Source organism: Rattus norvegicus, chromosome 13 (genome assembly GCF_021556685.1).
Source record: "Rattus norvegicus strain SHRSP/BbbUtx chromosome 13, alternate assembly SHRSP_T2T, whole genome shotgun sequence".
NCBI lineage: Eukaryota > Metazoa > Chordata > Mammalia > Rodentia > Muridae > Rattus > Rattus norvegicus.
This window is the reverse complement of record NC_141546.1, coordinates 5,416,775-5,488,863: the sequence shown is the minus strand read 5'-3', so window position 1 is coordinate 5,488,863 and position 72,089 is coordinate 5,416,775. Positions and strand designations below refer to the sequence as shown.

Sequence of the window (72,089 nt, the reverse complement as noted above, 5' to 3'; positions counted from 1 at the left end):
TTAGGAAGCGCAGCCTTCACTGTTGTCTGCCAGTCTCCTGGAGTCATGGCCAGAGTAGCAAGTTTTTCGACTTGAGCAATAGTAAAATTGGCACTAACTCCATAGTTACGGACCGACTCAGCAAGTTCTTTAATTTGAATATATTCTACTGGTGCGTGAACACAGCCTCCATCGGCGGCCTCAAACACCGGGAATGCCTGTTGTATCTTTTTCTGTTCCTCTTTAGTGAGGAAGGAATCTGAGTGGAATCTCTCCATATAAGATGGAGGGGCACTGGGGCTTATAGGCTGGGAAACCGCATGGTTTCCGCCTCCCACTTCCTTTTGTTTACACAAGCTGTTAGTTCGTTGTTCTTCTGGGTAGCATCTTTCCTTTTCACAGTGAGCTGCCTCATCTTTTAAATCCTCTCCCTCAGAGAAGCTAAGCTCGTTTGTCTCTGAGCTATCAAGCTCTGAAGTCTTTGAATCCTTTACCGGATAAAGACTTCTGCTTTTCAAGACCTTTTTCTACTTCCTCTGTTTTATCTGACCCGGGGCGTTTTTTCCCCATTCTCTCTCTTCCGCTGATCTAAAGTCCTTGGAAGGGTCTTTTTTCTTAGGTGCACCTTTTCTCTTTAAACTGTTTAATTCGTTATCTAACCCTATTTCTGACGCGCCGCCTTGCCCTTCCCCCAATGCTCTCCACTTTGCTGTTACAGCTGGGCAGTTCTCACGTGACCTCTGACGCCGTTTGGCGGTAACTAGAAACTCAAAGGTCAATAGAAAAAGCCGGAGGACGGCCAGAGCAGCCATAAAGGTTCTTGCTGCATCCGGCAGAGGGCTGAGCTGGAACAGATCAAGGCTAAACATAGTCTCTTAGAGTTTTAACCCCACTTACAGCTTCTGGATTTCTTCCGTGAAACGGAGGCTTCCCGTAGCGCCAGCAATGATGATGCTTTTGTCCCAGGTTTCGGCACCAAATATCCCACGCGCGACCTCTCGCCGGCAAGAAGCACACAGGCACACATAGAAATCCTTGCTATGAGTAAACTTTATTTAATCTTAAGGAGAAGCCCCGCGCGCCGGCATGGCGCGCTTATAAAAACCCTAGCTTGGCGCATCTACACCTGATTGGTTGTTTACTCATGACCTCATCAGGCAGGCCCCAGAAAGGACAAAGACCTGGCACGAAGGCACTCTTGTACATGGGCACACAGTTAATCTCCCGATAAGGAGTCGGCTGGCATGGTGAAGGCTAGCACCATCTTGTCTGACTCGGCCTTCCACGTGGGGCACAGTGGAAGCCAGCGCCATCTAGTGGTGGCGAATGTTATTGTGGCCCTTTACAGCAAACCACTGAACTGAGAACAGGACTACTGTTGATGGAATCAGAGAAAGAACTGGAAGAGCTTGAAGGGGCTCGAGACCCCATATGAACAACAATTCCAAGCAACCAGAGCTTCCAGCGACTAAGCCACTACCTAAAGACTATACATGGACTGACCCTGGACTCTGACCTCATAGGTAGCAATGAATATCCTAGTAAGATCACCAGTGGAAGGGGAAGACCTTGGTCCTGCTAAGACTGAACCCCCAGTGAACATGATTGTTGGGGGGAGGGCAGAAATGGGGGGGAGGATGGGGAGGGTAACACCCATAAAGAAGGGGATGAGGAGGGGTTAGGGGAAGTTGGCCTGGAAACCGGGAAAGGGAATAACACACGAAATGTAAATGAGAAATACTCCAGCTAATTAAAAAAAAAAAAAAAGAACTGTGAGTGTTAAGGTTCCATGATTTAGGCAAATTTCCTATGCAAAGGGCGGCAAGTGAAAAAACTTTAACTATTTTTGTTTAATTTTTGGCATTAATACTGTACTTGTGTGTTCTTTGGTAGATTTAAATTGTACTATCCAAACCAAAATTCTAACTTTTCTACTTCCACTAAGAAACAAGGCACCAGGGATCAAAGATGGCTAATAACCTACCACGACACTCAAACATAAAATGCGAGAACATGGACATAAAGTCAGGTGTAGCTTACTTCATGAACAACATTGCACTTTTTTGTCATGTGGCCCTGAAAACATCTCCACATTAGTTACCTCATTCTATTCTTGCAAGGTATAGAATTCCTTACAGCAACAAACAAAATTCCAGAGATGTGTATACCCTCCCTCTGGCTGTCATACTTCAGAAACAACAGAGTTCAAGAAATTGAAATTTTCTGAAAAATTTCACTGCAGGGAGATGAAAAAGGTTGAAGCTGTAAAGCCAACCAGAAATGTAGCGTGCCTCCAAAGAAGGAATATAAGGCAATTCTAACAACTTCTGATCATACAGTGATGGCCAGAATAGAGGTTAGATAGTGAAGGTTCAACAATACACAAGACTGCGTCTTGTCCAGGGTTGCATAGTTATGCATGCCCTTTGCCATCTACTTAAACATAAACCTCATGTCAGCTCCTAAAAGGTAGATGGACCTAACAAGACGTGACCTCTTTGTTCCTCATTCCTACTAAGCTACATTGAATAAACTTTAAACTTGTTTATATTTATACTATCTTTTTAATTAAGCTATTGAGCATAGGCAACCAAACCTGATCTGTTAAGGTTGCAGGGGACAATGCAGTGACCCTATCAGCTCCAGTAATGACAATGAGAATTGATCCTTACCAGCTCCTTTTTGGATTGAAGTTTGTCATAGTTGTGCATTTTAAAACAATCCAGAATAATATGTAGGCTATATGTGGGAAATGTTAAGGGTTGACACAGCAGAAGAGCTTGCAGTTCGGGTTAGAGAAGTACTGGTCTATCAATCTACTGCTGGAAACTTAGTCACATAGCCCTGGCCCTTCTCAGACAGACAGCAGTGCTTTGTAAACAGTTTTGAGGAGTACAGAGCTCTGCTTGTCATTAGCCAAAGAAAGAAGTGATTTAGCTCTGAGAGTTTAACAGGGCTTACTTACAGGAGCATGGACACTACACAAAGAAATTTATCTGTCTTATGCAATATCTGTTAATTGTCTATATATCCCTGAGAAGGTATGGAGTGTCCTGAGGGCTCAAGGTTGAGCAGATTTTTTTAATAATAAAAGGGGTTGACAGTTTCAGAAAACAATAGCCAATCATCTCATGTCAAAAGGCAAGAATCCCAAAACAGAAAGCAGTTCTTTTGAGTTAGATTGATACTCATTAAAAAGTAGCCAGGTCTCTGTACTTGTTTGGTTTTTCTTTTACTGTGATAAAGTACTGTGCAAAAAACAACTTAGAGGATGAAAGCATTCTTTTTTCAGCAACAGGTTACTGTCCATCACTGACTCTCTACCCAGTCAAGAACTCAAGACAAAAACTGAAGGCATGAAGAAATTTACTATTTGACACACTTTCCATGATTCTCCCATCATGAAATTTAAATAGTCTTGCATTGTTTTCCAAGGATATCTCCTCTCACATTGGGTTCTCTCACACCTCGAAAGTAAATTAAGAAAATGTTCCCACAGACTTTCCTACAAGCACATTATATACAGATAATCACTTAATTAAGAATTCCTCTTCATCAATCAGTCTATCTCATGTAAAATTGACAATGACTAGAAGTAAACACTATATAAAGTGTCAGGCTATAAACCCAACTCAGTATTTTATATTATGAAGTTGATAAATATAGAATGAGTGTCTACTTGAGAGTTTTATAACCACCTCGATAGTCACAGAAATGTATGTGCATACGTGCTTAATCTTCACCATATTTCCCACCATGTCATAGTCATGATTATGTATGATATATGAGAGTTCATAATATTTGATTCGGAAATGTATATCAGTTTTTAGCTAAGTCAAACATCCTTTCAGACAAAATACAGGTTAGACCATAATAAAACTCTCTAAATTTAGAGCCCCAAATTGGATTACCCTCTGCAAGTAATACTATCAGTCAGATCAATAAAATAGTGAGGAACCATGCACTCCAAAAGTCACCTTCCTTAAGAGTATTTATGAAAATTGTATTAACATTTGTGATTTAATGGTTTTACCTCATGTTTTGTGTGGGTGCTATTTTTTTTTTATTAACTTGAGTATTTCTTATATACATTTCAAGTGTTATTCCCTTTCCCGGTTTCCGGACAAACAACCCCCACCTCCCTCCCCTTCCTTATGGGTGTTCCCCTCCCAACCCTCCCCCCATTGCCTCCCTCCCCCCATAGTCTAGTTCACTGGGGTTCCATCTTAGCAGGAACCAGGGCTTCCCCTTCCACTGGTGCTCTTACTAGGATATTCATTGCTACCTATGAGGTCAGAGTCCAGGGTCAGTCCATGTATAGTCTTTAGGTAGTGGCTTAGACCCTGGAAGCTCTGGTTGCTTGATATTGTTGTACTTTTGGGGTCTCGAGCACCTTCAAGCTCTTCCAGTTCTTTCTCTGATTCCTTCAACGGGGGACCTATTCTCAGTTCAGTGGTTTGCTGCTGGCATTCGCCTCTGTATTTGCTGTATTCTGGCTGTGTCTCTCAGGAGCAATCTACCTCCGGCTCCTGTCGGTCTGCACTTCTTTGCTTCATCCATCTTGTCTAATTGGGTGGCTGTATATGTATGGGCCACATGTGGGGCAGGCTCTGAATGGGTGTTCCTTCAGTCTCTGTTTTAATCTTTGCCTCTCCCTTCCCTGCCAAGGGTATTCTTTTTCCTCATTTAAAGAAGGAGTGAAGCATTCATATTTTGATCATCTGTCTTGAGTTTGGTTTGTTCTAGGGATCTAGGGTAATTCAAGCATTTGGGCTAATAGCCACTTATCAATGAGTGCATACCATGTATGTCTTTCTGTGATTGGGTTAGCTCACTCAGGATGATATTTTCCAGTTCCAACCATTTACCTACGAATTTCATAAACTCGTTGTTTTTGATAGCTGAGTAATATTCCATTGTGTAGATGTACCAAATTTTCTGTATCCATTCCTCTGTTGAAGGGGATCTGGGTTCTTTCCAGTTTCTGGCTATTATAAATAAGGCTGCGATGAACATAGTGGAGCACGTGTCTCTTTTATATGTTGAGGCATCTTTTGGGTATATGCCCAAGAGAAGTATAGCTGGATCCTCAGGCAGTTCAATGTCCAATTTTCTGAGGAACCTCCAGACAGATTTCCAGAATGGTTTTACCAGTCTGCAATCCCACCAACAATGGAGGAGTGTTCCTCTCTTCCACATCCTCGCCAGCATCTGCTGTCACCTGAGTTTTTGATCTTAGCCATTCTCACTGGTGTGAGGTGAAATCTCAGGGTTGTTTTGATTTGCATTTCCCTTATGACTAAAGATGTTGAACATTTCTTTAGGTGTTTCTCAGCCATTCGGCATTCCTCAGCTGTGAATTCTTTGTTTAGCTCTGAACCCCATTTTTTAATAGGGTTATTTGTTTCCCTGCAGTCTAACTTCTTGAGTTCTTTGTATATTTTGGATATAAGGCCTCTATCTGTTGTAGGATTGGTAAAGATCTTTTCCCAATCTGTTGGTTGCCATTTTGTCCTAACCACAGTGTCCTTTGCCTTACAGAAGCTTTGCAGTTTTATGAGATCCCATTTGTCGATTCCTGATCTTAGAGCATAAGCCATTGGTGTTTTGTTCAGGAAATTTTTTCCAGTGCCCATGTGTTCCAGATGCTTCCCTAGTTTTTCTTCTATTAGTTTGAGTGTGTCTGGTTTGATGTGGAGGTCCTTGATCCACTTGGACTTAAGCTTTGTACAGGGCGATAAGGATGGATCTACCTGCATTCTTCTACATGTTGCCCTCCAGTTGAACCAGCACCATTTGCTGAAAATGCTATCTTTTTTCCATTGGATTGTTTTGGCTCCTTTGTCAAAAATCAAGTGACCATAGGTGTGTGGGTTCATTTCTGGCTCTTCAATTCTATTCCATTGGTCTATCTGTCTGTCTCTGTACCAATACCATGCAGTTTTTATCACTATTGCTCAGTAATACTGCTTGAGTTCAGGGATAGTGATTCCCCCTGAAGTCCTTTTATTGTTGAGGATAGCTTTAGTTATCCTGGGTTTTTTGTTATTCCAGATGAATTTGCAAATTGTTCTGTCTAACTCTTTGAAGAATTGGATTGGTATTGTGATAAGGATAGCATTGAATCTGTAGATTGCTTTTGGTAAAATGGCCATTTTTACTATATTAATCCTGCCAATCCATGAGCATGGGAGATCTTTCCATCTTCTGATGCCTTCTTCATTTCTTTCCTCAGTGTCTTGAAGTTCTTATTGTACAGATCTTTTACTTTCTTGATTAAAGTCACACCGAGGTACTTTATATTATTTGGGTCTATTATGAAGGGTGTCGTTTCCCTAATTTCTTTCTCGGCTTGTTTCTCTTTTGTATAGAGGAAGGCAACTGATTTATTTGAGTTAATTTTATACCCAGCCACTTTGCTGAAGTAGTTTATCAGCTTTAGTAGTTCTCTCGTGGAACTTTTGGGATCACTTAAATATACTATCATGTCGTCTGCAAATAGTGATATTTTGACCTCTTCTTTTCCGATCTGTATCCCCTTGATCTCCTTTTGTTGTCTGATTGCTCTGGCTAGAACTTCAAGAATTATATTGAATAAGTAGGGAGTGAGTGGGCAGCCTTGTCTAGTCCCTGATTTTAGTGGGATTGCTTCAAGTTTCTCTCCATTTAGTTTAATGTTAGCAACTGGTTTGCTGTATATGGCTTTTACTATGTTTAGGTATGGGCCTTGAATTCCTATTCTTTCCAGGACTTTTATCATGAAGGGGTGTTGAATTTTGTCAAATGCTTTCTCAGCATCTAATGAAATGATCATGTGGTTCTGTTCTTTCAGTTTGTTTATGTGATGGATCACGTTGATGGTTTTCCGTATATTAAACCATCCCTGCATGCCTGGGATGAAGCCTACTTGATCATGGTGGATGATTGCTTTGATGTGCTCTTGAATTCGGTTTGCCAGAATTTTATTGAGTATTTTTGCGTCGATATTCATAAGGGAAATTGGTCTGAAGTTCTCTTTCTTTGTTGGGTCTTTGTATGGTTTAGGTATAAGAGTAATTGTGGCTTCATAGAAGGAATTCGGTAGTGCTCCATCTGTTTCAATTTTGTGGAATAGTTTGGATTATATTGGTATGAGGTCTTCTATGTAGGTTTTATAGAATTCTGCACTAAACCCGTCTGGACCTGGGCTCTTTTTGGTTGGGAGACCTTTAATGACTGCTTCTATTTCCTTAGGAGGTATGGGGTTGTTTAACTGGTTTATCTGTTCCTGATTTAACTTCGATACCAGGTATCTGTCTAGGAAATTGTCCATTTCCTGAAGATTTTCAAGTTTTGTTGAATATAGCTTTTTATAGTAAGATCTGGTGATTTTTTGTATTTCCCCTGAATCTGTTGTTATGTCTCCCTTTTCATTTCTGATTTTGTTAATTTGGACGCACTCTCTGTGTCCTCTCATTAGTCTGGTTAAGGGTTTATCTATCTTGTTGATTTTCTCAAAGAACCCACTTTTGGTTCTGTTGATTCTTTGTATGGTCCTTTTTGTTTCTACTTGGTTGATTTCAGCTCTGAGTTTGAATATTTCCTGACTTCTACTACTCTTGGGTGTATTTGCTCCTTTTTGTTCTAGAGCTTTTAGGTGTGCTGTCAAGCTGCTGACATATGCTCTTTCCTGTTTCTTTCTGCAGGCACTCAGCGCTATGAGTTTTCCTCTTAGCACAGCTTTCATTGTGTCCCATAAGTTTGGGTATGTTGTACCTTCATTTTCATTAAATTCTAAAAAGTTCTTAATTTCTTTCTTTATTTCTTCCTTGACTAGGTTATCATTGAGTAGAGCATTGTTCAATTTCCACGTATATGTGGGCATTCTTCCCTTATTGTTATTGAAGACCAGTTTTAGGCCGTGGTGGTCCGATAGCACGCATGAGATTATTTCTATCTTTCTGTACCTGTTGAGGCCCGTTTTTTGACCAGTTATATGGTCAATTTTGGAGAAAGTACCATGCGGAGCTGAGAAGAAGGTATATCCTTTTGCTTTAGGATAGAATGTTCTATAAATATCCGTTAAGTCCATTTGGCTCATGACTTCTCTTAGTCTGTCTACATCTCTGTTTAATTTCTGTTTCCATGATCTGTCCATTGATGAGAGTGGGTGTTGAAATCTCCCACTATTATTGTGTGAGGTGCAATGTGTGTTTTGAACTTTAGTAAGGTTTCTTTTACGTATGTAGGTGCCCTTGTATTTGGGGCATAGATATTTAGGATTGAGAGTTCATCTTGTTTGATTTTTCCTTTGATGAATATGAAGTGTCCTGCCTTATCTTTTTTGATGACTTTTAGTTGAAAATTGATTTTAATTGATATTTGAATGGCTACTCCAGCTTGCTTCTTCTGACCATTTGCTTGGAAAGTTGTTTTCCAGCCTTTCACTCTGAGGTAGTGTCTGTCTTTGTCTCTTAGGTGTGTTTCCTGTAGGCCGCAGAATGCAGGGTCCTCGTTGAGTATCCAGACTGTTTTTTTTTTTCTTTTTTTTTTTTCCGGAGCTGGGGACCGAACCCAGGGCCTTGCGCTTCCTAGGCAAGCGCTCTACCACTGAGCTAAATCCCCAACCCCGAGTATCCAGACTGTTAATCTATGTCTTTTTATTGGGGAGTTGACGCCATTGATATTGAGAGATATTAAGGAATAGTGATTATTGCTTCCCGTTATATTCATATTTGGAAGTGAGGTTATGTTTTTGTGCTTTCATTCTCTTTGTTTTTTTGCCAAGACGATTAGTTTCTTGCTTCTTCTAGGGTATAGCTTGCATCCTTATGTTGGGCTTTACCATTTATTATCTTTTGTAGTGCTGGATTTGTAGAAAGATATTGTATAAATTTGGTTTTGTCATGGAATATCTTGGTTTCTCCATCAATGATAATTGAGAGTTTTGCTGGATACAGTAACCTGGGCTGGCATTTGTGTTCTCTTAGGGTCTGTATGACATCAGTCCAGGATCTTCTGGCCTTCATATTTTCTGGCGATAAGTCTGGTGTGATTCTGATAGGTCTGCCTTCATATGTTACTTGACCTTTTTCCCTTACTGCTTTTAATATTCTTTCTTTATTTTGTGCGTTTGGTGTTTTGACAATTATGTGACAGGAGGTGTTTCTTTTCTGGTCCAATCTATTGGAGTTCTGTAGGCTTCTTGTATGTCTATGGGTATCTCTTTTTTAGGTTAGGGAAGTTTTCTTCTATGATTTTGTTGAAGATATTTACTGGTCCTTTGAGCTGGGAGTCTTCACTCTCTTCTATACCTATTATCCTTAGGTTTGATCTTCTCATTGAGTCCTGGATTTCCTGTATGTTTTGGACCAGTAGCTTTTTCCGCTTTACATTATCTTCGACAGTTGAGTCAATGATTTCTGTGGAATCTTCTGCTCCTGAGATTCTCTCTTCCATCTCTTGTATTCTGTTGGTGAGGCTTGTATCTACAGCTCGTTGTCTCTTCTTTTGGTTTTCTATATCCAGGGTTTTTTCCATGTGTTCTTTCTTGATTGCTTCTATTTCCATTTTTAATTCCTTCAACTGTTTGATTGTGTTTTCCTGGAATTCTTTCAGGGATTTTTGTGTCTCCTCTCTATCGGCTTCTACTTGTTTATTTATGTTTTCCTGGAATTCTTTCAGGGATTTTTGTGACTCCTCTCTATGGGCTTCTACTTGTTTATTTATGTTTTCCTGGAATTCTTTCAGGCATTTTTTGCAATTCCTCTCTGTAGGCTTCTACTTGTTCTCTAAGGGAGTTCTTCACGTCTTTCTTGAAGTCCTCCAGCATCATGATAAAAAATGATTTTGAAACTAGATCTTGCTTTTCTGGTGTGTTTGGATATTCCATGTTTGTTTTGAAGGGAGAATTGGGCTCCGATGGTGCCATGTAGTCTTGGTTTCTATTGCTTGGGTTCCTGCGCTGTCCTCTCGCCATCAGATTATCTCTAGTGTTACTTTGTTCTGCTATTTCTGACAGTTGCTAGACTGTCCTATAAGCCTGTGTGTCAGGAGTGCTGTAGACCTGTTTTCCTCTCTTTCAGTCAGTTATGGGGACAGAGTGTTCTGCTTTCGGGCGTGTAGTTTTTCCTCTCTACAGGGCTTCAGCTGTTCCTGTGGGCCTGTGTCTTGAGTTCACCAGGCAGCTTTCTTGCAGCAGAAAATTTGGTCTTACCTGTGGTCCCGAGGTTCAAGTTCGCTCGTGGGGTTTTGCCCTCGGGCTCTCTGCGACGGCAGCAACCAGGAAGACCTGTGCCACCCCTTCCGGGAGCTACAGTGCACCAGGGTTCCAGATGGTCTTTGGCTTTTTCCTCTGGCATCCGAGATGTGTGTGCAGAGAGCAGTCTCTTCTGGTTTCCCAGGCTTGTCTTCCTCTCTGAATGTTTAGCTCTCCCTCCCACGGGATTTGGTGCAGAGAACTGTTTATCCGGTCTGTTTCCTTCAGGTTCCGGCGGAGTCTCAGGCCGGGATCCTGCCGCTCCTGGGCCCTCCCCCACGGGAGCCTAGAGGCCTTATACAGTTTCCTCTTGGGCCAGGGATGTGGGCAGGGGTGGGCAGTGTTGGTGGTCTCTTCTGCTCTGCAGCCTCAGGAGTGCCCACCTGACCAGGCGGTTGGGTCTCTCTCTCTCACGGGGTCTGGGAGCAGAGAGCTGCTGCGGGCCGGGATCCTCGGGTGTGGGACTTCCGGTAAACACAGAACATGCCTGGTCCTAGAGGAATTCTGCTTCCGTGTATCCCAAGCTCACCAGGCAGCTTTCTTGCAGCAGAAAAGTTGGTCTTACCTGTGGTCCCGAGGCTCAAGTTCGCTCATGGGGTGCTGCCCACGGGCTCTCTGCAGCGGCAGCAACCAGGAAGACCTGTGCCGCCCTTTCTGGGAGCTTTAGTGCACCAGGGTTCCAGATGGTCTTTGGCTTTTTCCTCTGGCGTCCGAGATGTGTGTGCAGAGAGCAGTCTCTTCTGGTTTCCCAGGCTTGTCTGCCTCTCTGAAGGTTTAGCTCTCCCTCCCACGTGGTTTGGGTGCAGAGAACTGTTTATCCGGTCTGTTTCCTTCAGGTTCCGGTGGTCGTGGGTGCTAATTTTTAAGTTGGAGTTTGTGGAATGAACAGGGAACAGAATTTCAAAATGTGGTTCAGAATCTGACTTTGGCCTATATGTTTAATCTAAAGTGATGACTTTCCTTCATTTAAAATGTGGTATTTCTAATTGTGTTTGTGGGTTTACAAGAATGAGTTCACATACATGTGTGTGCCTATCTATATTTGAATTTGTGCAAGTTAATGCAGTGATTCTTGGAGGTGACAAACATTGTACCCTAGACCTGTAGTTAAGGACCACTGTGTAAAGGCTGCTGTGAATGCTGGGATGGTAACTAAGCTTACATGCATGAGCAGGAAATACTATTTACTGCTGAGATATGTCTCAAGACTTCTCTATAAAAAGATTCATTTATTTTAATAAATATTATATATAAAATATATATTTACATGTGTGTATGTCTGTGTGTTTTTATGTGTGTATTTGTCTATGTGAGGGTTTGTACAAGTGACTGTTAAGTGCCTATAGAGGAGAAATTTAGGAATTGGATTTCTGGAGTACTGCAATTATAGGTCATTGTGAGCCAACTTGTGGGTGCTGGATATCTATCTGAGGTCTTCTGCAAGAGCAGTGCTTACTCTTAAGGGTGGTACATTCTTCCCAATGACAGTAAATTGACCAGAGATGTTCAGCCTTTTCTTTAATACTTGAAAATTCTCAGATATAGTTTTTTGTGCAGGTAGTCTCAAACATAGGAGATTCACAAAAATCTTAGAGTTTGGTTGATGCAAGAGTGACAGATATCCAGGAGGCACTGCTGATTGAATTTTGCAAACTTTTTGAGTCTAGTGGCACTCACTGCAAACCATTTGAGTGACAGTGGGCAAAAATTGGCACCCATAGCTCAGAAAGTACAGTCATCTACAACCACATGTCATAAGTTGTGTTTGCAACCCCATATGGAATTGCTGTGTTGATGTTTTGTATTGAAAAAAATTGGAATGAGTAAAAATTTTCTGAACCAAAACTCAATTCCTAATCAAACCCATAATGAATCTGAGTTCTTTCTAGTCTCAAGCTGATGCACTACTCCACAAGTCTATTATAGTATTTGTTCTGAGCATACACTCCACATTGCACATGCCCACACACAAGAAACTGACATTTGCTGTGGGAAACAGCAGATCTAAAAACACTGAACACTGTATTGTTTACACAACACACAATACTTTCTATGCTTGTGGAAACATGGTTTAACTATGGAATGCAAAAGGTTTTATAAATCTACCATAGTAAAGAAGTGTGTATCAGATTAGTTTGCTTGGATTGCATTGTGCAATGTTTGATATTAGCATCCTGTGTGAAAGTGAGGGGGTGTAGCCTTGCGGTGTCTCATCTTTGGAAGGAAAATCTCTCACCTAATTATTCACATTCTTAGGTCCCCACATTTCTAATTCCTAGCAATTTTGACTTGAAAAGATGCTGATTGGTGGCAAATGAGATAGAAATATCACAGGCTAGTGGCAATTGCCAAGCCTGATGTCATGGAATGATTCCCAAAATAGACATGGGGAAAGAAGAAAAGAGCTGGTGATAGCTGTACTCTTGCCTGCATATTTGTCCTGCTCACAATAAATACATAAAATGTAATTAAAATGGAAAATATTTTAATTGTTGATTTGATATCTTGTGTTTAATTGAAAAGGCTTTCAGTTCTTAAGTGATGGCTCATCCATTAAAATCACTGACTCCTCTTACAGAGGTCCTAAGTTCAATTCCCAGGAGACATGTAATAGCTCATAACCATGTGTAATGGAATCAGATGCCCTCTTCTGGTATGTTGTAAGATAGTTTCCTTGTTCTCATATACATAAAATAAATAAACCATTTTAAGAAGAAAGACAGAACCAAAAAAATATGTAATTTCATCATTTAAAAAGAAAAAGTGATTCAAGGAATGTTGGCTAAAGATTCAGGACAGAGTTTTCAACAACTTCTGGAATGACCATAAACACACTGTCATTTTTTTCCTGTGTGCTTGTTCAAAAGATCATTCTCAGAATGACTATTTTGAAGTGGAAATATTGGTAAACTCTGAAAAACAGTGATGATTGTCCTTAGTGTATGAATCGACCATCCAGACAAGATTTCCGTCTTTATGTTAAAACTGACAAATACATCCATTTAAACTTGGTTTCATCTTTAATACATGGCAATGTTATTTGTATTCCATGACTTACTTTAAAATTTCTTATGACTCTTAAAATCAGTAAATGTGGAGGATTGTATGCTAGTTTTACACTAACCCTGGAGGCATCCAAATGTTCCTGGAGGCAAGATACTGCATGTGGCTAAACAAGTCCTACTGCAATCTGGATGATACACATTTGTTTGCCAGCACACATGGGACTAGCTGACAGTACTGTGTACATGAGCTCCAGGGATGCCTTAGTACTCTCTTCTGGCCTCTGCTAGCAATCACAACTCCCACATCTATACACACTAACACATGCATACACACGCTTACACACATGCACACATGTACACAAAACACACACACACACAAATTTAACATAAAGAAATCTTAAAATGGAAACATTAATGTAGTAGTGATACTCAGCATGCTGCTGAATAATGGTCCTACATTCTCTATGCTATTAAAGTGACATGTCAACTTTTGTTGGGTTGATTGAGAAATATCACTCACCTTAAGTCAAAGAACAAATGGATTTTGCCATTTTTACCTACTTAAGTGATATACACTAATGGGATGGGTGACATACACTTCAAAGAGAATGAACTGTTTCTAAGGATTTAGAGGACCCTGCCTTTTAAAAATCCTTTGTCCCTTCCCTTATGAATCAGGAACATTTCATGGTAATTCTCTCAGAATTTTCTTAAATGCTTCCTCCCAGTCTTTTCTTTAATTATTCTCTTTTCATTATACACTAATCCATTTTTATGCAGAAGGCCACATCATGGTCTGTCTTCCCTGGTTTAAGGTTTTGAGCTGCTCTCATAGGGAGGTCATTTGAGTATTCTCGAAGGAAGAACATGAGCAGAGTTTGATATAGTACTATTTTTTAAACCTATATTTTCAGTGTAATGCATTTTTTAAGCATTCTTTTTCGGATCCTATTTACTCAGTAAACTATGCTTTTCACATTTTTAATTAAGTGGATTAGTTTATATTGACATAGTTTGAATACTTAAAAACAACTTGACAAATTGATTTCTATAAAGACAGTATTGATGGGTGGTGTGAGTACATTTTATTTCTATCCTTCCAGTTCCCTGATAAAATATTATCAAAGCTGCTTCCTGCAAGAGAAGTACTGCTGCCTTTTCATTTTTATATGAAGTAGAATGTATGAAGGACCTGATTGGCAGTAGTAATTGGATGTCATGCACTATGTAGATGTGACTTTGAAGATGAGGCATTCCCTTCCTCTACTCTTCTGTCTGTGCCTCTAAATATTCAAATAGGGAGATCAGTGTGAAATCAAAGTGAAATGTTCATTTTTATAATTTCTCTTTCATTTCGGAGATATATATATATATATATATATATATATATATAACATATATTTATATCATATATATTTCAGATATGAAAATATTAGGTCATATGGAGGAAAAACTGGAAGACATTCTCATGAATGTGTTGACAGCAACCTTGGCAAACATATTGATTTGAATGCCTGTGGTCAAAAATGGAATTCTTACCCTGAGACTGCCTTTGTTATCACTTGAATGTTGTCTACAAGAAGGAGCAGATGTGCCTATAAGGAAAATCTCTTCACTTGGTAGGAACAGGAAAACATTAGTTTACAGATACAGTGTGATTATTCTCCTGGATCCAACATTTCAAACACTCAAATTGTTATTTATTCTTACTTTGAAAAAGCAATGGTTTATGTTGGCTATCTTCTGATGACAAGATGCTTCTGAGTGCTCTCTGACTCTCTGTTTCTCTGTCTCTCTGTCTCTCTGTCTCCCTCTCTGTCTCTCTCTGTCTCTGTCTCTCTCTCTCTCTCTCTCTCTCTCTTTCTCTGCAAATACATAAATAAATAAATGTTTTATGGGATGGAAATATGCCTCTGTATCTATTTGTGCTTCATGAGTGCCTATATCCTACATGGTACCTTTTCTTCTGTTTGTTTTGTCCTATTTTGGATTGTTTCTTTCATATTATCTAATTTTACTTTGTGGTTATTATTAATATTAAAACCCTCATTGCATTCTCATGAGAATGAAAAATAAAATGTGTGTATTTGGTGGGAAAAATGTAAGGAGGATTTGCGAGTAGTTAGGGGGAGAAGAAATTTTAATTAGAATATAGTGTTTAAATTTGTCTAACTCTCAGAAAAATTGACAAAAATATGATACTAGTGTTTTTAAAAAAACTGATCATTTTATTATAATTTAATGTTTTTAGATAAGAGTAGATTCTGAGTATTTGGTTTAAAGCAATATTGTCCTAATGTGACCACCCAAGGTCAGTTAACCCTTGATTGAAACCACTATGTTGATCAATTTTCATTTCTTAGTGAATTTTAGTTAAAGATACAGTAAGAATAAAACTCAAAATTCCACATAGCAAACATAATGAATCGAACAGTAAGTGTTTCCTTTGCAGGTCCTCTGAATATAATATCTGAAATTATTACCAATGCCTAACTATTCTGAATAACTTCTACCTACTTCACATACACAATACATGTCTAGGTAGGATAATGAGTAAGCAACGGAGTAAAGGGAAAAGTTGGGGGTATTCTTATATTATACAATGATGAATCTGCACTCTACAATTTAGAAAATAATGTGTATATTCATTTTATTACCAGGTAAGTGTATAACATTTTTCATGGCTTGTATGTACAAATTAATCGCCTCTTGCCAGAATGGACTTAGCATAGTGCACAGCTCATATTTTCAGGCATAAGTTAGATTCACTGTTTCACGAAGCACCTCTGACATGATGATTCCAAGAGAATTAGGAAATAATGCAAGGAATTATAAGGTGAGAATCACCAATACCATGGAACTCAGTTCAAACCTGACCACAAGACCAGAGGAATAAGACTCAGTTCTGAAATGACTGACAAACTCTGTCTCACTGCTTTTAGAGATTCTGTTCTCTATAAAGTCTAGAATGGAGAAGAAGGCAGATTTTCTCAGATATTGATCATCTTCCTCCCTCAATGAAAATAATCTTGAACTTTCAATTCCTATCTCTGTTTACGTGTGTGATCACAGTCAGAATACACTAGAGTATTGTAGTTAAAAAAGAAAGAGGATTCAATGATTCATTTTTCTTTTTAAAATTTATGTATTTTCATATCTTAGTGACTTAATAAAAATAGAAAAAATTATGGCTAAAGTTCTCTATGAGAACTGATATATTGGTTCAGTATGTGTCTTAGGGTTTCCATTGCTGTAAAGAGACACCATGAACATGGTACCTCTTCTAAAGGAAAATATTGAGTTTGGACTGCACCATACTTTCAAAGGTTCAGTCCATTAACTTCATGGTGTGAAATATGTAGTGGTGTAGGAAGTTGTGCTGCTGGAGGAGAAAAGAGTTCTATAACTTGACTTGCAGGCAACAGAAAGACTGTGTGTCACACTGGTTGTAGCTTGAGCATAGGAGACTCCACAGGCCACACCCACCTTGATACAATTCCTCCAACAAAACCTCCCCGACTCTATCAAGCTACACTTCCAATAGGTCTAATTCCTGTGGACCAAGAATAAAAATACCTGACTCTGTGGGGCCATACCTATTCAAGCCACCACAGTGGGTAAACAAAATCAGCTGCTACAAATCCTGACAAACTGAGTCTGAATCCTGAGAAATACACACTTAAAGAGAGACAAAGTCTGCAAGGTATCCTGTGACCTCCACAACCCATCCCCAAGAAGACACACACACACACACATATACACACACACAAAAAACAAATTTAAATTTCATAAAATTTAAAATCCTATATTAATTTAATGTAGTCATTTTGTTTAGCTCAGGATTGTCACCTTTATGATAGACAAGGAACAAATAACATGGTTTCATTTGTGAAAATTAAGTAGAATAGTATGTGCCTGCCTTGCATGTTACAGAAGATTTGATAAGCATTTCCCTTAATCAAAGTTTTCATTCTCTTTTAATATAAGAACAAATTTAATTGTAAGGCCAAGTGAAAGCAGTTTCCTCATTTCTACAGCATTGTAATAATTTGAAAAGTTGGAATTTCCATTAGAATTACTCAGTTTCCCATTTATCTATTTACTGGAAACAATCAAATTACACTGAACCATGCCTTCTAGATAATACAAGAAACATTTAAAAAAAATAAATAAGCTAAGTTTAAAATGAAGTATAAAAAATCATCTTGTTGAATTAATAAGGACCTACAATCAAACTTAAATGTATATTTGAAGCCTTTGAGAGATTTGGGATGATTTTATTGATTTAAATACTTCCATGTATTAGTGTCTAAGTTCAGATGTTTCTATATAATGCCTAGTTGATATGTTAACAAATGGATTCTTCAAAAAATAATTCAATCTTAAAAGCTGTGATTGTGATTTATATTCTTATGAAAGTGCTTTGGGGCCACCTTTCCTATGTCAAAATATAGGGTATACAACAGTAAAAGAATAAGATTGGACAGATTCTCAACCCAGTGAGAAAATGCCTAGTATAAACAGTGGAAAAGTGGAAAGGTTTATTTGAGTGATATATTCAGAGGTTACAGACCATTGCAGCCAGATGATGCCATTGTTTCTGAGTCATTTAATGCAGGACTTAATGGCAGAATATTTTTGAATGAAGTCACTTGCTGCCTACAAAATTTAGCCATGAAACAGACAGATGATGAAATGAACCAAGGCAAGAAGTACATCAAGAGCATGGAACCAGTGTCCTACTTCTTCCAGTAATCTTGCCTTCCTGACTCTGCGATTTTCCTATCAATGATATCTATTTATGATACAATAAATTGTCTGTTGTGAGTTACATGTCAATCAAGGCTCTTGAACAAGAACCTGTGATGAACAATTTGAAGAATGAGGCTTTGTTCAGATTTTCTATCTCTTCCATAATGAATGTAAATTTTTGCCTAAAATTTTAGCCATCTGGAGACATTCTAAAGATTCTAAGGCATTAAGTTAATAGTCAAATTTCTTATCTAATATGTTCCAAAACCATGGCCTGGGAAATGAACCTGTAAATATAACCTCAACAGTAACAGGTAGAAAAGAGACATACACACTTGAAGGCAGTAATCTAGTGTCACAATAGCAATTTAGGGGTTGCATTAATTACTTTTCCTGTCCTGATGAAATAACTGATAAAGACTGTTGGATCATTAGTTGAAACTACATGTTCCCAGGATCATGAGACCACTGATTACATTGTATCTACAGGCAGAAATCAGAGAATGTTGAATGTTGTTCTCAGTTCACTTTCGGCTTCTTATTTAGTTCAGAACCCCAGTTCATTTGAATGGTGCTGCCCATATTCAGGGACTATACATCTTCTTTGGTTAAATGTCTCTGGGAAATTGCTCATAGACATACCATATTCTAATTCCTAATCCAATCAAGTTGACAATAAAGGTTACTTGCCATAGAAACTTATTTTCAGAAAGATTACTGTGCATCAAAGTTTTTTTTGAAGACCCTCACACAGGCATAATGCTGCTGAGTATAAAGAAACACTTATATTTGCTGTTGCTTGATTGTAAATACATTTCAAAATTGCCTAAATGGCATCATCAATATCAGTGTGAAGAACATGCATCATTTTTGTAAGAAATCATATTGTAGAAGAAAGAGAAAATACAGACTTTATGATGTGATAAATCATATGAGATTGTATACTTTTGGAAAGATCAACTTACATTTTCTTAGAATTATAATATTGTTTCTATGGTGTAACTGAATAAAAAGATAATTGGGTAGGGTTTGCGCTGAAGAGTTTTTTATGTTTTTTATATGTGCCTCATAATATCTTCATAACAATAAACACGTTTATAGTTTTATGATTTATCTGATGCCTTTTTAATCTTTAAAGGGTACCAAAGAGATGATTAAACAGTGCAAAATAATTATTTTCCTGAACCTCACCATAGTTAGATTTTTTTGTATCACTTATTATTTCCTTTGACAAGCAGTAAAACTCCTGGATCCACTTAGCCACCTCATTCCTATGTATTCAGTTGTGTATCATTAGTTAATGGGTAGCTAGATAAAGTCTGGCCCACATGTATGATGAAAATTGCTTTTTACATATACTTTTTGCTGGTGGCTCTGTAAACAATACCTTCTGCTTTTAATGAGTGGAATTCAGAATGATTAATTCCTGGGTTATTAATAGATGGTGTTTCTGAGAGGTAAATAGAAGAGCCAATTAAGCAAATGTGTTTGATACAAATCAAAGAGCATTTCCACCTGCCAACCTGCTGTCCCTTTTCTGGGTAAAAAATGCATATCTATTTGCTTAAATAAGCCACCAGTGACTGAAAATAAATATTCTTCTCAGGTCTCGCTTAGAGAATCAGTGAGTCAACTGGAGTTCCTCACAAAATATGAGTGAGGTGTTTGATTTTGTCTTTTTCTCTTTTATTAGATATTTTCTATTTACATTTCAAATGTTTTCCCTTCTCTCGTTTTCCCATCCATAAGGCCCCTATACTATCCCCTTCCCCCTTCTTCTTATAACAATTTTTCCCCTCCCCAACCATCCTCCTTCCTGCCTCCCCCGCTCTGACATTCCCCTGCACTAAGAGGGCCCAGTCTTGGCAAGACCAAGGGTTTCTCCCCTCAATGGTGCCCAACAAGACCATCTTCTGAGGATTTTCTTATACAGATATTTGTGACAAAAGTAAAAGCCCATTAGTGGAAAATCGTCCACTGCAGAACTCTCAGACGGTACTACTGGTAAGCAATCCTCCTTTCCCCAGAAGCCTCTTCTTATTCATAATCTTGGAAACAGTCTTATGGATGTTTCCATTGCTTCATAAAATCTGTCTGCCTGGACTAATGTGTTTAACACACTTGCTGAGTCATAAGACCTTTCCTTTTCCTTACAGAAGAGATCACTTTAACTCTGCAGAAATAATGGCACAAGCACTGTGGTTTGGTAGCTAGGTAGCTATTGCCATTTAGAGACCAGAGACCTTGCAATGTGTTTGTAAGAAGCAATGACATGCATCATGACAAGAGCCTCTTTGACAACAATGACATCTGGTTTGATATGTCATGGTATGTCATTTGAAAAATAGTCAAGTACCTTAAATCATGAACCTCAAACACATCATCTAAACAGCAGCAATAATGAAAAATTTGGTAGGTAAATTATGGATTAAGTAATAGAGTGCACATACAAAAAAATCATCTTGCAAAATGCCAATCATACACTGTTCAATCTATCTGTTTTACGTTTCAATTCTCTTTCTTCAACAAGCTTTAGATATCAATATTTTGGGGATTCATAATAGTCAAAGACAGTGGGAATGTTAAAAGTTTGTTCAATCTCATATGTGCAATAATCTAGAAAAGAAGAACACCTGATCTATAGTACCAAAATAACCACATTTTCTTCCATGGCCACCATAATAAACTACTATTATTAAAAATATTAAGAAATGACTTGTTACACTTTAAGCCTTTGATATCAATTTTCATGTAACCACCATTTGACCATCATGTTGGTCTAGGGTCAAATTCAGGTAGGCCCATATTTCCAAAAACACCATTATCTACTGAGAAATTTAACCAGTCCTTGTAATTAGAATTTTATTGATTTTATAAACAGTGGATCTGCTTCTACATGACCTGAACATAATGGATTTTAGTACACTACTAAAAATTTGGTTAACATTACAACCACAAAATCACTGCAACTTCTATTATAAACTTCAAAAGTCTTATCGTAGAACTTATTAGATATGTTTGTGCTATAGTAAATTGAATCTGGGTAATGTAAAAATATATTAACTCTGAATAAATGAGATACCCATTTAGTTTCAATTTATTTGCAGAAAGTATTCTCATTCTCATATTTTGTATGAGGGACATATTTTGAGGTTTGGTCTTTGCGATGTATTATAATGCTAAGTAATGGACACCAAGGCTTGGTTGTTCGCAGCGACAAGAGAATCTTCATGTACAATGTGACCATGTTCCTTCATTTAAAATTATTAGTTAATAAATAAAGAAAGGACATAGAAAATGTGGTACCCAATGGAATACTACTCAGCTATCAAAAACAATGACTTTATGAAATTCATAAGCAAATGGATGGAACTGGAAAATATCATCCTGAGTGAGGTAAACCAATCACAGAAACACACACATGGTATGCACTCATTGATAAGTGGCTATTAAACCAAGTGCACAAATTACCCTAAATTCACAAAACACATGAAACTCAAGAAGGATGACCAAAATGTGAATGCTTCATTCCTTCTTTAAAAGGAGAATAAGAATACCCTTGGGAGGGGATAGGGAGGCTAAGTTTAGAACAGAGACTGAAGGAACACCAATTCAGAACCTGCCCCACATGTGGCCCATACATATACAGCCACCAAACTAGATAAGATGGATGAAACAAAAACGTGCAGGCTGACAGGAACTGGATGTTGATTTCTCCTGAGAGACACAGCCAGAATACGGCAAATACATAGGCAAATGCCAGCAGCAAACCACTGAACTGAGTAAGGGACCCCCATTGAAGGATTCAGAGAAAGGACTGAAAGAGCTTCACGGGGGCTTGAGACCCCATATGAACAACAATGCCAACCAAACAGAGCTTCAAAGTACTAAGCCAATACCCAAAGACTATACATGGACTGACCCTGGGCTCCAACTGCATATTTAGCAATGAATAGCCTAGTACGAGCACCAGTGGCAAGGGAAGCCCTTGGTCCTGCCAAGACAGAACCCCCAGTGAACGTGATAGTTGGGCGGTAACGGAGGGAGGATAAGAAGGGTAGGGGGAAGGTTAGGGGGATGTTTGCCTGGAAACCAGGAAAGGGAATAACAATTGAAATGTAAATAAGAAATACCCAAGTTAATAAAGATGGAGGAAAAATTATTAGTTAATAAAGATTCTAATGGGTCATATCTGGGCAGAAGAGAAACAGGCTGGCTTGGTGGTTCTTGGGCAAGGGATCTGAGAGGAACCATGAAGATGGAGATGGGGAAGGTGGACAAAAGGTAGATGCCATGACTTAGGTAAGTCATGAAAGCATAGCCAGGAGGCCATTCTGAAATCAATGGCCAACTGAAATTAAAGGAGACAAGATGGAACATGGCAAATTAAGAGTTATTCCAATACCTTAGAGATTAGATACCTGCCCAACTCTAGTGTAAATTCAGGCTTATTATAATAAAAAAAAAGTTATGTCTTGTACAGGACCTGGATGATCAAAGTTCAGGCAGAACCCCCAATTGAGAATAAATATTTTCTACAACAATCATTTTCTAGTCCACCATCTGGAGTTGTTTACCAAGAAAACTGTAATATTTAATTTAACTCCAATGATCTCCGTGGCTGTGATGTAGTTTGAATGTGAAATGTTCATCCAATATAGTCAGGTATTTGAATTACTTGTTCCTCCTCTGGTGGTTACAGATCCTTCAGTAAGTAGAGCTTTGCTAGAGAAAATGAGTATTGTGGATTTGGATTTGAGGTTTTATAAGCAGTCCTTAATCTTCTTCAGTCTGCCTTTTGATTTTGGATACAATGTGATCAGCTAACCTCCTTTATCTGCTGCCCTGCCTTCAGTACAATGTTGGACTCCATTTCTTTGGCTCTATGTGTCAAAATAATTCCTTTCTCCTTTAAGCTGTTTTTGTCAAAATACAATAACAAAACAGCAGAAGAGATGCATATAGACAAACATCTTCACTTTGAAAGGCACCAGAAATGTGACATTTCACATTTACCAAAATTGTACCAAAATCTCAAATTATTGTATTAAAATAATAAAGGAAGAAGACTTTTTGCTCAGGAAATAAAGCACTAAATTACAATCATATAGCCACAAATGCAAGCTCAAGCTTTTTCTACAAACGGTGTAACAACATAGATATTTTTGGTTTTTTTTCTTTGTTTGTTTGTTTGTTTGTTTGTTTCTGGATTGAAAACTTCTGTTGTGCTAAAAGGAAATAAACACCTTTATCCACCCAACGGTGTACAGGTTCTGGTTTAGTTTTGGTGTTTTGTTTTGTTTATAATTTTAGATTTTTAAAATCTACTCTGAAGTGGGTTCTCAAATGATTTGAGCCTCCTTCTAGCCTAACATTCAAAATAGACTAAGGGGATGTGGGCCAGAATAAAAGTAGTTATTTGAGGTGATTCCAATCTGTTTGTATCTTTAACAACAGTCCAGTTTAATGCTGTCAGAGTTCCAAACATGAATTTGCAGGGTTGGCACAATCCTGCAGAAACATCTAGGCTACGTCTGAATCTATGTAAATTATTGGGAGCTATCAGGATTATCCAAGGAGTCCAGGAGAAATTATCTACAGTGCATATCTCACCATGAAGAAGAACAACAGGGATAAAAGTTTAAGACCAACAATGCATTGGAAGGCTCACTATACAAGCATATTGGCACTGTCCATTGAGTCCTATTTATACTCTCTCTACATATCATGTGTCCTCCCATGGGTCTTGCCTCAAAACACCATGTGAGTATGTATCACATGACACTATAAGAATCTTCAATTACGATTCCATAGTTTTGCTTAAAAATAGTCTTTTCTCTAACATTAAAATTCTACAAATAATAAAAATAAAATAATCATCAAACCAGAACTTTATATCATATTTTAAAGAAATAGCTTATGAATAAGATAGTCAAGAAACTCTAAAACAAACTTAAATTTATATCAATATACAATAAATGCGCAAAAAAATCTGAAATTTCTCCCAATGTATAATAATAAACAAATCAAGCAGAAATTTCTGTCAATATACAATAATTAAACATACAAGCTTAAATTTCTATCAATATAAAATAATTATGCAAAACAACCTACAACCTTAGATGATGACAGCCATAACACATCAAGCAACCAAAACCATTCCAAATTAAGGATATATATATGTATATATATATATATATATATATATATATATATATATGCTTCCTGCTGAATTGTGGCAAATAATTTATGTTTGGACCCCAAAAGGAAAAACGATTAACCTCATTTGGAGGTATGGACTAGCATGTCTAATCTCTCTTTATGACTCTATATATAATCTATGTGGTTTTGGTCCAGTCTATGGGTGATGGATCATTTGTGCTTTCATTTTGAAGTTGATATGCATGCATACTTTGGAGAAATCAGTAACTGAGGCAGTCTGACAGAAGAAATCACATGGGAAATTTTAAGACATTCATGCATCAGCTGGTAAAAGGTTTCCCCTGTTCAGATATAAGCTTTATAAGTTTCAGAGATAACCATATTTTTCCACTCACCTTTAGTACATAAGAATAACCACATGACTTTTTTAAAACTATTACATATTTCCATTCTAGTATCAATACAATCCTATAGTGTATTGTTTGGGTCAATTCCTCAGTTTTTTCCAATAATCCAGTGTCTCCCAGCTGAGGTTGTTTCATTTTCACCAACATTAAAAATAATAAGAGTTAACAAATCAATATTTAGGCAGTGTCAGGGCAGGGGGTTACTTACTCTGCCTTTAGTTTAATAAGCATCTCTTTTGAAATATGATTAGCACTTTCCATACCTGCTTGTCATGTGGAAACATTTGGAGTACCAGTAATATGCTTTTTATTGTAACTTCCAAGTAATTGCTTCATCTTATCAGATACATATGTGGGAGTGCTATTGGCATTAAATTTTGCAGGTATCCCCATAATTGCCATTATTTCTAGTAATGTGTAATTATAAAACCAACCTCTTTGGAACTTAAAGAAGTTCCCATAGAATCACTGAATATATGTTAGTGGTACGCTGTAAATATCATTTTTTCCAAACTCTGAAAATTGGAAAATATTCTTCCACCAGATGTCCTTTGTTTTGGTATCTTGGGAGTATCTACCAATAGGAAATGGAATTTAGTTTATAGTGATTATGTAGATCACTTTTTTTAACTTTTTTTATATTTCTTTGATTTTTTGCCAACTGATGTTTTTTTTTCCCTTGAAACCTTACTTTTTAGTAGGTTTTATCATATAATTTGGAGACTTCTTACACATTTCCTATTAGTAAATGGTGGGTTTTATAATTTCCTTGTACTAATAGATCAGATAAACCTGTATGAAATAAAATATGAGTAACATGTAGCAGATAGTTTCTATTTTTGATGATCAGTTGCAATTTTATAAATAATATGGTTAATTCTGAATTATTAGGTACAAATTAAGCAGTCTATATATGCAAAACAACTATTTCTACACATCAAGAATCCATAATTATGTTAAGATATGTAGGATAATCAAATAATAGCACAAGGATTGCATAGAATTCTGACTTTCGGGTGAATGTATAGTGAATTTTGAGTATCTTTCTTATATTGTCTGATTTATAACCTGGGACCTCGTTTTGTTGCATCCTTAGAGAATATTGATGCCTCTGGAGTCAATATTCTCTTTAAGATACTTGGAAGAATCCAGTTAGTTCCTTTTATAAATTGTATATTTGATTTTTGGTTATTTGTTATTAATTTTACCTAAGTAATTACTAAACACTCTTTTTCTTTTTTTCTATTTTTTCCATCTTTATTAAATTTTTTCTTTAATTTCTTTTACAGTCCAGACTTTATACCACTCCTAATCCACACTCTGATTGTTACACATCCCACACCTCCTCCAAGAGTATCTGCCCAGCCACTCAACCAATGTCCATCATTCCGCCCCATTCCCATGGACCTCAAGTCTCTCAAGGATTAGATGAATCTTTTCTCATTGAGTCCAGACCCAGCAGTCCTCTGCTGTATATGTTTGAGGCCTCATATGAGCTGATGCATGCTATATGGTTGGCGGCTCAATCTGTGAGAGATCTCTAGGTTTCAGTATAGTTGAGATTTCTGTTCTTCCAGTGCAGTTGGGTGTCACAGGGGTCACAAGTTTCTGTCCATTGGTTGGGTGTAAATATCTGCCTCTGACCATTTATGCTACTTGTTGAGCCTGTTTGAGGGCATTCATGATAGTATTCTGTTTGTAAACACACAAAAGCATCAGTATTAGTATCAAGCCTTGGGTCCTGCTACTGAGCTGGGTCCCATTTTAGACCTGTCACTTGAACTCCTTTTCTGCAATCTTTTCTCCATTATTGTCCCTGAAGTTGTTTCAGACAGGAAAAATTGTGGGTCAGAGTTTTTGACTGTGAGATGGCAACCCCATCTCTCCACTTTCTACTGGAGGTAGACTCTACAAGTTTCCTCTCACAAATATAGGACATTTCATATAAGGTCCTTTCCATTGAGTTCTGAACATCTCTCACCTCCCAAGTCTCTGATAAATTCTAGAGGGTCCCCAAACTCCTACATCCAGAGGTTGACTATTTCCACTCTTTATGCTGGCCCTCAGTTTGGCCCCCACTCCATACCATATCATGTTCCCCTCTTCTACTTTTTTTTGCCACTTTAATAACCAGATCCCTCCTTTCCCCCTTCTGTGATTGTTTTCTTGTTTGTTACAAGTGGGATTGAGTCATCCTCACTTGTGCCTTTGCACTTATTAGCCTTCTTGAGTTTTGTGGATGGTATCCTGGGTATTCTGGCATCTTTTAACTAATATCCACGTATTAGTAAATACATACCAAGTATGTCATTTTAACTCTGAATTACCTCAACCAGGATGATATTTTCTAGTTCCACCTGTTTACCTGCATAACTCATGATGTCCTCATTCTTAATACCAAAGTAGTATTCCATTGTATAGACAAACCACATTTCCTGTTTCCGTTCTTCTGTTATGGGGTATCTCAGTTGTTTCCAGCATCTACCTATCACAAATAAGGCTACTATGAACACAGTGGGGCACTTGCCCCTGTGTCATGATGGAGGGGTGGGGCATTATTTGGGTATAGTCCCAAGAGTAATACAATTGGATCTTCAGGTAGATCTATTTCCAGTTTTCTGAGGAACCATCAGATTGATTTCCAGAACGATTGTACAAGTTAGCAATCCCACCAGCAATGGAGGAGTATTTCTCTTTTCTCTTATCCTTGCTAACATGTGCTGTCACCTGAGTTTTTGATCTTAGCCATTCTGTTTGTTGTAAAGTGGACTCTCAGGGTCCTTTTGATTTGCATATTCCTAATGACTATGGGCTTTGAATATTTGTTTAAATCTTCACAATTTAATAGTATAATTGATTGGTTAACAATCTTACATCATTTCCTTTTCCTTCAATGGCTGCTCCCCCACTGACCCTTCTAACTTTCCCAACCAAAAATAAAAAAATAAAGAAATAAAAAATAAAACAAAAAATAAAAGATAGATAGATGATAGATAGATAGATAGATAGATAGATAGATAGATAGAAGGTAGTCAACCTTAATGGCCTGTACCTTAAATAAAAAATAGATCTAAATCATTCCCCTCTCACATCCCCCACAAGAAACACTCTATTGTGGAGAACTTCTCTTCAGTATCATTATCATACTTTTAAGAGAGTTCTAATCAATGACTTCCTTTTGGGCTGCTATTTATTTGTGGGTTGTGTGGGATGCAATCTGGAAGGTGTTTCACAGAAGCTTTCTTTGTACCTCTTTCACAATTATGAGTCTGTAGTCACCGATATCATTATTTGCAGTCAGCTGGGAAACATACTATGAGTATCCCCATGATTTCTTCAGAGAGCACAGATAACAAGCATGACTTTGCCTTCAGTAGGAACATAGACTCAGACAAGTAACTCAGAAGCAATCTAGAACATGAACACCATCATGGACTCACATGATAGGACAGACTACCCACATCAATACATATCCCAACCACAGTGAAATATACAGACATCAGAATAGCTTCAGGATGGAGCACAGACAACAAATATCTGCATAGCCTTTTGTGATAACATGGCCATATACATCACCACAGATTCCAGCTACATTAAGACTGAGACCTAGACATTATCCATAGCAGCAGCATGGACCCAGACATCACCAGTTCCTTTAATGGCATCATAAAGCACTCACAGCAATAGAAAAAATAATTTATTAATTTTGAGAAATTCATACATGAATTCTGCATCTCTACAACTCCTGCCCACTCTGCCCCTAATTCCTCCCATGTTCACATACAAATTACATGTATATATATTTAAGAAATCAAATATCTCTCTCTCTCTCTCTCTGTGTGTGTGTGTGTGTGTGTGTGTGTGTGTGTGTGTGTGTGTGTTAGGCTGAAGATACTATCCTATGTAGGAGTTTCCTTTGATTTGAAACCTTCCATATATTAGGTCAGCTCAGTAAGATATAAGAGATGAACTAACAAGGTATTCTAAATGGAGGGAAAATGTTTCATTCTGTAGCAAAATTCTTAAAGCTAAGGGAGTAAACAATGCAGAATGACTTCAAGGAGTCTGATACTGCCAGATTCAGTAGACTTTGGCCTTTCCTAAGCTTATGTAAAAATTATAGACCACCAAGAGAATCTCTGATGAGATGAGCTGTCTAGAAGAGGCTCAGATAAGCAGAAACAGCTAGAAGTAGACAGCAGCTAAGCTATCCGGAATAGGGTCTAACTATCTGAGCAGCCTGAAAGAATAACTTTAAAATGTGAGGAACTGCAGACAAGTTCTGTAGTGCAATTCTGGCCTCCAGCTTTCATGACCTGTCTTTCATGCTAAGCTGGATTTTACCTGATGAAGTTGTGTGAGTCATTTCTATTCATGTAAATAATCCCTTACACATACTCCAGTAACTCCAATAGAACATATTTGTAGAACAAGTTTGACTTTGGTACAACCATACTTTATCCCATTGCTGATACTCTAATTTGGATAAGCAGATGTCTTCCAAGGATTATCACATAGTACATGGGCTCAGTTTATAAAGGATCATGCTGCCAAGACTGATGGCATGAGTTAGATACAGGGATGCTCTCTATGGAAGAGCAGAACTGATTCATACAAGTTTTCTTCTTATCTGAACATTCATGCCACACACGTGTCTATACACACATGTTTACAAACAAAGCAAATTTTTTAAAGGCTATGTCTTTTAACCTGAAGGAATGCAATACTGTTTTCAAAAACTAATAAATGTCTGGTACACATTATGAACATAATTTTTAATTCATGTACTTGTTAATATCAACATAGTGCTGTACTTTGGATCAAGTTTGAGAAATGTAACAATGTTTGAAAAAATAATATTTCACTCAAACAGCCTGACTCAAGTATCCGTGATTTAAAGAAAGAAAGAAAGAAAGAAAGAAAGAAAGAGAGAAAGAAAGAGAAAGAAAAACTGCACTACTGCACTTTCTATGAGGGTTTTAAAAGAGGTGATCTTTATCTTTAACCAGAGAGAAAATGTGAGCTTAGTGACCATGCCTGCAATCCAGCACACAGAAAGAAGGCTTAGGAAGTAGGATCAAAAGTTTGATTTCTGAAGAAGATAGTGAGATTCTTTCTTAGAAAATAGATAGATAACACATGAAATAGTGAAATTCACTCAAAATCTATACTTAAACATCTAATGACAAAATAAAATGGTCACAGTAACATTAACAGAAATAAATATTCTTTGAAATTTTGTCATCTAAGCTTTGTGAAAACTACTCTATATACAGTGTTTAATTTCATAATTTTCTTATTCCTAGGAGTTACTTGAAAATTTTACACAATGGATTTTGGTAATATGCTCCCCTTTACCCTTAACCCATGCTTCTTTCTTTATTTTTCTATTGCCTAGGTATCCAACACTGTTATTAAAATTAAATGCAATAAATAAATAAATACAATTTAATTTTTTAAATTAAATCGTGTGAAAGTGAATGTGAGCAAATGCCAGTGCCTACTCTTCCAGTAGAGTCCAGAAAAGGGTTTTGAATTTGCTGGAACAGTACATTAACTTGTCAGTCAACCCACATGAATTCTGGGAAATGAACTTTGTTTCTCTGAAATAGTAATATGTCCTCTTTTACTCTGAGCCATTTATCCAGCAGCTTATTTCATCTTTACATATTCCAAGACATAAAAGTTATTAAAATCTGTGCTGGTTTGATTATATATATATATATATATATATATATATATATATATATATATATATATATATATCAGTTTGACACATAAAATCCCTCCATTAGATTGCATTTATTTTTTTCACTGGATTTTCTTTTATTTACATTTCAAATGTTATTCCCTTTCATGGTTTTCTGGACATAATCCTCCTATCCCCTCCCCCTCTCCTTCTATAAGTGTGTTCCCTTCCCCATCCACACCCCCTTCCCGGCTCCCTTCCCCCACCCACTGACATTCCCCTACCCTGAGGGTCCAACGTTGGCAGGATCAAGGGCTTCTTCTAACACTGGTGCCCAACAAGAACATCCTCTGCTACACATGCGGTTGGAGCCATGGGTCAGTCCATGTATAGTCTTTGGATAGTGGTTTACTTCCTGGCAGCTATGGTTGCTTGGCATTGTTTATCTTATGGGATTGCAAACCACTTCAGCTCTTTTAATCGGTTCTCTAATTCCTCCAGTGGAGGTCCTGTTCTCAGTTCAGTGGTTTGCTGCTAGCACTTACCTCTGTAATTAATTGTCATTAGATTGCCTTTTGATCTAAGAATATGGTAACGAGTTTTTTCTTTGTGTGTGTGTGTGTGTGTGTGTGTGTGTGTGTGTGTGTGTTGGTTTGTTTTTCTTTTTCTTTTTTTTTTTTTTTTTTTTTTTTTTGGTTTGGTTTGGTTTGGTTTTGGATTAGTGATTAGGGTGACTAGTCCCAATTCCTTATTCCTTTGATAAATCTAGACTGGTAATCTTGGGTAATATAAGAAAGCCAACTGAGGAAGTTATGGGAGAAGGCTAATAAACAGTATTTCTCCATGCTGTCTGTATTAGCTACTATTTTGTACCCTTTCTTCCTTTGTGATGGATGGAATACATATTATAAATTGAAATAATTATTTTCTTTACTTAATTGCTTTTTATCATAATCTTTTTCACAGCAATAGAAATCTAACAAATACAAGATTATTATAAGTAAAGCAAAAATACTTGGCCTGTGTCTACTCAAGGATATTTTATTTCCAGATCCCAACATGCTAACTACTGAGCACTTTCACTTTTATAAAGAAAATGTGAGGTAATATGCTGGCTTTTGTCCTTTGGACTGTCATCTTGAAATTAAACAAGGAGTGAAAACATTTTACTTGTATATTTAAAATATAATTTGAAGAATGTAGAAGACCCAAAATTAGTGAACATGTATTAAAACTACTTTAACTATCTGTAAAATTAATTATGATATAAATGGGAAAATGTTTTTCTATTAACCTGGAAAATGAGGAAAAATGAGACATGGGATGATATAAGAGAAATAGAAAGCTTTACATAGGACTGGGGTGGGCTGTCTTGTTGAGTAGTCACCTACTATCTATGAGAACTTAATTTAGAACCTTAGAACTGTGATAAATGAGTAAATAAATAAATATCTTCTACTTATATCATATACTCTTAGCAGTGGGATTTGTCTTCTTTATGGTGTGTTGACATTCAGATTTTAAAACATTCACTGGTTCTTTTCAGATAGACCTAGAATGTGGTCACAGAAAATGATTCTTTCTTGGGGTTAAAGAAATGTCCAGTGATTATAAGCATTTGCTGCCTTTGCAGTTTACCTGGGACCAATTTTCAGCAGACATATCACCCAAGTCAAACTACATTTAACTCCAGATGCAGGGAATTAGAAATCTTATTCTTGTCTTAGAAATACCTACTGCAGGTAATACACATAAACCATACAGGCACACACACACACACACACACACACACACACACACACACACACACACACAGAAATTTTCTGTTTCCAATTTCATTATTTATTTGAGAATTCTACCCAATATTTGTTTTAATGTGGTTACTCCTAACTCCTCTTAGATCTGTAATTTCTTCCCTGTAACTCCTTAACATGCTGTCCTTATTTATTCATTTAATAACCCACCAAATATACTTTGCCCTGACTATATACTCCTGCATTTGGAACCATCCTGGTTCCATAGCCTTAAAGAAAATTCACTCTTTCTACCATAGAAACCATCATCTGTCTACAGGGCTTCAGTCAGGTGCTGAGGCTTGTGAACCCCTACCTGCACTAGAATGCTGATAGGATTTATTTGGTGCAAGACTTGTACAACCAACCACAACATCTGAGAGTTCATGATTATAGCTGTTTTGCATGGGTTCTCCTTGACCTCAGTCTGCAATCCTGCATAAATAGTGCACCTTTAGAAAACCTTTCTTTGTACTAATTCAATTAAAATATACATCTTATTTTCTAATCTGTTGTCAAATACATCAATAATTTGTTCAGAAATACTGGTGTTTTGTATTCTTGTTATGCTCAGGTCACAAGGCATACCCCCTTAAAAACAAAACAAACAAACACACTAACAAACAAACGAAGAGATGACCAGGCACCACAGCTCTGATGCAAGTACTCAAGAGGCTTTTTTCAAGTTAGGACGCTGGTCTCAAACTTTGATGCAACAGGTAAGGAAAGTGACACCTAGATGTATGGGCTTAGATAGATTTTTACATCTTTACATAGAGTAAAAATGCAAACAGGGGTTTCAAGCCTTGACTTTACTTGATTGGATAAATGAGCAGGGAATATTGACCTTTATACTGGTACATAACATCTGTTCAAACCGCAAGGAAGTAACTCACCTAAAAGGGGCATGTTGAGAATGACTCACATTTTCTTAACTCTTCCTGTTATTGTAAGCAAGTCAGAATTATGTGATGCATATTTTCAACTGCTGAGAACACTTTGTGTTCTCTTTCTCAGAGTCCAAGGGTGGGGAGTCATGCCACTCTGGGGACAAACAACTAAAAATGGAGTTTGGACAGCAAGATGGAGTTTATTTCTACTACTTTGACTTCTTCATTCTCCCCTTCCACTAGTAGCTTTAGAGACTAATATTCAGCTTCTTAATATCTGGATTATCTACCCTAAATTTTTGATAATATGACCTCATCATCATTGTTTAAGAGCTTACAATATTTGCCTTATATATTATAAAAGTTTTTCATAATACATGGTCCAAAAGTGAGTAGGGGGAGGAGAATAATGAAGAGTCCCATGAGAGTGAACATAAGAGTTGTTAACCAGGGAGAGGAATCAAACAGTGAGTGGTACCAACTTTTGGAGTCTTCCCATTTCTTTTGGTGTCTGTCTGTTTTTTTCCCTAACTTTAGCCAACAATTCTCAAGTAACCCCAGAACAATTGATGCAGAAACAACACTCTTTATGTAAAGAGTTATATAACATTTTATGCTGTAGGAACACTTTCTTGCCTATTGTGAAATACTGCTTCAGCCAGAGAGTCCATGTTACACTCCAAGTGAGAGATATATTTTTCTAGACATCAAATGTCCTCATCTATATCTGCCTTTAAACTATGGTAATTCTTCTCCTTTAGTGTTAATGCAGGTATTCCAGTGCTGGTCTAGGCAATCATGGCCCTAGGATTAATTATAGGTCTAAAGGGATGGGTTTTCTTTTCTGTTTCATATGGTTCCCTCACCTTGCCCTACTAAACCTTTTAGTACACTTCTTCTGAATAAAAGGCTACTAGTGGCATTAATTGAGTCAAAATAAACACCCCTTTCAGTGCAGAGGAGTTGATAACTTCTTTGTGCTATACAGGGGTCATTCCAATTGAACAGGCCCACCATGCCTGTTCTGGGGAAATAACACATTTGGAATGTATTATGGGAATGATCCAATTGCCAATATCTAGATGTGACAAGAGGACTTGCACAGACAGACACCCTGTATGAAGATAATCTGGAATGTTAAAGCTGGACTTGTTTGTGACAATATATACATGCACAGTCTGTTTCAGAAACATTATATCCAACTATTAACCCAATGCCTCCATAAAATGGAAGCTAGAATTTAAAAAAAACCAGTGAGAGGTGGTAATTTTGTGCATAGAAACATTGAGTATTTGAAAGATTTTTTAACATCATTGACCAGATAGGATATGCTGGTTCTGTTTGTTCAAAGAAGAGTTCTGGAACTGAGGGTCCCTGGGTTGGGGTAACTGGGGATCAGGTAATTTTTGGACTAGAGAAAGGGGTCAACACAGGTTTAAGATTTATGATGACCTGACTTGGGCTGGTGGTTGGCTTGCAATTAGCCTTACTAATAGTTTGATTGGAAAGAGCAATCTGGAATCGCTACCATGGGTAATTCAGAGTGGTTGACCTGGAGAATTCACAGATTGTTTCCCATCCATTAGCATGTTTACCCTTTTCAGTGAAGCTGAGTAAACTTTGGAGTTGTCTCCCTATCAATACATTTTAATGAGATCTTCCTTTGACATTCCCCACCCCTTATTTCCAATAAGTGATGTTTCACATCCCCAGGCAGCACAGTAAAACTGTTCAGAACCCCCACATTTGTCAGTTTTCTTTCCCCATGGGTATATGAAACATTTTTAAATCTACATTTGGCACATGTACTTTTAAAGGTCTGTTGGATGTTGGTCCATGAATTGTCAGGGAGTTGTCACAAGTCTCAGAACCAGGATGTTTCAATTAGCTATTTTGTACCAGCCGGTAGGGCATGATAGACAGTCTCAGGATTTTTAATCTCACAGATCAAGTCGAAATGCTGATGTGGGTCAAAACTGCAATACATACAGTTAGCAGAGACAGTAGACTCAAGACTGAGTCAAATTTAACTTGAGCCATTTGTGCTTTTCTGAACTCTTTACATTATGTTGAATCTGTGTTCAGTGATCTTCTTTTGGGGAGAACAGGTTATCAGGTCTGGAGTGAGTTTAGTACACCCAGGCAGTGATCCTGTCCATTTTAATGACAGATAGCATGATTAGCAGGATGATTAATGGTCCTTTCCACCAGGACTCCAGTGAGTTCTGGTAAAATCTCTTCATATAATCTTCTAGTAGAAAGTTTTATGCTTCAAAAACTGGGCCTGCTTCAAAGACAGCATGTAATTTAGGGCAAACATTTTTATGAACCCACTTGGTTGCTCTGACTCTAGATATTAAGTCATCATCTTTCAATTCTGCAATAGCTGCTGACTGCAGGTTGGGTACAATGGGGGCCGGGATACAATATATGAACTCAAAGAAAGTTAGTCGCATCTGGTGAGGAGAATTCCTTATTCTATATAAGGCAAAGGAAAGAATCATCATCCAGTTCCTAGCAGTCTCTAAGGAGAATTTAGTCAAGGTCTCTTTGAATATTTTATTCATTCTTTCTACCTGCTATGAACTTGGGGGTCAATTTGCATAATGTAAATTCTAATCTGCCCCAATAAATCTTATTACATCATGGCTTATAAACAATAGCAAATACTTGTAGTTGTGCTTCCTTTACTTGATTTCTGTTAAATAAAATTTGCAGGAGGCCTGCATCTCTTACCTCACAGTAAGAAACCTGGGTCCAATTTTTTCATGAATAAGCCCCTGGACTTTTCCATGACCCTACAATTTGGGTCAAAATCTTGTTGGCCACCCCTTTATGTTCATCTATACGTAGATGAAATGGCTTATTGATGTCTGACAGTGTAGATCAGGGTCCATCAAAGGGCCTGCTTTATTTTTTCAAAGGCCCTCTATTATTCTTGTATCCAGATAAAGTCCTCAGTTTCCTTGGTGGCTTAATAGAGAGGTTGTTTAAGCATTCCAGCAAGGCTTGGAATACATAGCCTATAGAAGTCTGGAGGCCACAAGAACTCTTTCACCTATTGTGGGCTCTGAGGGTTAGGAATATTGATGACAGTTTCTTTTCTTGCTATGAAAAGCCATCACTCACTTTCCTTTAGAATATAACTGAAATAAGTGACTTCAGTCTTGCAAAACTGTGGGGCTTATTTTTTTGCAGATATTTGATACTCCAGCCCCCCCACCCCCAGAGACTGTAGGAGTTTCTAAGTCCCTTCTTGGTAACTCCTTAGATTGTGCTACATACAGGAAATTATCTACATATCAGATGCAGAAAGATTACTTCTTGATTTGTATCCCAATACTCAACCAAGTCCTCATACTGAACTTCACCAAAGATGGAGGGAATTTTTTTATAGCCTTGGGACATGCAGTTCCAGGTGATTTGTCTTTTGATGCATCTTTCAGCATCATACCACCAAAGGCAAAGGATTCCTGAATCTTGGGGGTCAGAGGTAAGCTATAAAGGCATCCTTTGGATCAAGAACAGAATACCATTTTGGGTCTCATGGCAATAAATTCAATTAGGTATAGGGATTATACACTGTGGGGAGTATATAAATCACTCTGTGGTTAACTTCCCATGACATAACTTCTGGACAGGACGTAATCCTTAGAATTTGACTTCTTCATGGGTTACACTGAAGTATTCCAGGCCAATTAGTATGGCCTGATGACTCTCACGGACAACAATTTTTGGATATGGGGAGTGAACCCTTTCATGCCTCCTGGCACTTGGGATACTAGTCGACACAAACTGGGTCAGACCCTGTTTTAGTCTCAACAAATCCTAGAGGTGGATGTTTTGCAAGGTCCATCCTCCTGCCTCTGGCCACTCTTGCGGAAATTTTCTCAAACAAACATACTAATTATGGGGAGCCGAATGGTGACTTCATATAGTCTATACTAAGTCTCAGAAGCCAGGGTAATAGTCAGCACCTGGACTGGATTGTTTTTCTGATCCAACAATTGGATCCCCCCACACACACTGAATTTGAAATGAATTTGGTCCCTGATTTTTGCTAATATATCTTTCCCCAGAAAGGAGTATGGACACTCAAGAATGGCCATCAATGAATGGGTTACCCAATCCAATCCCAGGTAAACTGATCTCTGGATAGTCCAAGAATATTGTTTGACAAGTGTGTCCCCTTGGACCCAGAACCTCTTGGAATAAAGCAGCCCTTCAGCATGGAGGAGCACCAAATATTGAGCTCTGGTATCTAAAAGGAAGTCTAGAGGCCTTTTCTCAACTGTAACTGTGACCCTGTGTTTGAGGAGCAGGTCCAAACCCCAACTGATTCTCTCAATATTTTTCTGTAATCATGGCCTCAGTCTGACTATCACTTTGGGCATTTTTAGCCCATTTCCCTTTCTTCTACAGTTGTCACATTGGTTCTTACCTAGTACTGGATGCCAGCCTCTTTTAGGCTCTTTTCCTTCAACAATCCAACAGTGCTGGCATTTCCTTTCCCATGCATCCTGCATGTTGTTAGCCAGAGGACCTTGGCCAAAACTCTATTCAATACCTATTTTGTCTTAACCTTTTCTCTATACTTTCTCTCTTATTGTATTCATTTTCTGTAATTTCCACAAAATTCCTCAACAACTTTTCTCCCAACCTTCATTGTTTCTCTAAATTCCATCTAATGTCCACGGCTGACTGATTAATGAAAGAAGCCAAAGCCACCGTACCAGAATGTCTTGCTTCCTCTGAGTATATACATATACATATACATATACATATACATATACATATACATATACATACATATACATATACATATACATATACATATACATATATATATATATATATATATATATATATATATATATATATATATATCCTCCATGACTAATTTGAGAAATTCTGCCAGGCTTTAACTAAGCCCCTACCTAGCCTCACGAACTGTGGCCAAATTCCTGGGCTGCCAAGCAACTGCTTTGAAACCTGCCTTCAGAGTCTGGTAGTAGACCTGGAGAAACGCCTTACCTTCAGCTATATTGTATTCTCAGTCAGATATTCTGAGGGGAGATCCCTCATCAAGATTGTCTGGGTTTCGGGTTATGGTGTCATTAGCTCTTGGAAAATTCTTCAAGGCCTCCAATATGAGGTACTCCTTTTGTTCAATAGTAAAAAGAATTTGCAAAAGTTGCAGATAATCATCCCATGTGGTCTGCTGAGTGAAAACAACAGTGTCTAAGAAACCAATAAATCATTATGGTTGTCAGAAAAATTGGATATTTTGCCCCTTCCAATTAAAAAGATCAGTGGTAGCAAAGGGCCAGGAATGATGAGGTTGATTACCCTATTGGTCTACAGGCCCCTCAGCCCATAGAGGCAAAAAAGTGAAGTCCCCTGGTTCTACACCTTTAGGAGACATGGTGCAACTATGCGAAGACCCTCCATCTATCCCTGAGGCCAACGCCACTGTGGCTGGAGCAGATTGTGGTGCTGGATCCAGAACAGAAGGCAATTCTTGTGCCTCGTCAAATTGTGGCACAGTTAGTAGAAGAATGTAAGGTGGAGGAAAAATAATGTCCTCAGTCATACTATCCTGTAAGACAGGGTAAAGTATAGATGTTTGTTTGGAGGTCTCTTGCTTTTCAGTCACAAAGGTTGGAACAGTTCTTGTTGAAGAAGAAAGATTAGAAAGGGGGAAAGAGGAAAGACTTAAACCAAGATTGTGTGTTGGTAGCCACATCATTCCAGACTATTATGTAGGGGACTTGATCAGGGTGTCCATGAGTCTTTTGAAACACCTTGTCTTCCTTCTACTTCTGACATTGTGGGGAGATGGAAGGTTACCTCTAGAGGCCAGCCAATGTCAAATATTAGACACTCTGAACTGCAATAAGTGAATATTTCCCCTTTCTTCACATCCACAGATTGCTTATTAACCTTGGTCCTAACTTCCTTAAAATGAGCAAAAATGAAATTGAGAGGGTAAGAGGGGGGTTGGGGATTTAGTTCAGTGGTAGAGTGCTTGCCTAGCGAGCGCAAGGCCCTGGGTTCGGTCCCTAGCTCTGAAAAAAAAAAAAAAAAAAAAAAAAAAAAGAAGAGAGGGTAAGAGGCAGTCTCTCCCATGTTGTTGGTCAAAGTCCAATACAAATAAAAACTAAGTACAACAAGAAACACAGTAGTAAACAGAAAAGTACAAATTAGCCATGTCACAAATAAAATAAAATTGAAGCCAAATATTCAGACTCAAAGACTCCTGTCTCATAAAACAAAAGCTGCAGAGGGAGGAAAGCAATTGATGGCAAGACTCCCCCTCTTTTATCAAAATTTTCTTTAACTGACAGGTGAACTCTTCACCAACCCTGGGACAAGGAACATCTTGACCCCCTTGGCTTTGACTCTCCAATTTATCTACTCTTAGCCACTCCTCTCTGCCAACCCTACAAGACCTTTCTTAAAATCAAAAGCAAGAACAGAAACAGACAACAAGCCAATATACTAAACATTCACTGTCTGTCACAAACCCTCCTGGTCAGAGGTACTGGAGGATCTTAGAAATATGGGACAGGTTCCCATAATTTTCTGAGCAGATCATGAGACCACTAAAAGACTAACAGAGATGACAGCTCTCATATAAGTACAGGAGGATCTTTATTTGAATTTGGACTCAGGGCACAATCCTTTCTGATGCAACATCCTAGGGAAGTGACACAGAGTTCTAGGGGCTTATGGTTTATATAGGGAAAATATTGCAAACGGGAGCTTTTAAGCCTTGGCAACACATGACTGAATAAATGGGTAAAGGAAAATCAACCTTTAATCTGATTGATGCATAGCAACTGCTCAAACCAAAAGGAGAGATCACACATCTAAGAAGGGTATTTTGAACTAGGAAAATGTTTTATTAAGACATCCTGTTACTGTGACCAGTTCATCCTATTATTGTGAGCTAGCCACAGCTGTTATGTCTATTTTCAACTACTGAGAACACTGTCTTGGAGCCCAAAGGTGGGAGCTATTTTACTCTTAAGATAAACAACTAAAAATGGGGTTTGGGAAGTAAGATGAAGTTTATCCTGTTAATTCGGCCATTTCATTCTCTGGTATGCTGGATGCCTCATAAATAATTATTTTAGGACAAGCTAAAGATAGAGAACTGTTTCTATTTTACAAAGGATCCTTAGTCTTCTACAGAGGAACAGCAATCAAAGAGTGGTAGAAATTAAGTAGGACTTAGAGTAAAAGCCTGTGAGGATTCCCTAGCCTGTACAGTGATCCTGAAAGAGAAGAGATAACACTACCCATGAGCAAGGTAGAAGTTTTCTAATAGTTGTAAGCTTTTACTGAACATTTTGGTAAATATTCATCACCTTAAACCCATCTTAATTTCTTGGGTGCAATCAAGGCCCTTAGCAGGATGAGGGTGAGTCTGCTGCTCTGTCAATGGCTTCAAAAACACAGATTCCATTTGTTCATGTATGTCTCCTACACTAAATAAAATAAACATGAATATATCGTAAATTATTATATGATTTATCTTATTTTTTAATTATGACTGTACATTTCTTTCAAGCCATTGATTCTCAAAGGGTAAGTTCATATAAAATAATAGAAGAAGAGTGTAATATGTTTTACTGAACTCCTATTCACGTCTGGCATGATTATATGGACGTTTCACAATAATGTACTTTCTTATCCCTTAGTCCAGAATCTGTTCATCTTCTGATAGAATAGGCTCGATCCTTCAGATTGAATTTTCTTGTTAATTGTTCATGAGAGACAGATTTAATATGTAACAATACAGCCTTATGCCAAAAATTTTATTTAACTCGGATGGAAAGTGATTGCCAAATTAAAGAAGTAAATCTGTCCAGATTTTCTATAATCCCGATGGCCTAGGGAACCCTAGACTGTGGGGGATTGTGTCCATGATGTGCAAACAGTCTTCTATAATCATTAACAGGAGTTGGCCCTGCCACCATGTTCTCTCCACCATGATGCTGTATAACTCCACAATTGAAGATATAGTCATCTTTTCCTTTTTTATAAAAAAATAACAGGAAAAGAAAAGGAAGCATAAGAGTGTATTTCTTTCTTAAGAGTTCACAGTCCACATTTGTTTAAAGATGCATCTGATGTTCTGTGGCATTGTTGCAGATGGATATCAAGGTCAATAGGTATCCACTGAAGCTTTTAGTTCCTTTTGCCTCTGACAATAAAATAGGATCATATGAATAGCACTAGAGACACTTATTTAAAAAGCACTTCTAAAACAATGAGCGGACACAGATGCCTAAGGGGCTGTTGCCTTTATTGCCCATTTTATGGCATGATTAATTGTGTGGCTTTTTAGAAACCTGCTTTGTTTTTATGGAATTGCATTAGTTGTAGATGTTTCCAACTTCTGCTTTTGTAAATTTCTTTCTGCTGTCTCATTAAAATGTGTTTGTGTTTGCACGTGTATGTGGTGTACACTTGTGCTTGTATACACATGTGTTGCATGTATTATACTCATAATATTTTACCAGCTGCTCTGAGTTCCTTGAGTGGTCACTAAGATCTCTATGTTGAGGACAAAGTGAAGGCAAACCATTCTCAAAGGTGGTTACTAGTGTTTCTCCAATGATAGATGAGTGAAAAAGTGAACCCAAAATTTCAGAAACTTTAAGCTCACTTATGGAGAATTAAGGTACTCTGGCTGCCTCTCTCAACTAAGCTTCCCCAGTCAATTTCTGGTATATGTTTTAGTAATGATTGATAATGTTAACTTTGTTCGTGCTGTCAATAAGGCTACTCCAGTTGCCTCTACTGGATGTGTGAGCTTTTAGTTTGATAATGTTTTGCTATTTATCTGCCGACTTCTTGTATTTGCCAGTTGCTATTTCATTTATTTTTGCTTGCTATATATTCTATATCCTCATCAATTTGAAGCAAAACTCATGGCTAGTAAGACTGTTTTCTTATCAAGATCATTGTGGTAGAGGTCAAATGTCAAGCCTAATTCTTATTGAATTTGGCGGTCATTAATTGGCAAGGCTGTCTGGCCAATGAGCACCAGATATCTGGTTCTCTTTGTGTTCAATGCGACCCAGTGAGAAAACCTTAAATGGTAAACTTAGCATGATGAAATATCTAGCTTTTACCTGTATCCTGAGAATCAAAACAGCTGAAACTCAGATCCTTATACTTTTGTAAATAAACGGTCACCCAGTACCTCATATGCTACCTTTGATCTCATGATCTTATGGAAGCATCATAGTACATAGGGTAAGAAGGTGAACTCTCCAGAGATCTGTTACCCTATAATGACATCCTTTGCAAGGAGCAAAGGATGGAAAGAAAAATGTTTCAATACTTCCTTTAAAGGCAAGGTTCCAGTTGCCTAAATTCATTCCACTAATCATTTCCTCTACAATATTCCACTAGATCCTCACAGCACCAAACTTTTAAGAGCAGAGACTCTTTGAGGCATAAATGGCAACAATCTAGTCCTAGATGGAAGAGATCCATGAAACTAATATAAAGAGAAAAATTCTGTCGTCCTGACTGTACAAGGCCAAGTAAACCATATCTTGAACTTTGGCCTCTTTGGCATCATGAATGTGTTTTAACCCTATAGAAAATCCAGATACTAACCTTATACATGACCTCTATCTAAGGCAGAAACAGAAAGCCAATACCTTCCTCTATCTGACCAAAGAAATAGATAGTGAAGAGTAAGCACAAGTGCTGTGGACTGTATTTTTAAGCTCAGTAATTCTACAGGTGCTCAGTCTCTCTCTAGTACTGGCCCTCAAATCTACCCAGGGTGTTAAGAATAACCCAGTGTATGTATCTTATAGCGTGATACTTATAGCAATCTCAGGATATTCTTGGGGCATATAATTTCTGGCTACCTTAGTATTTGTTCAGATTCTTATTTAGATATTCCTGTTTTCTGTTTTCCTTCTGAAGAATGAAGAAAAGAAAACTGCAGCAGAACTTTGCCTAGAAAGCCCCATTTTGTCTGTTCTAACCTCTCTCCCTAGGCTGCCCTGTGTTTCTGCTTGAGACAGTGTCTAAAGAGGCTAGAAGTGCTGGATAAGATTTTTTTATTCATTGGTGTGTATTAGATACATAAACACTGGCCTTATTAACAAACAGGTCATGGGACTATTCAAAGTGTGGACAATCACAGGTGGAATTATAAATAGTTGGAACAATGAGAGCTTCCCATCATATTTAAATACCCTTGTTGGGAATACAAATAAAAGAATTGTCTGTGTTTTCCAAGAAAAAGAATGGAATTATCTGGACAGAGATAGCCTTTGCCCCTACTGGTCAAAGGTGGCAACAGAGGGGAGGGTGTTATGTATTAGTGTTCTCAAAAGACAGAACTGGTAGATTGAAAACACTCATACTCATACTCATACACACACACACACACACACACACACACACACACACACACACACCAAACCATTGATTTAGTAGACTGACTAACACCAGTTTTCTTTGTAGTTTAATAGGTGTCTGTCTATAGAAAGGCTGAGAATCTAGTCCTTATTCATTGAACAATGCTGCATATCTATCTCTCCAGTACTAATTTGGTACAATAGTCCATGAGTATTCTTGATGAACTTTTGGTCATTAGTTTATATTTTAACTAGACTGCAGTAATAGGATAGTCAGACTTGCCAGGAAGACTGAGGAAAACCAGACAAAAACAATAGCTTCCTGTTTCCATATGATGGTAGTAAGTCAGTTTTTACCAGAAGTCGTGGCCTAGAAAAAAGGTGAGTTTTCCAGTTTCAAATAATTTGATTTTATTTGGGATTTTGTTGGTAATAGGTGTACTCAAATTGATAAGTAGGAATAATCACTATATCATGTTAGAGGTCTGTGTGGTGGTTATGGTAGTGGAGATTCTGGTCTTGGTGGTGGTAGTAGTGATTGTTGTGGTGAGGAAGAGTGATATTGCTGGAGGAAAGGCTTTATCACCCATAAAATAGAGTGTTGAACAATATAATTGATGTGAGTATAAGACAGCCTTCTTGGCAACAAACTTGGCCTAACCAAAAGAATTCTGTGAGTCCTGAGAAGTTCTCCCTACAGCTGGAGATGTAAATGGTTTTCATAAAATATAGGACTTGGCTAAAAGAAATTTCAATCCCCCATATTTCACAATTTTAACTTTTACTCTATTTCAAAGTGGTAGATGGAAAATGTCACATTACAGGATTGTTTCAGTGCCTTGACCAAATACCAGACAAGGAAACTTAATGGAGGAGATGTCTATTTGGCCTCATGGGTTAAGGGAATATAGCCCATTCAGGTAATGTTAGACTGAGGGTACCTCTTTGGCAGAAGTATGTATATACTGTTTGTCCATAGGAGCAGGTAAGGGAGTTGGAGAGGGAGTTTCTTAATTTCTTTTTTTTAATCAGTACAAAACATCAGATCATTAAATTCTCCCCAAACTGGATTATATTATCCTCCAAATTTAACAATGTATGTCCTCTCTCCATTCACACACAGGCACACAGACATGCACACACACACTTGGACAAACTCTCTGCCTCAAGTCACTGAATGTTTCCTCCACAATTAACTGACGATTACTTCTCAGTTGATCCTTTCCGAAAGTTCTTTCACATACACACATTGAAGTGCCTGTCACTAATACATCAGGATTTATTAATCTAATCAATTTGACCATCAAATTAATCATGTTCTGATGATTTTTAAAACATTTTATTTTTCTTCTAACTTCACAATCTATGTAGGAAAATGAATATATGTCCCTACACACACACACACACACACACACACACACACACACACACACACACACACACACATACACATTCATTTTCAGATACCATGGAGTTTTCTCATTAAGGGTAGCTGTGGATGCCAGTTCTAGTAGCTTTTAGCTGTCACAATCATATTCTCTCTCATTCTCTAAATACTCAGATTTTCTTTATTTCTTCAAAATGGGCATACATTTTCCCTCCTTATAAGGTTATCATGGGATTTAAGTAAGAAAACTTGGAAAATGCTGATTCTTCTAGGGAGAATGAAAAGATTACCTAAGTATCATGATTGGATCTCAAAATTACTGTGTTTTTAAAAAGTGAATATATTATTTCCACAAAGTCCTGACACTTTTGAAGTTGCTTTTAAGTCATTTTTATACACATCTATATAAACATCCAACAGATGTTGTGTGTAACATTGAACTGATGTGTGTAAACATTTAGCAGATGTTTTTAAACGTCTGTTGGAAAACAGAGCAGATTTTCTTTGTTGAGGGAAAATGATATCTTCAATATTCTTCAATGGTTAATCATGGATTTTATCTTAAACTCTCAGGTATCTACTTCTTGTTAGCACTGGAAAGTAGAGAATCATGATCTCCTTGACATGATGAATTTTGGAGGTTCCTTTTTTCCATAATGGTCTTCAAATGTTAATGTTTATAGATGTCAATCTATACTAGTGATGATAGCTAAAAATCTTAAAAAAATACATAAGATTCTTATTGTCTTCTTCTGTGAAAAGGCCCTCAAAGGTATTAGTACCTAAAGCCTTAATCCCACTGACTGAAAGGTGGAAGTAACATTCAGGCTGTAAAACTTGATCTGTAGACAGCACCACCTGCCCAAACTAAAACAAAGGTCTAATCTATCAAAATCCATAGTCCTGAGAAAGTCTTAATTTGTATCAAAATTGCCTTTTGTTGCTATATAGTTGCTTCTGTCTAACTGTTCAAGTTAACTGAAGTATGTCAACCCAGGACATGGTGTTATGCTTAAAAGCTTGCCCTGAGAAATGCTGGAACTATGCTAGGAACCTCAACAATCAGTGCAGTCATCTGCCTCCTAAGACAGTTCACTTGCTTAAACCCATGTCTGAACAATGTTTTATGGTGAACATCCCATAGTACTTCTGAATTAATTTTCCCAAGTAAATGCTTATAATTTGGTTTAGCTTGATTATGTAGAACTTATGCAAATTCTGGCACAAGTTTGGAATAATAAGATTTGTCTTCTAGGGAATCTTCTCTCTCTCTCTCTCTCTCTCTCTCTCTCTCTCTCTCATACACACACACACACACACACACACACACACACACACACACCTGCTCCTTGATTCTTTCCTTCTTTATCTACATCCTGGCTGTCCTGAGTGACTCAAACATGAGCTCTATCTATCTCATGCACTCTTGTTGTCTTAATATTCTACCTCACCACAGAACAACACAGTAGAGCATCAGAACTTAGACAGAGCCATGAACCAGTAGATGTTTCTGCCTTTTCAATTGATCTTTCAGATGCCTGTTAAAGTGACAGAGTATGCTCAACACACATGATCAGGAGATAACAATGTCTAGTTCCTAGTAGTTCCCTCTTTTCTTCAGAGCATATGATTTTGAACTACAACTAATGTCAAAATGAATGTGGACAAATTTATTTCTATGTTTACACATTTGTTTAAGTTCCAAACTAGGTAAGACTAGGCACAATAAGAGATTACTAAACACTAGAAACATATTTTAAAGTGTGATCCTATAGTGACAAAATGAAAACTATGTGAATGACATCTGTGTTTTTCTCTGAAACTAACTTGTGCTTCTACATGCATGTACTTGTGTCCTTATTTGTGTGAGTGCATGTGTTAAATGTGTGCAGTGACGGTTGTACATGTCTATGTGTATGGGTCAGAGAATATTGGATTTCCTGCTCTGTCACTGTCAGCTTCATTCTTTTGGGACAGGATCTGTCATTGAGCCTGGACCTACTATGGGAGCCAGGAGTCACTAGTTTTCCTCCTGTCTCAGCTTCCAAAGCACTCTTGGGCTGCAGGTGCATTACAGTCAGGCTTAGTACTTTGTATGTTTCCTTAGTTCCAAACATAGGTCAATTAACTTGTGTAGCAAGTACTCTTAACTCGCTAGCCCTCTCTCAAAACATGGTGCTACCTTCTGGAGACCACAGTTGTGATTTAGCAACAAACTTGAAAATTAACTTGTTGGCTCCTGGGAGGGGAGGTTAAGGCTGCGGTGGTGGATTTCAGGTGGACACAAGAAGGCGAAAGCAGCAGTTGACAAACATGGACGGTGTCCTGGCCCTGGTCTGCCTCCACTAAGCCAAGCTCACCTTCGGAACCAACTACCCTGGGGCGTCAGATGCGCAGGGCCCGCGAGCGCTGAGGAGAAACAGTGATCACATCTCCAGGACAGCTGGTCTCGAGTCTCAGGCCATTCAAGCAGGTAGGGCTTGCTCTCGTGCCTTCACACTCTAAACCCCCAGGCGAGAAGATGTGGTCATCCAGGCCCTTGCCTTGCAGCCTCCCACCCTTTGGACTCCGCGCGGCCTCGGGAGAGTCGCCCAGCGCCCCAAGGGCCAGAGCAGGAGATGAGATCTCGGGTCCGCAGGCTGCCTTCGCCCTCCAGTATGGTCTGGTGGGGTAGCCGCCCCTGAAGCCCTCTATGGACCCAGTTCACAACAGCACAGCGGCTGACAGCAAAGCCCGGTGGGGCCGCTGCCTGCACTCCTCTAGGAGCAGAGGATTTTGATTTGATTTTGTTTTCAGAGGGAGGGAGGGAGGGAGGGAGGAAGGAAGGAGGGAGGGAGGGACAACTCCCAGCCTCTCCATCCCGTCCTCTATGCTCTGGCTGTCCAGACACCAATGCCCAGGAAGGTGGCGACAGGCGGGCTGTGGGGACTTTTCTGGTAGATTCCTGCAGAGGTGCGCGAACTAGGAGTCTGCCTTGCCGCTGTCAAGGTTCTCGCAAGCTACACAGCGCCCCGAAGAGCTTGCCGCCGACCTTGGCCCGCCCCAGGACGCTGGACCACCGGCTGCCACCACCTGGATCTTTGTGCCCGGGTCGGTGAGTTGCACGATGGTGCGCAGAAGGCAGGCGACCCTGGCCAGCGGAGTGGCGGAGGCAATGGTAGCAGGATCCCCAGTGGCGTGCCATTACCCACTGGGCACGATTGCTAGCGGCAGCGCAGGAAAGGCCACTTCTGAGGCTCCTGGGAGCGCATTCAGCGGGGCCAGTTCACAGCCGCAAATCTGTCATCAATGAAAGGGCAAGATGCAGCTGGTGGCTGACCTGCTCCTGCTGTCCAGGGAGGTTTCGAAGGCCCCGCCTCCCCTGGCGCTGCTGAGGAGTCCTTACAGCAGTGCCCAGACACCATCACCGTGCGCAACGAAGGGCTGTGCATCCTAACCCACGACAGGCAGAGCCAGCTCAACATGGGCCACTTCAGAGACGCGGGGGATTCTGGCGGCAGTCTTGTGGAACTGAGCCACTTGGTGATGTCGCTGACCTAGTGTTCCGCTCAGGCCTTTCGGACTGCTACCATATGAGTCACTGATGCTATAGGGTGTAGGAGAGCTGTGCTGTGATGCGAGACACCCTATGGCAGACATGACCCCACAGTTGTTGCTAGAGGTGCCACACGGCTTGTCTCTTAAGTTCAACTTCCTGATGAATGCTGGTGCCCTGTCCAGAGACAAGTCACAGAATCACTTCTCGAACTAACAGTTCAAGTGCATGAGCTACAGTGCATCTGCGATGTTAGCATGTGTGTGCAAAGTGAAGCCAGCGCCTAGGGAGCTGGTCTGCAGTCATTACCCGCTCTTCAGTTGGCTTTTGGTACAGGTGATGAATGCTTTGATGGGCTTTGCCACGGAGCCTCAATTCCGGGGTCCCACAGCTGCTGTGAGCACTGAGTTCAAGGCGGTACAGATCTCCACCCTGGGAAGTGCCATAGCTGTGGTGTTGGCCAGCAGGCTCTTGACCCAGTGCCTCAGGAATCTGGCACAGTACCCTGATGGGTGGGTCAAGATTTCCCACCAAAGGGAGAACCTTAGGAACTCAGCCTGTGCCTTGTCTGAAGGCTGCACCCTCTCATCTCAGGCATTAAGGGAAAGGACTTTAACGCCAGTGAATTCTGATTCTGTAAATAAGCACTCTTCTGCACCTTGCCCACACAGTCCCCATACTCATTTTTATTTTTCACCTCAAGCTAAACGAAGACATTTAACCCCTCCTCTCTCTCTCTCTCTCTCTCTCTCTATATATATATATATATATATATATATATATATATATATATATATTAGGTAACACTCCTCTCCCATGTTAATACTCAAGAGGTAATTTACAGAAGCCAAGGCCATGCAGTCAACATGTATACAGAGGACACAGGTGTCTACCAGGCCACTACAGGAACTGAGATATAGATAAGATGGGGAGTGTGCTGGCTTCAGGATTACACTTACACACTCTATCCCCGCAATTCACTTATTAATGGGGTCATGGGTTATTTTTTTCTTTTTAATTAAATGAAAGGTTACCTTATTTTTCATTCCTATAAACACCTACCTTTTTGTATGTCGTTATTTTTATTGAATTAGAGTATACATGGTGTAAAAATGGTATGACTTTTCCATATGATTTGGAAGTGGGGAAAAAGCTACTGTGTGTGTGTGTGTGTGTGTGTGTGTGTGTGTGTGTGTGTCTCATTTTTGAAATTACACTATAGAGTGATTTTTCCCCCAATGTAAAGTTTTTACCCTACATGTACTGGAGTATTTATTTCATGTATTAAATTGTTAGGCTTCTCAAAAAAAAAGAAAGATAGAAAAAGAAGAATGAAAGAAAGAAGGAAAGAAAGAAAGAAAAAAAGAAAGAAAGAAAGAAAGGAAGGAAGGAGAAAGAACCTACATAAGCAAATCTCCTAAACATGAAGACTATATTGAACAGAAATAACAACCTGTATGGTATGGTGAGCAAAGTTTTTATATCATAGGTACCTGCCTCATCATGCAGTCCTTTGTATCCATTGAATCTTGGTGAATATATACAATTACCATCTCCTCTGCAACAGCACTGCAGTGACATGCATGAATACAGCAGCACCTATCACTGTGTATTCTAGGCTCAAACCTCAGCTCCTCATGACTGTAAAGATCCTGAATGATGACTTTCAATGGTTTCCATAAGCAGCAAAATTGTCTAGAAAAGACCTTATAAACATTTGGTCTTGATGGAAATCCTGCTGTTTGTTCCTTCCAATTCAGTCACTTTGTTCACCTTTCCTTCCTAAGAACATATTTTGCACTATCATCTAGTTGCGACATGCTGTTATACTGACTGCATTCCACAGTCTTATCCTAGAAAGTAATCCATTAAACAACTGTACATACTGACCAGATAATCCAAATGTGGAGCTGGGAATCTTGATATTGTATTAATGGAGAGTATCTAGGACATAGGCAGCTATACAGAAGATTAAGAGTATTTATGGTCCACAACAGGCTGAGAGTTGCACTATTTGATAAGCCCCTTAGTGCTGAGAGTGGGGCTGATAATTCATTAATTCTTGGTGATGAGTTATCCTTATTATTCTAATTGTTGCCTTGTTTCCTCAGAACAATTTGTGCCTGGAGCAAAGGTTCGGAAGTGCCAATACAGCTGCAGAATCCATGCTCTACCTCCCTGTGAATAGGGTCTAATTATTGCTGCTGTAGGCTGGCTGTGTCACTTGTACTGCCTTGGGCTGCACACAGGTTTCTGTAGTAGTGCTGTAAATATGTCCTCATATCTTCTCAGGAAAGAATAATAATTTTCCTGTGTGCTGATCATCTTTTCAACTCATTTTTGCTAGCTTAAGGCTTCATCTGTTTTATGTTAGCTAGATCTCCCACAGCTCACCTGTCCTTCCAATGCTATCTAATGACAATTGGCAAAAAAAATACCTATCTCTTACTGCGTTCTACCAAGGGCCAAGAAAATGTTGATTGCCAACTGTGCACTGTCTGAATGCCACAGTTTTCAGATTAAATATTGAGGTTTACAGTATCTGATTTATATTGTACAAGAGAATCACATCCTTTAGGAAACCTGTACACCTGATTCTTTTTACCATGTGACTAGTCTTCCTTGCATAGGAACTGTAGGGATTTCCCTGTTGTCACTCAGTCCAATATCCTGTTGTGTACCTACTCTCTGGGAACAGAATCATTCTATCTTGGAGGAAGGCTGATTAAGACTCTGGAGTGAGTGAATCTTACAAATCACAGAATGGAAAGTCTTAGGAACCTCCTGAAACTTAGAATATTTGCAAGGCAATGTTCAAAGTTACAGACAGTTATGGATTCTGGGAAAGGACACTGTCCAATCAAGGTACTGAAAGGTTTGCAGAAATCTCTGTGCATGCAATTTTCATGAGCTGTTACCCATTCTAGGGTAGCTTTAGTAGAGATTCAGCTCCAAGTTCATTAAGTAACTCCTCATTAACACTATAAATAATCCCAATAAACCTGATGATTCACTAACCTAGACTTAGCTGGAATCCTTTTCTTAGCCTCTCATTAGTGTCTTTTCTGGGGTGAATAAACATATGTACATGTATCCTCTTGAATAGTTTATGCAGTAACCACTCTATCCTCAGTGAATCCCCACAGTCATCTGTCCTAGCTTAGCACATTGGCTTGTTGAAGATATGAACTTTTGCCAAGTGGATGTTGGCTTTGGAAACTCAGGACTGAAAATTCCTGTGTACCTTACCACCTTGGCCCTGTCTGGTATCTGACTACAACTTGAACATTTCCAGATTTCATTTATGTGTATTTATTTCTTAACTAAACATTTCCATCCCACTTTTATTTTGAGCAAATGTGGAATTCAGAAAAACTCTAGAGTTCTAACTTTGTCCTATTTAAGTGAGGTTCAACTATCAATGTGACATGACTTATTTAGGGAGAGAAAACCTTATATGAAGCACTACAGAAAACAAATTGCCATCTGGGCATGTTTTTCTTGATTACTAATTCCTGTACGAAGATACCACCATGAATGGTCCTATCCCTGGGTCGGTGTTCCTGGGCTATATTAGAAATGTAGCTAAACAAGCCAATAACCAGCATTCCTGTATACTACCCATTTCAGTTCCTGACCCAAGGTTCATGCTGTAAGCTGCCATGGATTCTCTCAATGAAGCAGAGCTATAAGGCAAGTAAATCTTTTCCTGTCCATGGTGTTTTGGTTATGATATTTTATTCCATAGCAGCAGAAAGCAAGATGGAACAATGCCTTGATACATAGCAGAATCTAAAATACAGCATAATATCAAGAGCTTCAAAATGGAATTGGGTGACAAAAGACAAGAAACTGAATGTAATACAAATACTTTAAATATTGGAAAGAAAACGAACCAGAGCAGGCTGGGAAGACTCTTGCTGTGAAAGAATAAGTTGGGTCAAACAACTTACATTCAAAACAGTTAGCATTATAGTCTTTGTCTGTGATTTCCATATTGAGGAATCAGAGATACTTGCTTCTTGGGGTTCACTGATCTTCCACTCTAGTGAAATTCCCAACTTATAGGCTAGTAAGATAGTATGTCTTAAAAAACAAGAGGAATAATGACTAAGAAGTAGAACCTGAGGTATCTTTTAGGTTCTATATGCACATACTTGTGCACCCTGAACATGTGAAGCTACACACATGTAAATATGCACACGCAATCAGACATGCATACCCTTTGACAGAAAAAAAGCCACTGTGTCTAAATGTTGAAGGAACTGTTCTATGTCTCCCTGAAATTCTGAGCTGCCATTTAGAAGCAACACATTATGTTATTCATTATTTTTCCGACCACTCACTTTTTTTCAGATGTTCTCAAAACTCTGTATTATAGACCATTCACTTTTGTACCTTTAACAGTAGCAAACAAAACCAGGAACCAAACTAAACCAAACCAAACCAAAACCAAGGATTTCATACTCATGTTGTGTTATTGTTGTTGTTGTTTCATTTTGCTTTGCTTAATGGTTGCTGGAAGCTTCTTGTGACCATGGACTGCAACTTTACCTGTTACTATTGACAAATCACACTCCAATGGTTGTCTGATGTATTCTCTGTCATCATTCTTTGCAAGAATGGTGTCTGCACGCCCTCTGGAGAACCACAACATACAGAAGGTCACAGTCTTATGGGATTCTCTGCCAAATGTGGTGCTCATCTCCGAAAATCATTCTCAGAAGAAAACTTTGCAAGCACTCTGTCAGTAGCAACTTGAGTATGGGAGACATGAGATGTATAACACAAATGGGAGAAAGATTGAAAAGCTGCAGTAGATAGAGGGACTCCAAGAAAGATGAAGATGGATGAAAATCACACACAGACACAAAGTAAACATTTACACATCAGATGGATAGCATAGACACACATACAAGTATTTCACATATAAACAGATGGCACACATACAGACACAGCACACAGAGAGAGACACCATACACAGACAGGAAGAGATGCACTACACAGAGATAAACACACAGAAAGCTGTTACAAACATACACATTTAGACACAGCACATACAATACAACACATCATACATATACCACACATAAGAATAGAAGCAACTTTTTCACATAAGAAGAGTTAGTCAAACAATCACATCTAGGCAAAGTGTATTTTGTATTTAGTTATTCTTCAGTTCACTACACAAACTGGAGACTGATTTGGGTCCCATTCTATATCATAAGCTATTTCCTAAGTATTTTGAAGAGTCTAAGGATAACAAGTAACAGGCTGATCAAATCCAATGAAAAACATTCATGTTAGACAGACCAGTATGAGGTGATACTCAGAAACACAACATATATATCTAAATTCAGATATTATAAGGAAAGAAGACAAAATGAAACTCCTTGATAGTAGAATGGAAACATGTGTTAATTATTATTAATAAACCCAAAGTAATTAAAATTCGAGTGAACTGTTAGATTGTCCAGTAGGTAGAAATTAGCCTCACTTCAATATTTTAGTATAAAATAACAATGCTTTATACATTTTTGAACTATAACTTTGGAGAGCAGTACAACTTTTCGAAAAACCCAATCCAGGTTTTTTTTTTTTTTTAGAATGGCTAAACAGAAATTAATGCTTTGTTTTGGTGTGGGGATTGGGGGCATTGGAATGGTGTTTGTATGCAAGTTTATATGCATATTGTTTGTGTGTGTGTGTGTGTGTGTGTGTGTGTGTGTGTGTGTGTGTGTGTGTGTATAGGTCAACTTGGATGCACTCATCAAGCACCATTTAGCTTGGGTTTCTCTTTTTTTACCCTTTCTGAAAGAGGGTCACTTACTCTTTGGAAGCATCCTAAGTAAACCAGAACCTCCAAGGAATCTCCTGTTTCTGCTCCCCCAGTATATAGAAATTGTAAGTGTATGCACCATGTTCACCTCTTTGCAAGATGCTGGGATCCAACTCAGGTCCTCATGCTTTTGAAGCAAGCACTTTACTGATTAAGTATCTTTCCTCATACAAAATTAATGGGTCTTATGTGAATTTGAAATTTAGTTAGTGCTGGAAGTAAGCTGACCAGGAAATAACATTTTTCATGTTGGGGTAGCATTGATCCATGGAATATTTTGTCCTTCCTTGGCTTTAGCTTCATGGTGGCTGAGCCATTGGTGGCTTTCTTTCAGAAACACTTATCCTTAATATAGTTTGGTACAATGAGTGGAACAGGACAGTGGTTAGGATTCTGGGGGTGTTGTTTAGAAAATATAACCCTGAAATTAGCCAACAATCCCACTGATAGGAACAAGGATAGAACTGTCTGTTAAGTAACAAATCCCCTTTGTTGTAAACTACTAGATTTCTGCCAAGAATTTGGAGCAAGGTCCAAGAGTGGGTACATTTTAATTGATATAAGAAAGAACATTCCTAGGATTTTAAAATTTTGCATGTTTGCTCCAGTGTGCTGAGACCAGAAAATATTTCTTGTAACAGACATTTACATAAATAAAAAAAATCTTGCTTTGTGATTACTTAGTCATGAGCTTGATTCCCAGTTACCCTCCTTCTAAAAGTGTAAATGTGGTGTTGTATGTTTTAATCCCAAAGATGGGAAAGTAAAGATAAAGAGATCCCTGGGTGGGTTAGACTGCTAGGAGAGTTCCAGGCCAGTGAAAGACCCTGCCTAAAAATAAAAATGAAGCCATTTATAAGAAACAATGCCTGTGTGAACTCCCTCCTCTGGTATAACACAAACACACACGCGCGCGCACACACACACACACACACACACACACTCACTCACACTCACACACATACACACCACTACAACACACCACCAGGGAAGCAACACAAGAATCAATTGATGGATTTCTTGCTGTTATTTTTCCATAATGAGTTTTCAGTTTTGTCAGGTTCGCCTATCAAATGTTGTTTATCTTAAAAAGTCAGAGAAAGAAACAGCTAATTAAGACTTTTAAGATTGTTTATTATCCATACTTTTAGCAGGTTTCAGATGTTAATGCTGTTAAGATGGAGAATATATGAACTCAAAGCTATTCCATTTGAGTTAACTTTAAAGAAAAGAAGCAACAATATTACCTTACATGTAAAATCACTCCTACTCTAATGTATGACCTTCACATTTTTTAGTGATTATGCAAGCCTAGAATATTTTACACATATAAAAGGAAGCAGAATAAAAGTTCAGCCTCATCTTAAAAACCACCAATTAGGAGTCTATTTACTGAAAACAGGCAATGAGACCTAAGTCTAAAGACCCGTTACTGGGTGTGTAATCACAAAGTTAAGAGGGTCAGTGAAAAAATATTGTTTTGTTTCAGGGGAATTCTTTGCTAGTCAAGGATATTAGGAGTGTCTTATGTTAGCAGGCAGAGGTCACAGGCAAAAGGTACTAGACAAACACAGACATTCTAAATGGGATAATATGCACACTGTCAAAGAGAGGTGTGTCAGGAAATTAAAAGAAAGACGGGGCTATGGTGCCATACTGGAGAGTACAAAATTACTGGAAGTTGTTTTTAGTACCTGCTATGAGTCACACTCTGGAATATTTACTTTATTTTGTAATTCTATGAGATAGGATCCATTTTATAAATGACAATATGTTGAAAAATCTGAAATTAACAAGGACTTAAAATGGCTAATTCCAGTTTAGTTATATATTATGATATTGTAATTTGTCCTATTTTAACAAGATAATTTTCTAAATTTTACTCTACTTTTTTTTCCTCCATCTTTATTAAATTGGGTATTTCTTATTTACATTTCAATTGTTATTTCGATCCTGGTTTCCAGGCCAACATCCCCCTAACCCTTCCCCCTTCCCTTCTATATGGCTGTTCCCCTCCCCATGCTCCCCCCACTACCGCCTTCCCCCCAACAATCAGGTTCACTGGGGGTTCTGTCTTGGCACGACCAAGGGCTTCCCGTTCCACTGGTGATCTTACTAGGCTATTCATAGCTACCTATGCAGTTGGAGACCAGGAATATTTTTATTTTAGAATTTTAACTCCTTCACAAAGGGTAAATGTTTTAAAATATAGAGAATTCAGATATTTGTATTATTCCTATATGAGAAAGTTTGGCAAACAATTTGGGGATTATGTTTTTTTGAGAAAAAAAAGACCAATTGATTCAATGATGGTTAAATATATTCTTGAACTTTCTGTCTAGTGTAGACTTTTCAGATGGTTATTAAAACAATTTGTGCTTCTGTTCGTGAAGATACTATTAGCACCAATCTGAAAAATCAAAGAAGCGTAAATACTGGCCCAATGGATCTCTTAGAAGTTTCTGGGGAAGGTGACAAGGTATTCCTTAATTCCAGCATGTTTTGATGAACACTGAGGTTAAAGAGTCTTGCCACAGAGGTGTATTTTTCATTATCCTAGCACAGAAGTCAGCCTCCCTTTAAAAATACTAAACATTATACATTTAAAACCACTGTTTCTGAACTCAGTTTGACAATTTTAACTGTGTTCTGCTACCTTTTTTTTTACCAGATTTCATGTATTTCAAATGTTTCTGTTTTGTATTTTTATAATTCCCAAGCTAGAAGTTGCTAGCACAAAACATGCTACAACTTGAATCCAATAATGCTTTAAAATTTGTTCTACCAGGTTAATTGATTCCATTATTTTATAGGTCTGCCTCACTCAATTCTCCATGGCTTCAGTACAATGTAGCCCAATTCTCTGACAGAACATAGCATGATAGAGTATTTCATATCATATGAAACCTCATGAGTACAGTCCTTACAATATATATTTTTCATGGCATTTTGTTTTTCCAAATACTTTCAATAATTGCATATTAAGCTTTGTATGGAGTAATCTACGGTTTCTCCAGGGTACATATGCTCAGTAGTTACTCCCAAACCATATCTTGCAACCTTACAAATAATTGGTCCTGTCTGAGATAGGAACAGCTGTTTCTTCAGGGGCCATTTTTGTGTTTGTCATTTGTTCATTACTGTAAGAAAACACTTAACCCAAAAATTTAAGATAATAGATTCTTCATGACAGCAGGGGAATTTCAGGTAGAAGCAAAGTCACAGCAGTAGCTTGCTTTTTAATAATGTCTTTGCTAGTTAAGTTACACACACACACACACACATATATATATATATATATATATATATATATATATATATATATATATATATATATATATATATATATAGTCCCGCACTACGTCTCGCCAGCAGGAACGACGCAGCACACACAGGATCCTACTCAGAAAAGCTTTAATGCGTCTTGAGAGGGAGAGCATAAGCTTACAATGCGGAGACGCCGAGTGAGGAGTAACCGTCCCTTATATAGGAAACTATCCTCGCCAAGGACGTGTCACTCTCTGACTGGTTGCTGCCAATTATGCCAGATGACGTACCAAAACGTATGTGTCCCTTTGAGTAGGGAAGTTACCAGGCTCCTGCCTATTGCCCTTTTTACTAGGTGCATTCTGCCGGATGCCGGTGCCATCTTGTAATGGAGTTTGTGAGGACAGCTCCTCACATCTGTGAGGACAGCTCCTCGGACAGCTCCTCACATCTGTGAGGACAGCTCCTCGGACAGCTCCTCACATCTCCCCCTTTTCTGTTTTTTTAAGCAAACAGGACACCCAGATATAGGAGGGCGAAGACAGCGGTCATATCCTCGTACAAAGTTGGTAAACCTGTACAAGAGAGATACCCTTAGGCTGTTGTTGGGACCCAGGGCACTCCCAACCTATCGCACTGCCATTTTTCGAGGGAGGGAAAACTGGGGTAGAAACCCTCATATAATATGACATGCCTTCCAGGGAGCATATTTGGTAGAACTTCCCTGTGCGATGCTAAGCTCGTCACCCCTCATGGGCTGCTCAAGCCGGACAATCTAATCCTGTGCAATGAACCGAGGTTCTAGGAGTGCAAGAGCTGTCCAGCCGGCGACCTGTTGCTTGAGCATGGTCAACCAGATATCGGCTGACGCTCCTTGTTCAAGGGCTACAAGCGCCTGGGCGATCACTTCTTTGTCCTTTCTTGTTTGAGATCTCAATTTGCAAAGCAACCAGAGGAGTAACACTAATCCACAGCAGAGGATCACTCCAAAAAGTCCCACTCCCACCCATTCCTTGAAATAAGAGACTGCTGAGGTGATCCAGGACGACAATCCCTCCGTCAAAGACAGGTCCAGTCGGGTAGAATTTACTTGAATGATGGTCGCTCTCAGCTCTCGAAGTGTCTTTTCAAACTCCGAGGTCCAATTCTGTAACAGATGCTGTGAAAGACTCTTAGACAGATTAGCAGCTCGGGTAAATTAGTCATATTATATGGAGGTGACACAAAGGCCTGGGAGTTTTTGCTCACAGCCAAGCTGGGCCAATTGCCATAGAATGTCTAATTTCTCTCGGACCAGATCTATACGTTGGTTGACAAGCATAAGGCCTCCCTATGTCTAAGTATTGGCCGAGGCCTGTCTGTCCCGAGCCACAGAGATGGTGGCCGATAAATCATTGATAGTTTGGGTTGCCTGTACTGAATTTGACAAGGCCAATGCCGAGGCAGTAACCGAGGCAGCGACTGCTGTCGTAGCAATAATGCCAGCAATAATTGCAGAAGTACCAAAATCTCTTTTTCCTCTAAATAAGGTCATGGTCCCCGGGGCATCAACAGGTATCGGGATAAAGCGAGGCATGCGGGTAACTACTGCAATATTTTATATGAGTAGCTGTCCAGACAGAGGGAGCAGGTTTGATGTTCCCCATCCAGGAAAATGACAACCGTCCCTTTTCGCCCTTTCCTCCAAGTAGCATCGCCATGGGCGTAAGATCAGTGCAGCTACCATTAATGCAATGTAAGGCCACCACCATAGAGAACTGTGGCGTTAGCCACAATGTCCTCCTCACCAGTTCCCCATGTGGCTTCCCTTAACCAAGCAGAAGATTGATTACATAACATCATTGGGCCAGGGAGTCAAAAGATATTTTGTTGAATATGCCAAAACAAAGGCTGCCCTTAAGGGGAATAGTCCTATTTTTCAACTTGTGGATCCTTAGGTAAATAGGCCAACCCTAAATCCCTGTTAGTGGTACATCACCGGCATCGGGAGTGGAAAGGTTGACATTATTCCCCATCGTTGCTGGCATCCATGGAAGAAGAGTGAGGAGGTGCAGGAGTCCCAGTCCCTTCTTGATCACTTGCTGTGATGCTCCCAGTAAGTCGTCCTGGGATCCATATGGGATTTTCATTGTCCTGTGGAAAAACACAGACAGCTCCCCTGGATCTTATTAAAAGAGGATCTGGGCCTTTCCACTCATTTGTTAATACATCCTTCCATTTGACTAATTCTTTTGTCCTCTTGGGCTCTGAGCAATGTCGCTCAGCCGCTGTTTGTCCAGCTTCATCAAGATTTAAAAAATTTAAGGTAAAAGGGGCCAGAGCAGTGGCCACTCGTGGTGTTGGGGAGAGTTCTATCATAATTCCCCTTCTTTGTTTTATTAAATATGATTTGAGCGTCCAATGAGCATGCTCTATGGTTCCCTGTCCTTGAGGGTTGTAGGGCAGGCCCGTCAGGTGGGTAACCTGCAACTGAGCACAAAACTGACGGAATTTTTGAGATGTGTAGGCGGGACCACTGTCAGTTTTTACACATTTTGGCTTTCCCCAAGCACTCCATGCTTCAAGGCAGTGCTGAATGACATGTGTTGTTTTTTCTCCTGTAAAGTTTCTGAGGTGACATGGAAATTGCCATGAAAGGCTTTAGCGGCCTCTAAAGGAGAGGTCAGGGCCACAGCTATCATTTTTGTGGCTTTGTCAGCCAAATCATTCTCTGAACTCATTGGGCCAGGGAGTCCAGAATGGGCCCGTATATGAGTAATGTATACAGGGAATCTTCTATTTAATAGGATAATTTGGATTTTTCGGAAACTATCTGCCACCTTACTAGTGGCTTTAATTATACCGGCGGTTTCAAGAATACTAACAGCACTAGCTCGGCCTCCTCCTCGGAGTCTAAGGTTTAATTTCAGAGCTTTCAGAACTGTCGAGGTTCAGCGCTTCTAGCTTTTTCACAGGGTATAGGCTGGCTCCCCCTCCTGGTTTATGTGTAGAGGAAGAAGTGCTAGAATCTGAAAATTTCAACACTCCCTTGTCTGCGGACTTACCGGGAGGGCCCTTTTTCTTTCTTAGGACGTCTTTTTTCTTGCGCGTGCCCAACCTCTCACTACGTTCGGTTTCTGACAGACTTTCCCGGACTACCTCGAGAGTGGCCTGTCCTTCTACTACTGCTGCCTTACACGTTTCATCCTTTAAACAATTCTTAACCAGCTTCCATATAGCTTTGTTCCCTAGGCGCAGATCCTCTTCCGCCAATTTTCTGTCAAGGTCTTTTCCAAGTTTGTTCCATGAGGCAATCGTAAACGAGCCTGAACAGGCAAACCAAGGCACCACCCTCTCCACCTCCTTCACAAAGTTTTTAAGTGTTCCTCCTCCAATTTTGATGTTCCTCTGCTTTAACACTGTCTCCAAGGCCATGACCACAGACTGTGAGGATCCCATGATGGGCCAGGAATGCCGGCGGCTTATCTACGTCCGTCTGACAAGGCATGAGGTGAAAGGGTAGAGACAGACATGCTGCTCTCTTATGTACGGGAGTCTTACATGCGCCTCCCCGGAAGGTGCCACTTATCTACGTCACCCTTATCACATCCTTGTTCCTCAACAGTCAAAATCGAAGGTAAAAGAGAGCTGCGCGAAGCTCACTTATATACGAGAGACTGAGACGCGCCTTCAGCTGCTGTGATCATCCTTTTTACAGCGAAAACGGTGAAAACAGAACATAAAGAGTAGGGTGGCTCCCAGGACAAATGCTATAGCCTCAACAAATCCTTCCCAAGGCGGTGACAACCCCAGACCAAAGTCCAAGAGAGGGCTCCCTCTCCGAACGTATCTACCTGTAGTTCTGAATCCTCCTTGTCGCCAAGGGATCTCCGAAGGTGCTGACGATGGCGAGGTCTTTCCCGGGTTTTTGGCACCAGATGTCCCGCGCTACGTCTTGCCAGCAGGAACGACGTGGCACACACAGGATCCTACTGCAGAAAACTTTAATGTGTCTTGAGAGGGAGAGCATAAGCTTACAATGCGGAGACGCCGAGTGAGGAATAACCGTCCCTTATATAGGAAACTATCCTCGCCTAGGACGTGTCACTCTCTGACTGGTCGCTGCCAATTATGCCAGATGACGTACCAAAACGTACGTGTCCCTTTGATTAGGGAAGTTACCAGGCACCTGCGTATTGCCCCTTTTACTAGGTGCGTTCTGCCGGATGCCGGTGCCATCTTGTAATGGAGTCTGTGAGGACAGCTCCTCGGACAGCTCTTCAAAATATATATATATATATATATATATATATATATATATATACATACATAATTATATATATATATATATATAATTATGTCTAGGAAATAAATAGAAAGTTGTGATCATCTCGTGACTGTTTTTCAGCCTTAAAACTGAAAGCCCATCTTTTTAATGGAGTCCAGCGCTCTGCATAATTAAGTGTGACTTTGTAATGTTCGATTAGAACAGTTCATTAACAGAGCAGCAGGCATGACAGAGAGGTTGGTGTAGATAAACATTACAGGTGGAGCTAATGAGAGCCTGTGGGAAAAGTGAAGAAGGCTGAATTCAAATTGAAAGTAATTTATTTCATTAATTAGCACTAGATATAAATTGCAGTGTAATGGAATTAATTATTTCAACTAGACATTATGAAAATACAAAAATTCTAGTTGTTGTTCTCCTTGTCCACCCCAATGAATCAAATTGTTTTTAAAGGTTTTGTTTTTACTTAAAAGTGTAAAGGGTCTGGACGGGTGTCTCCATATTTAAGAACATGTACTATTAATGCAGGAACATTGGATTCTATTCCTACCAGAAACACTGGTAGGAATAGAACTGTATAACTCTATAACTCTATTGCCAGTGTATCTGACACCCTTTTCTAGCATACCTGTGCATGTCTATGTATATGTACATGTCTATATGCAGACAAAAATGTATATATCAATGCCTGAAAAATAAATGATGTTTTTAATTAAGAAAATAAAGAATAAGAAAAATTGCAAGTTTCAAATACATTTTCTTGGGAAGAGGCAAGATGTAGAATTCTTTGCAGGTAAAGTCTTTTTGAAAGGAGGGTATCCTCAACTAACATACTGCAATGGACTAGAAAGGGCAATGCTTGACTACAGGCATGAAGTGAAACAAAACTCATGGGAATTTTCATGAGCATGATCCAGGATTTTCAAAGTTGGTAGTGAATGAATGGATACTGAGATCTGAAAACACTGAGGTGTGGCCATGGACAACATATCCTTAATCACAGAACTTATCTGCAAGATCCTGGCTTATATCACCTTTATTTGCATGACAGAGATGCCCAACAAGAAATGATGTGCACAGTGGGTCTGCGTAAACTCCAAACCTGTACATGGCCAATGAATGTTGAATTACACATATGAAACTCTGCAGAGAATCTTACCCTAGTGCCTCCTGCTTATTTTTCTTTTCTGCATTAGTGTGATAGTCCTACCCCTCTTTCTTCCTTCTTCCTACCCATTCAGTAAATCACATTCCTATGCTTGTTTAAAGTACAAATTTAGTCATGGCATTCTAATTTCTCCCCAACAAATGTAGTGGCTGGAAACTCAGTCTAATATGAACTACATGAATCTAGGAGAACACGATCCTAAAACACAAACAATAAAATTCTCCTAGGGGCTGGATATGTGATTAGAGATTAAGAGTATCTGTAGATAAGTTGGTTCAGGTCTCAGCACCCACACTGGAGTGCTTACTAGCACTTGTAGAACCAGCTCTATGAATATAACACTTCAATGGTCACTTGCACTAAGACACACACACACACACACACACACACACACACACACACACACACGCAAACACACACACAATTAAATATAAAATATATTTAGAAAAGAAAATCTTAATATTTAGTTCTTTCACAGCCACATTGAATGTAATTCATTCTGTTTCTAATCATTAACATTCTATTTTTTTTAAAAAAAATCAACATTTCTGTCACAGGTTTGACTAAGTAAATTTATTGATATTACAATGTGAAATAGAAATTTTTTTCTGGCAACTTTGACTACAAAATCATTGTTGAAATATTTGTGAGAAAAGTTTTCCACTTATTTATTTATTTTACTTATCCATTTTATCTCCACTCATTGTCCCCCTTCTAGTCACCCCATCCCATAATCATTTTCCCCATCCCACACCCACTCCCTCTTCTCTGAGCAGCACTCCCTGGGTATCTATTCCCCACCTTGGCAAATCAGGTCTGCAAAGTTGGTTGCACATCTCTCACATAGCCCAGACAGGGAAGGTGAGCTAGAAGAACCTAGAAGGTTGTGTATGTTCTAGTATTAGCTATTCAATCTCTGAGAGTCCAAAGGTTTCAAGTTAGTTTACATTGTTGGTCTTACTGTAGAGTTCTTACCGTTTTGGGCCCACAATTGTTCCTATGATTATTCATAAGAGTCTCCAAGCTTCAAACACTCTTTTGCTCTATGTCTGCATCTGTCTGAGTCAGCTGCTATGTGAAGCTTCTTAGAGGATAACAATGAAAGACTCCTGTCTCCAAGAATAACTAAGTGTTACTACTTAGTTAAGTGCTGACTTATCCATGGGATGATTCTCTAGTTGTGCTGGGTAATGATTGGCCACTCCTTCAGTGTCTTCTCCATCACTGATGCCTGTATTTCTTGTAGATATGATAAATTTGAGGTAGAAAGTTTTGTGGGTGGGTTGTTATTTCTGTCACTGCACTGGCGTTCCAGACTGGCTACAAGAGGTGTCCTCTTCATGTTTCATATCCTCAATCCTGTGAGTCACAGCTAAGGTTACCTACATTTATTCTTGGGTTGATTCCTTATGTAGGATTCTGTTACTTCCTGGTGAACAGCCCCTGCCATATTTCTACTCCTGCAGTTACAGATTTCCTTTTATTCTCCTGAACTTCTGGAAATCTCTCATGTTTCTTCCCACATCTATTCCTGAACCATCCCCATTTCCTTTACCATCCCCTCTCCCTCCCAATTCCTTCCCTGCATTTGCTCCTAATGACTATTATCTTCCCTCTTCTAAGTGAGATTCAAGCATCCTTACTATGCATAACTTCCTTCTTAATTAGCTGCGTTGGGTCTGTGAAGTGTTGTGTGCGTGTCTTATATTTCATGGCTAATATCTACTTGTAATTTGTACATATCACAAATGCCTATTTTAGACTGCATACCTCAATCAGTATGTTATTCACAAATTCCATCCATTTGCTACAAAATTCAGGAAGTATTTGTTTTTAAAAGTTGGGAAGTACTCAGTTGTTGTAGATGCACCACATTTTCTTTACTCATTCTTTAGTTGAGGAACATGTAGGTTGTTTCCAGTTTTTCTCTCTTATGAATAAAGCTGTTATGATCATAGGTGAGCAAGTGTCTTTGTGAGATGGTAAAATATCATATGGGTATATGTCCAGTAGCCACACAACAAATTTTAGAGGTCATAGTTCACAGCTATTATTAATTCTCTAGCATGTAGTATAATTAATTTCAGGTCAGAACTAATAATTCTTGACTATAAGTCTAGCACTAGTGCCACAAAGTTAATGATGATCCAGGTAAGCTATGTGCAGGAGAAGTTGAGAGTTCTCCTATCCCTTCATCTGAGGGTTGCTAGCAGAATATTCGCTCCCAAGCAGTTAAGATGAGAGTCTTATAGCCCACATCCACACTGATACACCTACTCCAACAGGGCCACACATTCTAATTATGTCCTTCCTGGAACAAGCATATAAAAACCATCATAGCCTCTGAACTGTTTCTTTAATTCAGGATTTAATATTCTTGTGAGAAGCTCAGGGTGGGACTAAAGACAAATAGAACATGGGAAAATTATATGAACCTGCTTATTTTGCATGTGGGCATAATAAAAATAGGTAAAGGCTGGAAAGATATTTTACCCGTTAAGAACATACGTTGCTGTTGCAGAGGCCTGAAATTCAGTTCCAAGTACTAGTAATATTGGGCTACTCATGAGACTTTAGCTCCAGTTTATGTAGTTCACACACACACACACACACACACACACACACACACACACACACAAACACACACACACACACATTTTAAAGCTATGTATGTTCATTTATAATAAATGTTAAAAGGGTTACTCCCTGTGAATGGAATGCTGAGTATATTGTCCTCCCGCTTAAGGGGCTGAGTACAGAGCTATCCTACCTAGGGACATATGAATGTAGGTTCCTCTCCTTTACAGAGTATGGTGACACTTCCAGTGGAAGTTATGCTGAGCATAAATAACTTTTGGATACAAAGTCCTAAGAACAAGCACCTCCCTTTTATGAGATTCCAGTCACATGCACTTCCTCCGTATCACATGCTGAGTCAAGGCACCTCCTGTGTATGAAATGCTGAGCATAGCCTTGACATATAGCATGTACTCAATAGATAGCAGGAACTATGACACTCAATTATCCAAGTGAATGGAAAGCCTAATAAAACTCTCTTAATATTAGAGCATATCCTGCTAAACCTCACTACTGTTCATCACAATCCACTGGACAACAGAGACGTCCTGTATGAAAGCAACCAGAACACAGTTACATGGTCAGGAATCTACAGTATCTGTGTAGCGATATCACACTTTCTTCTTAAGGTGAAGCAATGGTGATTCCTCAGTGCCAGGTGTACCTTTGACAAAGGGAGGTTGACGTCTTGTGTATGAGTGTGAGTACAAAATATCATCAGTGGCAGACACTGGAGAGGGATAAACATCCTATATGAAAACAAGAAAGATGATGAGATGTCAGACAATTTGTTACTTCTGAACAATTTTTTGATCCAGAATATGTAATTGTATTGGGAAAATAACCATATAAAACATAACTTATCAGAAGTGGATGGAAAACTATTCTTCTTGGTTATAAACATCTAAATAATCCATAGTGAACATCACAAGTTATTGGAAACTCCAGAGTTGTGATATATAATTTTTCTTGGAGTACGTGGTCGTATTTTCTAAATATTTATTGAAAAATGAAAACTTACTATAAAATGTATCTTAGAAACATTAACTTTCTTATTGTCTCTTATGAGCCAAGAATTTAATGAATATTATCAAGTCAAGCTAAACTTACATACTTTAGCATTGACATTAAATGGCTCAGTACATAAATTAGTACCAATGAAAAAGAAAAGAAAAAAAATCACATGATTTTTAAATATGCTCCTACTGCTACTTTCAGAACATGATGCAGCTCAGAGCTCGATCATAGGCGAACTAGGTGAATTATAATAAATGAGGTTACAGAAATTATCCCCAGAAGGCTCTACTGCTACAAATTAAGGTTGATCAAAGAGCACAACTCCCGAAGGACTAGTATCTCAGGACATTAAGCAAGTGCTTGACACTTCATTTTTGTACCTCAGATCCATGCTGTAACCAATGGTTACAAATGAGACTGATCCTTGAACTGTAACTGCCACATTCTTTAGTTTCCTTTGATTGGGTAACCTGCAGGGTCTAAATACATAGAGGAAAACTCTACAATGTCAAAGTGTATAAGATGTAGATTTGGGAGTCTTCGTGAATATCCACAGTGTGATCATGGTTCCAGACCAGAAGTCTTTGGCAACTAAAACTTTCCCTCATAGAAACAGGCTGGAGGGAAATGAGACTCAGGAAGTTAACAAACTGCACAGGCTTTGGGAAGGTGAATATAGGATAATAGAAAAGGAGCTTATGAGGATTTTAAAAGAAGCAAACAACATGGGGTCTGGGGTCACTATGACCAGTGGAACTAACAAGAGAAATTTCCTTCACCTGTTTAGCTGCCTACCACTCATACAGAGAGCTCCAAGGTACATTTCTAATGAGTTGTCGCCCAGCTTGGGCTAGCAGTGATGCAGCTGCTTTGGGTGACCCATGTTCCTATACGTAGCTCCTCATCCATTTTTCTGTAAGAAAAACCAAGTTGGAATTTGATATAATCTGTATTTTGGTCTGTGGTACATGTGAGTAAGCATGTGTTTGTGTGTGTCATGCTGTCCTAGGAAGAGTCTCTCTCTCTCTCTCTCTCTCTCTCTCTCTCTCTCTCTCTCTCTCTCTCTCTCTCTCTCTCTTTAATTAACTTGAGTATTTCTTATATACATTTCGAGTGTTATTCCCTTTCCCGGTTTCCGGGCAAACATCCCCCTAATCCCTCCCCCTCCACTTCTTTATGGGTATTCCCCTCCCGATCCTCCCCCCATTGCCGCCCTCCCCCCAAAAATCTAGTTCACTGGGGGTTCAGTCTTAGCAGGACCCAAGGCTTCCCCTTCCACTGGTGCTCTTACTAGGATATTCATTGCTACCTACGATGTCAGAGTCCAGGGTCAGTCCATGTATAGTCTTTAAGTAGTGGCTTAGTCCCTGGAAGCTCTGACAATTGCTTGGCATTGTTGTACATATGGGGTCTCGAGCCCCTTCAAGCTCTTCCAGTTCTTTCTCTGATTCCTACAACGGGGGTTTTCTTCTCAGTTCAGTGGTTTGCTGCTGGCATTCACCTCTGTATTTGCTGTATTCTGGCTGTGTCTCTCAGGAGAGATCTACATTCGGTTCCTGTCGGCCTGCACTTCTTTACTTCATCAATCTTATCTAATTGGGTGGCTGTATATGTATGGGCCACATGTGGGGCAGGCTCTGAATGGGTGTTCCTTCTGTCTCTGTTTTAATCTTTGCCTCCCTATTCCCTGCCAAGGGTATTCTTGTTCCCCTTTTAAAGAAGGAATGAAGCATTCTCATTTTGATCATCTGTCTTCAGTTTCATGTGTTCTATGCATCTAGGGTAATTCAAGCATTTGGGCTAATAGCCACTTATCAATGAGTGCATACCATGTGTGTTTTTCTGTGATTGGGTTAGCTCACTCAGGATGATATTTTCCAGTTCCAACCATTTGCCTATGAATTTCATAAAGTCATTGTTTTTTTTTTATTAACTTGAGTATTTCTTATATACATTTCAAGTGTTATTCCCTTTCCCGGTTTCTGGTCAAACATCCCCCTCCCCCCTCCCCTTCCTTATGGGTGTTCCCCTCCCAACCCTCCCCCCATTGCCGCCCTCCCCCCATAGTCTAGTTCACTGGGGGTTCAGTCTTAGCAGGACCCAGGGCTTCCCCTTCCATTGGTGCTCTTACTAGGATATTCATTGCTACCTATGGGGTCAGAGTCCAGGGTCAGTCCATGTATAGTCTTTAGGTAGTGGCTTAGTCCCTGGAAGCTCTGGTTGCTTGACATTGTTGTACTTTTGGGGTCTCGAGCCCCTTCAAACTCTTCCAGGTTTTTCTCTGATTCCTTAAACGGGAAGTCATTGTTTTTGATAGCTCAGTAATATTCCATTTACAACGTATGTTAAAAGTATAACTCAGGGGGGTTGGGGATTTAGCTCAGTGGTAGAGTGCTTGCCTAGGAAGCGCAAGGCCCTGGGTTCGGTCCCCAGCTCCGGAAAAAAAATTTAAAAAAAAGTATAACTCAGATTGTTTGGGACAAAATATGGCATCTGACTTGAGGCAATCAATATGAAAGTGGCATATGCTGCTATCTTGCCGCAAGACAATGATGTTACCAAGGACAGGCTAAAAAGACTTAAAAGGTGGCTGGTTGTCATGTTCTATCTCCTACCTCTTCCAGTTGTGAGCCACAACTGTCTGAAAAAAGAAGGTGCTTCTCATTCTTCTTTAAAAATTATTTTATTATACAAAAGAGGCCCCCTTTCTGGATGAAAGTCTTCCTGATGTATATAGCTTGGGTCCTTTGGAGGCAAATGCTCCTGTGATGCTCCACTAGATCCAAAGTTATATGATAAAACCCCATGGCCTGCTGAAAGAAAGATTGAAATTTTCCGATCTTAAAAACCATATCCTTCTTTTTTTATTATTAAAGTTTTTATTTTTTAATTTTGTTTATTATTTTTATTGTATATTCTATATATTTACATTTTAAATTTTATCCCTTTCCCAGTTTTCCCCTCCCTATTTCCCTCCTTCTGCTTCTATGAGGATGCTCCTCCTCCCACCCACCCACTCAGACTTCAACACTCTAGCATTCCCCTGCACTGGGGAAAGAAGTTTTCATAAGACCAAGGACTTCTCCTTCTGTTGATTCCACACAGTGTTATCCTCTGTTACATATGCAGGTGGAGCTATGGGTCCTTCCATGTGTAGTCTTTGGTTGGTGGTTTAGACCCTGGGAGTTCTGGGGGTCTGGTTAGTTGGCATTATTGTTCTTTCTATAAGGTTTCAAACCCCTTCAGCTCCTTCAGTTCTTTCTCTAACAGCTCCATGGGGGTCCCCGTGCTTAGATTGATGGTTGGCTGCAAGAATCCTCATCCATATCAATAAGGCTCAGGCAAAGCCTCTCAGGTAAAATCTATAGCAAGCTCTTATCAGCAAGTACTTCTTAGCATCAGCAGTGGTGGCTAGGTTTGGTTGCTTCATGTGAGATGGATCCCCAGGCGGGGCAGTCTGAATGGCATTTGCTTTAGCTCTGCTCTATTCTTTGTCCCTGTATTTTCTCCCATAAGTATTTTCTTCCCTCCTTCTAAGGACTGAAGCATGCACATTTTGGTCTTCCTTCCTCTTGAGCTTCATATGGTCTGTGAATTGTATCTAGAGTATTCGGTGTTTTTGAGCTGATATCCATTTAATAATGAGTGCATACAGTGTGTATTATTTTGTTTTGGGTTACCTCACTCAGGATGATATTTTCTAAATCTGTCAATTTGCCTAAAAATTCATGAAGTCATTGCTTTTTATAGCAGAGTAGTACTTCACTGTGTACATGTACCATATTTTCTGTATCCATTTCTCTGTTGAAGGATATCTGGATTCTTTTCAGCTTCCAACTATTATAAATATATGCCATGAACATAGTGGAGCACATTTTCTTGTTATATGTTGAAGCATTTTTTGAGTATATGCCCAGGAGTGGTATAGCTGGGTCCTCAGGTATCATGCTCAGAGCTAAGGCTATCCCACAGCCTTACTTTCCCAAATCTTGCCCAGAGAGGGCTGGTATCCCAGGAATGCTCTCACTCCTAAGCCTACAGGTAAAAATCCCACTTTCACATCAATAATTATACAAAGAAAAACCTGCTGAAAGCACAGAGGACATAGGACCCCACGGAACAGCTCCTGACAGGATCCTTCTCATCACCAACCATGCCCTTCTTTGCCTTAGCACCACAGGACTTTCCCAAGCAGATGGATGCTTTTGGTAAATTACTTATAATTCACTTAATTGGCGTAACACAGGATAGTAATTCACAACTATTTAGTATGATTATTTCAAATCAATACTATTGAGATAGAAATCTCAGCTAGCATCCAGACAGAACACACCAAATCTACATGGTCCCAAGTGGAAAGGTTCAAAGTGGAAAGAAGAGTGGAAGGGGGGCATAAGTAAAGGAGACTAGCCATGGGCACGTAGAGGAAATGCGGGTTGAGTGGGGAGAGAAAGGACAAGGGGAAGAGCAGGGAAGAGAAGAGAACAAAATACAAGAGAAAGCAAGAAGGAGAGGAGGGGTAAGCAGCCTACTTCATAGTAAGGCACAGCTGTTTGTTGCCAGGCAACTGTAGGGCGGAGCATACCTAGCTGTTGCCAGGTAGCTGTGGGAGTGGAGCTTAAAAAGAATACCAACAACTACTCCTCCAGTATTGGGAGAACATAGCCCTGTGTGTTATTGAAAGTGGCCTTTACATGTGCAGAAACAGAGAAAACAGTATGGAAATGGGATACTGTTGATGCAGACTACCAAGAGAGTCAGCACTGGCACTAAGAATTATCACCCCGGTATACTTGGTAGTATGGTGCTAGGAATGCTGGGTCTCCGGTTTGCTAGGCAAACTGTTACAACAGAGCCTCACTCCCTGCCACTCAAAACTTATTTTTTCTTTAACGTCAGTGTTTACTTCTCCTTTTGCAATGCTGTTACCTTCCTAGTAACTGAGAAGTTGATTAAGGGATTAAACTAAACTTGGGTATCCCTTCTTAGAGATCCAGGGTCTATAGAAACAGAAAATGTAAAGAAACTATGCACAGATGGAATAAGCAGTTGATTACTCAGTAATTTAAGTAAAAATCTTTAGAAGAGTTAGAAGTAATGATTTGAAACACAGTCGTGTATTAAGATTTTCAGAAAAAAAATCCCTATGGGAGGAATAACTGGCAATCTCAGTATTCTGAAAGCTGGAACTCGAGGTTTACAAGCTTTAGGGAAGTCTGGGATTCATACTATACATAAAGACCTTAACTTTTAAGATTAAAGCTAATAATAGAAAAAACCCACAGAAATAAATATCACTCTTTTATATATTAAGATTGCAAATGAAATCACAGAAAGCAGAGAGGCAAAGACATACTTTTCTAAAAGTTTTTTAGCTGTCCTCCTAATTCAGTATATTTGATAATCTGCCAGGTGCTAAATTCCTCACTATGTTCCCAAGACAGAGCAGCAGCAAGATGAAAATAAGCATCTGGTTGGCACTTAAAAAATAGGTTGAAAATTAAATGATGCTAGAGAGCTTATTAACATGTTCTCCAATTTTGAAGACGTGACAACTTTTATGAGAATTAAAATGCTAAAGAAAGATGGTCAAATTGAAGCAAAGTGCACAAATGAAATGTAGTTAAAATTATTGTTCAGCCACATCCAGGATCCTAATCATGCCTTTACCAGATGATTAAATGTCCATAACCAAGTGGAATATTTTCAGCTATTGTAAAT

At 39.0% G+C, this 72,089-nt stretch overlaps 1 pseudogene; it reads left to right on the top strand.

Annotated features, from left to right (window-relative positions):
• Positions 1-32,659: 32,659 nt before the first annotated feature.
• On the top strand, positions 32,660-57,796 carry Tlnrd1-ps1 (talin rod domain containing 1, pseudogene 1; annotated as a pseudogene).
• The last annotated feature ends 14,293 nt before the right edge of the window (positions 57,797-72,089 follow it).